The sequence below is a fragment of the Trichosurus vulpecula genome, chromosome 8 (assembly GCF_011100635.1).
Source record: "Trichosurus vulpecula isolate mTriVul1 chromosome 8, mTriVul1.pri, whole genome shotgun sequence".
NCBI lineage: Eukaryota > Metazoa > Chordata > Mammalia > Diprotodontia > Phalangeridae > Trichosurus > Trichosurus vulpecula.
In genome coordinates, this window is record NC_050580.1 from 189,774,199 (window position 1) to 189,846,287 (window position 72,089).

General features: G+C 38.6%; 1 pseudogene; it reads left to right on the forward strand.

The window, feature by feature from the left end:
* The first annotated feature begins 53,157 nt into the window (after window positions 1–53,157).
* Window positions 53,158–54,246, forward strand: LOC118859203 (annotated as a pseudogene).
* Window positions 54,247–72,089: the final 17,843 nt, after the last annotated feature.

Below are 72,089 nucleotides of genomic sequence, written 5' to 3' on the forward strand. Positions count from 1 at the left end.
AACCCTTCAAATATGTGGATTGAAGCATCGCAGCACGCTCTTCTAATTCTTCCCTTCTTCGGGCTTAACATCCTCAGCTACTTTTCCAGTACTCACCAAGGGTGAATCTGAGCTCAGGGGTCTGCTGGTAAATGTTTAACAACTGGCTCTCCAAAACCAAAAATTGCAGCAGTACACACTCTGAGTGGGATCTGCATTATTAACGTGAGACAATCAACAAAACAATAAATGAAATCCTAATCTGTCGTGCTCACTGATTTTCGAGGTAGACATGTACACACTGAAAACTTAACAACTGCCTCTTAGGAGCCGTTACATACTTGAGGAGTCAAATGAGGAGACAGATGATGTTACGGGCCGAGTTAGAGCTGAGCCCTGTCCTTCTCAGACTTCCAGGCTCAGGGGCCTGATGAGATAAACTCAGGGCTTTGGGATGTGGGTGGAGCCAGGAGGAGGGGTCTCGCCTTTGTTGCCTCCCCCTGGCAATTCCAGGTCGGACCTGCCTGACCACGTGGAACTTCCGGCTCTCTGGCAGAGCATGTGGAACTTCCGGCTGCCTGACCACGTGGAGTTTCTGGTCTTTGCCTGGACTGCCTGCCCACAGGGAGCTTTGGGTAGTGCAGGAAGAGAAGGGGAGGAGAGTAGGCGGAGTCAGGGTGATCCTAGTCCCCAGGTGTATAGTTTTACCTGTCCTTCACCCACGTAACCAAAGAGTGTACCTACGTCACTAATGGTATAAATGTGCTGCTTGCTGAAATAATAAACGGAGTCATTCACCATCTTTTCGGCTCCCGCCCCATACATTGTCCGCGAGATCAGGCCCTTTGCTTAGGCAGAGGCCTGGGGCTTGGGGGGAACCCTGAACATAGTTACGAGGCTTCGGAAGCCCGTGACAAGATCTTTGTAACATGCTTTGCACAATGTCTGTAGCATGTTGTTGTTTAGTCATTTCACTAATGTTTTCATGCCTCCATGGATCTCTGTCCATAGGGGTTTTTTGGGCAAAGATACTGGAGTGATTTGCTGTTTCCTTCTCCATGGGCAAACAGAGGTTAAGTGACTTGCCCAAGGTCACACAACCCAGAAGATTGTGAGGCTGGATTTGAACTGAGAGCTTCCTGACTTTAAGCCCAGCACTCTCTCTACTGCACCACCTGCCACTCTGTAACATAGATGCGCCCTTCCCCTTCCTTTCATGCCCAACCTCAGGCTCTTCACTCTCCTGAACTCCTCATGGACTCTTTTGAACAACGCCCAATTTATCAGTGTCCTTCATAAAGCATAGTCCTACTTCAGTCTAGTGCTCTCAATACATGTTTTCACAAGAGCATAGTGCAGGGGGTGAGGATCCTGGTCTCTCTGCATCTTAGTGCCACTTAACAAAGCCTATTAACTTTTTCATCTATTGTCTTACATTGAACTTGACCTATAGTGACCCCCATAGTTTTCATACAAATTGCTGGATAGCCACTCTTTCTCAATCTTGTATAGGCAAAAATGATTTTTTTTTAACTCAAGTGTAAGATATTTGAGTGGCAGGATAGAATAGTGGACAGAGATTTGGCTTTGTAGTCAGGAAGACCTAGCTAGTAGTTGTGCCTCTGACTCATACTGGCTGTATGACCCTGGACAAATCACTTAACTTCTCCATGTTCTCAGTAACAGACTAAATACCTATACAAAGTATGTATCCTCTTTAAATTTCATCTTATTAGATTTAGTCCAATGTTTTAGCCTGTCCAGATCACTTTAAATCCTGTCATCCAGTGCATTAACTTTGTGTCATTTTCACATTTGATATGCATGTCATCTATACCGTTATCCAAGTGATTGATAAATACACAACACATGCGCACGCACACACACACGCACACACACACACACACACACACACACACACACACACACAAACCAGCAAAGGATGAAGCATGGATCCGTGCTTCATTCAACAAGAGACTTTCTTCTAAGTTGACACTGAAAGTCATTAATTGCATTCATGACTATTAATGACACCGATGACTATTATATGGCTATTATTTGGCTATTTGATTAAAGACTATTATTAATGACAATGACATGAATGACCATTGTTTGGGTCTGGACATTCAACAGTTCTAACTCCACCTAATTGTTTTATCTTCAGTCTGACCCAGAGGTTCCCAGTGTCCCCCCACCCCCAGAAATTTATTTTCTTTAACCCTTGTATCAGGAGGGCAGAGTTTATAATCTCAAAGAAGATCATAAACATGTCTGAAAGGTTCGGAATCGCCGGATAGAAGAAACTCTCAAAGTAGAAGGCAGAAGAATCAAAACATTTATTTAGGCTCCACAGTAACCAACCCATGAACCAGAAGCCCCATTTTGATATGTTGGTCATAATCTTCCAGGCCCAATAGGTACGCCTTGAAAGAGTAACCAGGAGGCTACAGAGAAACATGATTGCGTAAAGCAAAATCATGTTTCCCCCTTGATGGTAATAAGATTACCCACTGGACTGAAGTCTTTGTTCAGCTTCCTCCCGTAGATCAGCTCTGCTGCTGGCAGCTCCTGCCTCAGCTGTGTCTGTTTCTGAAACTGAAGCTGCAACTGTAACTGACGATGTAACTGTCGTAACTGCCTCTGGCTCCAACCGGAAAAGGAAAGAGAAGGAGAGAGAACTCTCCGAGCTGTCCTCTCCCCTCTTATAGGGTCTCTGACATCATTAAGCTCCGCCCAAATGACCAGGGCCGATTGGTTCTTGAGTTGGCCCCTCCCCCTAGGGTAGACCAGGTTCTGGAGCTAACACCTCCCCTCAGCCAGCCCCATGACTCCCCACACAGGAAGAGCAAGCCACAGTGTCCAGAGGCTCAATGAGGCAAGCTGAGCCATTCAAAGAAAACAAAAGCCATTATGGCTACACTCCACCCCTTGTTATAGGATACATAATCTAATCAGCCATGTATCCTAGAACATACATTGTGATCCAATTACAAAGGAAACTAAAACATATCATTCATTATAAAGCAAAACATATCATTCAGTGACATTCCCAAACATTGGTTAACGATTCAAATGCGATCCACCCCTAGATCCCAGCAAAATAATCTCTTCAATCAATCATCCCCAAAATAATTATTAATAATTCAAATGTCCACCCCTAAATCCTTGTATCCATTACATAGGATCAATAATATCATAACAATAAAACAACACAGCAAGGATAACACAAAATAAGTAAACAGAACACTATCATCATTTCCACCCCCCTTGAACGATTGGGGCTCAAAATCTTGGGGTGAGGGGTGAAGGTCTCATTTTCCATAGCTTCTTCATGCTGAAATTGGATGTAGAGATGGCCCTGCCCCCAAAAGTCCCATTCCAGAGGTCATTTCTTTAAGGAGCTGGCAGGAATTCCAAGAATGCTACATGCTTAGGCAGTCACCGGAAAGTGCAGGGTGCTTAAGCCTGAAGGAAACAAAACTAGCAACAAGGTTAGCCAAAACAAAGGACAAAAAGAATAGACAAGTATAGACTATAATTCTTCAAATAAAATCATCTCAAGTTTGGTTGAGATTTCAATTATGCAAAGATCCAACATCAGAGCCAAACTCAGGTGGGAAATGCTTCCCTTCAAAAGGAACACAATGAGGAAGCCAAGAGGATCCCACCCCAGATACAGACCAAGACTGTCCTCCCAGCCTTTCCCCAAATGTACAAGTTTTCATCCGTTAATCACACAAGGTCACCTTCAGTCTGAGTGGCTTGTAGGCTTGCAGGAGCAGTTCTTATTTCCCTATTTCTCGTGTTATCAAGTCCTCTATACATTCTGTATAATTCATTGGTTGGAATTCCATCTATCATTTCAAAACCTACCCCTGCTCTCAATAAAGTAGTAAACATTTCTTTCCTTGTTACTCTCCTTTGGCGCCAAGTTTGCTGGTTATACACTCTTCTCTCTCGAGGAGATCTATCCCTTCCCCAGTCACCTAAGTCATATAACTGTAAAATCTTATTTATCACTGTTGTAAGACGGCTCCCTACTTCTCCAAGCAATAAATTCAAAATTAGTTGTTTATAAGCAGGGGGAGCTGTCCTAATTATTAAATTCCTATGAGACAGTCCCATTGGATCATTGTAATATTTGTCTGCAGTTCCTATCATAATGGCAGTCTTCATTACCTCCTCCTTTAGTCTCATGATACAATCTCTAAGTGAATACCAGGGTCTGTGCTCAGTGGGCCACATAGAATCAGTATCATATCTCTTATTGCATCCCACAGCGGCTAATGCCAACAGAGTAGTCTTGCTATCACCATCTCCTTGCTGATGATGTTCCCTAAAAGCTTGTTGAACTAGAGGATCATGGCTGATACCTATGAATCTCATGCAGTCTGTCCCATCTACTGATATTCCACCGGCCCCTTGATCACTGAGTCTTACCATCCAAGATATCAATGGTTCTCCTATTCTTTGGCTGAATCTACTCAAAATATCTGTGACCTCTTGCGGTGAGAAATCTTCCTGAATTTCCCTTGTAACTGAATCTTCACCTCGGGTTTCTGTCTTCCTCCTTTGTATGGGTCGAGCCCTTGTCTGATCATTTAACCATCTCCTATTCTCTATGTGAGGCACATCCTGAACCCCAGTAGTGTTTTGTGCCTCAGCCGGCTCTTTCTGGGCTGGGTTGAAATGCACTCTGGGCTTTTTTGGTCTCCTGTTGCTCTTAGCCACATTAATAGAAAAGTTCTCATTTGAGTCAGTTTGGTCTCCTGCTATCTGAGATTCCTCTTCTTCCTGTGGGGTAGGAGTGCCCCTATGTCTTTCACTTAATCTCAATCTTTCGTATACTAGCCGGTAGGCTGATAACACTATCCAGCTTTGCCTAGATAGTGATGCCCCTGACTGAATCCCAACTTCTCGTAAACACTTTTCCAAATCCCTAGGATCTCCTTTCCGTAGCCTTGGTTCCCAGTTTTCACAGGGTCCAGCTTTTTTAGCCAATTCTTTTGCTAGGGAGGAATAAAATGGATCCTCCCATCCTGGGATATTTATCTCCTCCTCTGGAATTGTTCTGCTTCTAAATAGAGATCTTATACCTAGCGATCCTGTTCGTGACGCCAAATGTATCAGGAGGGCAGAGTTTATAATCTCAAAGAAGATCATAAACATGTCTGAAAGGTTCGGAATCGCCGGATAGAAGAAACTCTCAAAGTAGAAGGCAGAAGAATCAAAACATTTATTTAGGCTCCACAGTAACCAACCCATGAACCAGAAGCCCCATTTTGATATGTTGGTCATAATCTTCCAGGCCCAATAGGTACGCCTTGAAAGAGTAACCAGGAGGCTACAGAGAAACATGATTGCGTAAAGCAAAATCATGTTTCCCCCTTGATGGTAATAAGATTACCCACTGGACTGAAGTCTTTGTTCAGCTTCCTCCCGTAGATCAGCTCTGCTGCTGGCAGCTCCTGCCTCAGCTGTGTCTGTTTCTGAAACTGAAGCTGCAACTGTAACTGACGATGTAACTGTCGTAACTGCCTCTGGCTCCAACCGGAAAAGGAAAGAGAAGGAGAGAGAACTCTCCGAGCTGTCCTCTCCCCTCTTATAGGGTCTCTGACATCATTAAGCTCCGCCCAAATGACCAGGGCCGATTGGTTCTTGAGTTGGCCCCTCCCCCTAGGGTAGACCAGGTTCTGGAGCTAACACCTCCCCTCAGCCAGCCCCATGACTCCCCACACAGGAAGAGCAAGCCACAGTGTCCAGAGGCTCAATGAGGCAAGCTGAGCCATTCAAAGAAAACAAAAGCCATTATGGCTACAACCCTTTAATTATTTTATTTTAAATTTGCATCATTTATTAAGTGCTTACTATGTACACAGCACTATGCTGGGAATACAAGTGGAAAAGTGAGACAATCTCTACTTGTAGGGGCTCACATTTTAATAAAGAAAGCCAGCTCATATAAGAGCCATTAGCTGTCAGTCCAATGAAAAGGGCCAGACATCTTTGGGATGTAAAGGCAAAGCAGATATTAAAGCATATTCTTTAACATTATTTCTATTATGAAACCATATCCCTTTCTGAAGTTGAACTATAAGACACTGCCAAGAATATTGATGACAAGAACTTCCATTTTTGGTTCTTCAGTAGCTGTCGCATTTCCACAAGGGTTGCTCCTCTGGATGACTGTCACAAGGGATGGATTGATAGCAAAGAAGATGAGGGAAGCATACGACTGTTCCTAGGAATCATGAGCTTATCTGCCTACAAGTGGTGAGTTGGTGGGTAGAAGGTGGTAGACCCTTCTCCACAGGGGTTGATCCCATGGATGATGGCTTGGGGTGAGATGGGGAAGGCAGTGCTGAAAGCAGAGTGGATGGCCTGAGGGTGAAGAAAAGGTGCTTCTGTTCCAAGGGCTCTTAAATTAGGTACCTAGAAATGTTTCCACAGGGGTCTGAGTTTTAACTCCAGGGGTTGTTTCTGTTTAGCCTAAGGTAGCTTACCTGCCTTGTGTGGATAATTTGGTCCCAGAGAATGGAGCCATGGGAAATGGCTGTCGTCAAATGTCTTGAGCACTCTGGGTGATATAGCTTTTGACCATTGGATTAGTCATTTTTTCCCCTAAGATTCAGAGTGAACTACTTTAAGGTAGTATTTTCCAAATTATTTTCTCTAGAACCCTGGGTAAACGTCAATGTCAGCAGTATTTTGCTTCCAAAATATTAAAATATGAAACTATGCTAGAAGCTGTCAAGCAAGGAGTAGATGATGACTAGCTGATTATGTTGTGTAAGAGATTTATGTTTGGGTTTAGGTTTGATTAGATGGCCTCTGTTCAGTCATGTGGAGTAATCAATAGAATGCTGTATTTGGAGTAAGGAAAATCCGGATTCAAATTCTGACTCAGACATTTACTAGCTGTGTGATCCTGGGCAAGTCAATTGGGGCCTTGGTTTATTTATAAAGTGAAAAGATTGAACTTGATAACCTTTAAGATTCCTTCCACTTCTAAATCTATGATCCTATGACTCCTTTCCAAAAGACATGTAAGGAAATTAAGTTAATTTCATTATTAACTTAAATATTAAAAATCTATGGTCTCCAAGTGTTTTGAAGACAATTTTAGGACACTTTACAGTTTTGCCTAGGGATTAGATCAGTAGTCTGTAATCAGACACTCATCTGTGCAGGTAGTAATGCTCCAGATACAGGTGTTCTTAACTTGAGGTCCAAGGAGTTGTTTTTTTTAAATATTTTGATAACTGTATGTCAATATAATTTGTTTCCTTTGTAATCCTATATGTTTTATTTTATGCACTTAAAATATTATTCTAAGAAGGGGTCCATAAGCTGCACTAGACTGCCAAAGTGGTCTGTAATATGAAAAAGATTTGAGAACCTCTGGTCTAGAGATTTCCCCTCCAATAAAAGATAGAAAGGAAATGAAAACTTCAGGAAGTATCCATGAAGCATCTTCTAATCCCAAGAACAAACAGTGGTCTCACCCTCCTATGGCATATTCTGCACATTGCCTACATTATTAGTTAACTTTTCATGTGTTTATTTCCTCCAACTAACAGCAAGCATTTATTAAGCACCTACACATCACTCTAGTAAGAACTATTATATTAAAAATGACCCAGGTCCTGCTCTCAAAATAAGCTCACAGCCTAACAAGGGAACTACCACAATTGTGTGTGTGTGTGTGTGTGTGTGTGTGTGTGTGTGTGTGCGCGTGTGTGTGTGCGTGTGTGTGTGTGATATAAGGTAGTAGAATGTGATAGAGGTGAAGAAAAGATCTAGCCAGAGTACTCTAGGAAAACAAGAGGATGAAGCAATCACTTTCAATTGCTGGAGGTGGAATGGACTGGCAAGAAAGGGACAGAAAAAAATTAAGAGATGTCATCCAAGCTGAGCCTTGAAAGAAGAGAATTTCTAAACTGGGCATAGGCCAACATCTTATACCCCATACCAAGATAAAGTCAAAATGGGTACATGATTTACATATAAAGACTGATACAAGAACCAAACTAGGAAAGCAAGGAATAATTTACTGGTCAGATCTGTGGAGGAGGGAAGAATTTATGACCCAACAAGAGACAGAGCATATTATGAAATGCAAAATGGGTGATTTAGATTACATTAAATTGAAAAGGTTTTGCACAAAGTCAATGCAACCAAGATTAGACAGGAAACAGAAAGCTGGGAAACAATTTTTACAGCCAGTGTCTTTGATAAAGGCCTCTTTTCTAAAATACATAAAGAACTGAGTCAAATTTATATGAACACAAGTCATTTCCCAATTGATAAATGGTCAAAGGATACGAACAGGCAGATATCAGAGGAAGAAATTAAAAGCTATCTATAGTCACATAAAAATTCTCTAAATCACTATTGATTAAACAAATGCAAATTAAAACAACTCCGAAGTGCCACATCATACCTATCAGATTGGCTAACATGACAAAACAGGAAAATGATAGATGTTGGAGAAGATATGGGAAAATTAGAAAAATGATGCATTGTTGGTGGAGTTGTGAACTGAACCAACCATTCTAAAGAGCAATTTGAAACTATGCCCAAAGAGCTATGAAACTGTGCATACCCTTTGATCCAGCAATACCACTTCTAGGTCTGTATCCCAAAGAGATCATAAAAATGGGGAAAGGACCCACATGTACAAAAATATTTGTAGCAGCTCTTTTTGTGGTGGCCAAGAATTGAAAATTGAGGAGATGCCCATCAGTTGGGGAATGGCTGAATGAGTTATGCTATATGAATGCAATGGAATACTACTGTGCTATAAGAAATGATGAGCAGGCAGATTTCAGAAAAACCTGGAAAGATTTATATGAACTGATGCTGAGTAAAATGAGTAGAACAAGGAGAATGTTGTACACAGTAACAGCCACATTGTGTGGTAAGTGACTTTGATAGACTTTGATAGCACTTCTCAGACAACTCCAAAAGACTCACAATGGAAAATGCCATCCACATCCAGAGAAAGAACTTTGGAGTCTGAATGAAGATGGAAGCGTACTATTCCCTCTCCTTTTCTTTTGTTGTTTTGTTTTGTTTCTTCTTTCTCGTGGTTCCTTCCACTAGTTCTAATTCTTCTTTACATCATGACTAATGAGGAAATGTGTTTAAATGAATGTATAAGTCAGACTGTATGCTGTCTTGGTGGCGGGGGGGGGGGGTGGGAGAAGAGGAAGGAGGAGAAAATTTAAAACTCAAAATCTTATGGAAATGAATGTTGAAAACTAAAAATGAATTAATTAATTTTAAAAAAAAAGAAGGAAGAGGATTTCTGGTAGAAATAAAGAGAGAGTGAATTCTGTAGGAATGTTTAGAGTAGGGATGAAATTAGAAACCATCTCCAATAGTATCATTTGGTTGGAGTTTAGAGTATGTGAATTAGACTAGAGAAAAAAAATAAGTCTGGAAAGGTGGTTGGGAGCCTGAATTATGGAGGGACCCTGAAAGCCATGCTGAGGAGTTTATATTTCTTTTTCTAAGAACTCTTTTTTTTTTTTTGCTTTTTGGTAGGGCAATTGGGGTTAAGTGACTTGCCCAAGGTCACACAGCTAGTACATGTGTCAAGTGTCTGAGGCCGGATTTGAACCCAGGTCCTCCTGACTCCAGGGCTGGTGCTCTACTCACTGCACCACCTAGCTGCCCCCAGATATTTCTTTTTCTAGATAACAGAAAGATAGTGAAGGGTTTTAATAATGTTTCCCCCACCCCTGTCCCACATCAGGAAGCCTTTTGCTTTTCTTTGTATCTGCCTAACACATAGTAGTAGGTGCTTAATAAAGAGATGAAGAAAAAGCGACATAAAATGATATTTTCATAATTAATATTTCTTTTTCTAGATAACAGAAAGATAGTGAAGGATTTTAATAATGTTTCCCCCACCCCTGCCCCGCATCAGGAAGCCTTTTGCTTTTCTTTGTATCTGCCTAACACATAGTAGTAGGTGCTTAATAAAGAGATGAAGAAAAATCAACATAAAATGATATTTTCATAATTAATATTTCTTTTTCTAGATAACAGAAAGATAGTGAAGGGTTTTAATAATGTTTCCCCCACCCCTGCCCCGCATCAGGAAGCCTTTTGCTTTTCTTTGTATCTGCCTAACACATAGTAGTAGGTGCTTAATAAAGAGATGAAGAAAAATCAACATAAAATGATACATTCATAAATATTTTATATTACCATTGACAAATCTCTAAAAATGTCTTATTCTGAAGCCTCATCAGGTCATACAAGTTCTTAAAGCCCATGCTACTACAGTAGGAAGATTACATTGGAAGCTTCATAAAATTTCAAAAGGGGAGGGACAAGAAGTAGTTAGGAATATCTTACAATAGTCCCAGTAAGAAGTGATGCACCAGCAGTTTGAATTGAGAATTGCTTGGGATGTTGGGATATTACATATAAAGGAAGCATCAACAGGACTTCACATCTGATCAGATACGGGCAGGGGCCTAAGGAAAGAGGAGAGTCAAAGATGATACTGAGTGACTTGGGGAGGGAAGGGGGTATGTTGCGAATATCACCAGAAACAGGAAAGTAGGAAGGAGGGACAAGCTTAAGAAAGGCTCTATGTTCAGCTTTGGATAACATGTTGTATCTTACCTTCCTGGTAAATAAAGGTGTAGGATTGCAACTCAAGGAAAAGACTGGGGCTTGATGTATTTGGCAGTTATGTACATAGAACTAATAACCGAAGATGTGGAAATACATGAGGGGGAAAAGTATAGAGAAGAGAAGGGGAGAGGATAGAACCTTTGAGGATACTCACATTTAGGCCATGGAAGGAAGATAATGAATCAGATAGAATCCTTGGGGGCCTAGGCAAAATATGCTCTCTTGTATCCTATATCCTCCAGTGCCCAAAGAATTCTGCCATCTACATCAGGGTTGTCCAACCTTGGGTTTCTATTGAAACAATAGACAATATATTTTGATTTGCCATTTTAGTAAGAGCTCTGCGGTAGCTCAGCTTCGTTTACTAAAGCATTTATGTAAATTTCTATGCTTGTAGGTAGGCCACATAAATGGCATGAGGCCTGTGGGGCTACATTTTGGACAACCCTGATCTACATAATAGATGCTAAGTAAATATGCATTGATTAGATCAAAAAAAGAGCCAAAATAGGTTTGATCATGTCAGAATGCTGTGTTTCTAAGTCTTTGAAAAAAGTGCTTTTCATTAATGTTCTATGGATTAATAAATTTATTAGTTCATAGAAAAGATATTTGCTTCTTCCTGCTCAGTGTCCTCCCCACTGACAAAAAGATTAAGATTAAGCCTTAGCATAGTGGTCAATAGGCTTATTTTTCACTATTATCCATTACAGTCCCCATTTTAGTCAATCTAGTTGACTCACTGTTCACTGGACATGCTTGTTATGTTCCTGTCTCGGACATTTATTTTTGTTTTTGCTGACATCATTCCTGCTGACTATGATAAATTCCTCTCACTCTCTGACTGTTTGAATTCTACCCCTCAAGTCTTAGCTCCTTCAGAAAACCTTTGTGTTCCAGCCTCCAATAATCTTTCCTTCATTTTCCACTTAGCATCTGGTCAATGTGTTTCCTATGTGCATCAGATACCCTCAGAAATGGTAGGACAGGGTTGTAGAGATTTGTTGTTGTTGTCCAGTTGTTCAGTCGTGTCCCACTCTATGTTTTCTTGGCAAAGATTCTAGAGTGGCTTGCCATCCCCTTCTCATGTCCCCATTTTTTACAGATGGGGAACTGAGGCAAAAAGCATTAAGTGACTTGCCTAGGAGCATACAGCTAGTAAGTGTCTGAGGCCAGATTTGAACTTGGATCTTCTTGGCTCCAAGCCTAGTGCTCTGCTGTACTACCTAGCCACCCCACCAGCCCCATGAGGCCACCTGGGCAGAACTATTAAATTTCACAGGTCTGCTTCCTGTAACATCCAGAATACAGAGATGAGAGGAGACCAAGTACTCATCAGTGTTATAGCATGCCAGGAAGAGAAAAAAAAAGTAGTCCTCATCCTCATCATGTAGGTACCAAATGGCACATTGTGGGTATAAGAAAGCATGTAAGCCTGAGAAATACCATAAACAATGTTCAGGGGTATGTGTGGCCAGAAAAGTACATAAGCTGAACATGTAATGAGAATGAAAGACAACAAAAACCCACGTACTACAATGTCGCATCTTAGATATTACAAAGACCAGAGGAAAGGAGATAAGATGACAAATTTCAGTGAGTACCCACTAAGATAACTGGTTTAAATCACTCTACTTCAAACAAATTCCTTTTCCTTCAATAGGCAACTTGCTCTGATGTAGTGATTTCTTTTCATGTGAATAGAGAGAATCATCTTTTTTTTTTGTTTTATCTTTAGCTTTTGTTCAAGTAAATCGATCACTAACTAAACATATGAACATTTAGTGGTAAAAGTGTAGTTGCATACATACATAACACCCCCCCCCAAATCCCACGTATGAAGTTAAAGATATGTTTGAAATCCTGATACTGTAGAGCTGGGAGGTCATGTGAATATTATACAGTACCAGCCTATGACTTTGGATTTGTGAGTTTTCTTAATGAGAGCTGTCAGATGCTTGTTATTTGAAAATAAATGCTCTTTGGCTGCTTTTTTGCTCCTGATTAAAAAGAAAGCAAAACTGTAACCCAATTCTTAAACAAATTTTAAATGGTATCATCATTGCTAATGCTTCTTTTACAATTCAGTTCATCACTGCAGGCAAATCAGCCTCTCATTCATAAATTCTCTGATTGTCAAAACAACGTACATGATCGTTTATCATAATGTAATAAATCTTGGAAAGCAATCATAACATAAAGAAGACGCTCTCTTAGGTACAGTGCAGCCTATTTTGATATATTTTCAGGGCCAGCTATGATTGGGTATTCACTAATTTGTTGCTAGGAGCAACATAATATTTTGTATTGGAAACATTCAGTGTATTAATGGCCCTATCATGCTATATTTAAATTTTCTGAGTTGGATTTTGTTAGCTTCAGCAATAACAGTTCTCCAGATGGTAAAAAATGAACCTCTTTGGTTAAACATCTTTTTTTTCTTTTTGAAAAAATCTATTTTACATTCATGATTCAGATGAAACCAGCCTTACCATACCTGGATTTATGTCTGTCATTGAAGCAAACATAACCAAAAGAATCAGAGGATCATAGATTTAGAGCTGGAAGAGATCTTTCAGACTATTGATACCATACCCCTCATTTTACAGATGAGGGAACTGAGTCACAGAGAATTAAGTGATTTGTCCAGGTCGTACAGATGGTGTGTTAGACAGAATTTGAACTCGAGTCTTCTTTACTCTAAATCCAGTGCCCAAACCATTATACCACACTATCTCCCATAGTTCCAATTAAGCATTGGCTACATATTTTTTTGCAAATCAAAATAACTCTGAAGTACCACATCACACCTATCAGATTGACTACTGTGACAAAAAAGGAAAATGATAAACGTTGGAGAAGATGTGGGAAAATTGGAACACTAATGCATTGCTGGTGGAGTTGTGAACTGATCCAACCATTCTGGAGAGTGATTTGGAATTATGTCCAAAGGGCTATAAAAATGTGCATACCCTTTGACCCAGAAATACCACTACTAGGTCTGCATCCCAAATAGATCATTAAAAAGGGAAAAGGACCCACATATATAAAAATATTTATAGCAGCTCTTTTTGTGGTGGCCAAGAATTGGAAATTGAGGGGATGCCTATCAATTGGGGAATGGCTAAACAAGTTGTGGTATATGAATGTAATGAAACACTACTGTGCTATAAGAAATGATGAGTGGACTGATTTGAAAAACCTGGTAAGACTTACATGAACTGATGTTGAGTGAAGTGAACAGAATCAGGAAAGCATTGTACATAGTAACAGCAACACTGTGCAATGACCAACTCTGATAGACTTAGCTCTTGTCAGCAATACGATGGTCTAAGACAATTCCAAAAATCTCATGATAGAAAATGCTATCCACATCCAGAGAACGATTTACGGAATCTGAATGCAGATTGAAACACACTATTTTCTCTTTTTTTTTCTTTCGCGTGGTTTTTCCCTTTTGTTCTGATTCCTCTTTCAAAACATAACTAACATAGAAATATGTTTAATATAATTGTACATGTATAGCCTATATCAGATTGTTTGCCATCTTGGAGAGCGGGGAGAGGAGGGAGGGAGAAAAAAAATTGCAACTCAAAATCTCATAAAAGTAAATGTTGAAAATTTCCTTTACATGTAATTGCAAAAAATAAAATGCTATTAATTGGGGAAAAAATAAAGCTCTCTATGAAGTCTAAAGATAAATGATTAAATAGTTTGTGTCTTCTTTGTTCCTATTCTGGTTTTCATTATATTCCAGACATAGGTCTTTTAGATGCAGGAATATATCTATGCCAAAGAATAGAGAGTTAATGTTGCTTGTAAGATGTGAGTTTTAACGCTGAAGTTGTTATGAATGTTAGAACCACTTGTGTTTTCAGTGTCCTGGTATCATATAGGTAGGGTCTTATCTATTGGAAAACCAATCCTAAAGTTACCTTTACATCAACATTCCACTAATTAATTATGATACCTACACTTCTTATCTGAAGCATGTCATTTAGTCATCACAGAACTCTTTACTTAGCTAAACATTATTATAGTTGACTAGAATTCAACATATCAAACCCATCATTACAACTAAGTGGAAGAATTACCTAAAAATGACATTGGCATACAAGCAGCCACCTGAAAGATAGGAACCAATTAGACAACTGAGGAATAAACTCAATCTCCCATATGGCATATCTCCTACTGGAGTTCTAGAAATTGGCAGCCATCATTATTACATCCTTGTCCCTGAAAAGAATCATTTTCACTTGCATACTTGAGTTCTTTTCTCTTTCTACTCTAGATAAGGGAAAATTTGCTATAAACAGTCAGCGTTTAGACTTTGCCTTCCTTACTTCCTAGAATGCTAAAATGTATTTGTCGGAGAGGAGGTGAACCACATTGTAACTCAGCAATCTATTCTGCCAGAAAAATGAAGATCTGTTGAAGTCACTTTGATGAAAATATATCTCTGATCTTCCCAGAAGGATCTAGTGCCATCACTCAAGGCAATCTTTTGACCTAATTTATCACTATTCCACTCTTGCATAATCAGTCTCCTTTCATGCACCTTACTACTGACCAGGTGTATGAATGACATCACTCTCCAAATTTCTGTCATTGTATTTCATTCTTTCAGCAATGAATGGATCGAACACTAGTCTGCCTTCTGTCATGGAAAACATATCTTCCTTCAGGAAAAGAAAGAGCAAGTTTTTTCTTATTTTTTTTTAAATTACTTATCAACCAAAAGCAAAACCCTAAATGATGAGATCTATTAAGAAAATTCATAATAAATTTGTATTTTTCAAAGCAGAACCAACTTCACATAATTCTAAAGCTTAACATTGGCAGAGTGGAATACAGGTGCTCTACAGATTGAATCCTGTTGGCCTTTTTTTCTCATGATCTTGTCTCTTCAAAGTTATTGCTTCCTGCTAAGTAATATCCCTGGCAGCCAAAGAGGCCAAATCCACATTTGAATGTAAAGACATATTCCTATTCATCTCAGGACAGTGTAAGCTCACTGATGTGCAGGACTTTTAGATGAGAAATCTTTTATCACCATTGTCATTAAAACCGTACACATGTGGGAAATGAGGTCAGCCCTGAGCCAATATTTGTAAGAAACGAGAGAATATCCAACATTTAGCAATGTCAAAGGTGGAAACCCTAATGTTCTCCATATGCACTTCTATGCTACACTGAAAAATCAAATGAACTTTCTTTATTTCATGCTGTGTTGAAGAAAAAATATATATATGCAAGTAATTTAAAAATCCTAATTCTACTCTCCTGCTTTGACTTGAAACTCTCAGCTTCATGTTCACAACTGGCATATAGATTCCAATCCATATGCAGCCTGAGAGATATTTAAGTTAATTCATTTCTGGTCTTTAGCTTCTTAAGCATACCCTGATGACATCTGACTAGAATTCCCTAGAAACCTCTGAATTCATATCTTTATCAGGTTGAAATGCAATTTCTTTGGAACAATCTAGTTTCAAACACTTGTTTAGGGGACACATTCAAACAAAATCTTTTTAGTTGCTGTAAGGGCCATTGATTTTCTGAAGTGTTTTTCTCCTTCTGCTTTATATGAAGCCAGGTCCTTCATTTTATTCTATGGTCATTCCCAACTATATCACACAAAGCTTTAAAAATAACTCTGCACCAGTTTGTACTGTGACTTATCAGTACAGGCTAAAATTAAATATATGTGTGTATGTGTGTGTACATATATGTGTGTGTTTGTGTATCTATAATATATATTTCCATTATAATCTAAGAGAGCCTTTATGTTGTAATACAAACAAATCTTAATTTGTCAATCATGAACAGGGTAAGAACTCAATGCCCCCTTACCATACAGTAATGAGTTTCAACATCAACATAATCTCAAAGAAAATATTGGTGGCATTCATTGATATCTAGGCCTTTAGTATCCTTTCTTTCAAAAGTAAAAATATGATATTAATAAACACTTAAAAAGGCACAGTATGAAAGTATGAATTCAAAGACCAGCAGAATGAATGCTATATTTTGCCTTCTAGTACAGGGGGTTTTTATCTTGAGTAATGACTTAAAAGATTAACCAGTTATTCCTTTCACAGTCTCATATATATACCTCACAGTAGAAAACAAATTGGCATTTTGAAGTCCTCGATACAATGCTATTCAGATTGCCTCCATACTCATTTAAGCACAGACTTAGCTTTCTGCATAACCTCCATGGAAATCTTTTCCATGCAAAGAAAGCAGTAGGAATAAACTTTACGTCAAAAGCGAGTTCTTCTGGTACCACATCCACAATGTTTATCCCAGTGGGATATGATACAGTATGTGAAATTGCTATGTTTCACAATAATTATAAAGAGAAATAACATGTGGTATGAATAGAAAGTGTAACAAAGAACAGCAGCATATGGTAAAATAAACCACTGGTTATGTCAAAACTAATAACTTATTTACTCACGTAGAGTCAATGAGTTAAGAGGTCAGATGAGCCCAGTTGTTTTGCCTTGCTATAACATGTGGGAAGGTTTCTTTCGGGGGAGGGGGGGCTTGTTGTTCATCATTTGTGACAGTGTCTTCAGAATCATTATGGAGGTTACTAGAAATCTACAGGTATTTATTTGTGGTGTCTGCATGAGCATTTGTTAATATTTTTCTCAAAAAGGCTGGAGTTCCAATGGGGACCTTTTTTTGTAGCTTTCTTTTTAAAGAGATGGGGGCATTATAAGACTTCGCACCATAAATACAGCATTCATTCTCATAGAAAACAACATCTGTCTTTTTTAGGGATAGAGGTAATTGTGCTGTGTGACACCCAGAGCATCTTTAAGATGTTATGTATCATTGTGTACTTTTAAAAGCAGGGTACTTTTCATTGATCTTTCCAGTTCATTTTGATTTAAAATGCAGATCTTTTCTCCTCATTGAAATCTTCACATTTTTATTTATAAATGTATAGGAAAAAATCCATTTCAGACATATGCAGCCCCATAAATTAGGTTTTGTGGTTGAAACAGTATGCGCTTATGTCATGGATTGAACATCCTCCTTTATTAGAATGCTATTTATTGCCACCAGCTGCAGTGCTTAGCTAAGAAAGTTCTTGACACCAGCGATTGCTTTTCAGCACCAATGCTTCCGGATGCTAACAGGGGCTTCTATTTCCAAACGTAGCCACCCCTCTTAAGCTCTTCCTTCTGCTATGCAGATACCTCCTGTCATTGTTACTCGCAGGAGTAGATGGGGGAAGGGACCAAACCCACTAATGCTCTATGATCTCCCAAGCTGTAAATCGTCCATAGCTTTGAGATTTCTCGCCAAATATCACTGGCATGAAAGCTGTCAACTGTGTTCAGGAAATCTACCCATCAGTAATGGATTTTAAAAAATTAAGATGTGACTTTAGCTTGTGAGCAGAGAGGGCCTTTCACAGAGCCATTGGCATGTACTTTGGGACGAGAAGCAAAGTGCCTATCAGCTGTAGACACTGGTCTCTATTTTATTGCATTTTTACAGCAGGGAAAACTAGACAAAGGTAATTACTCTTCTTCTGTTAAAGGCTATTATTACACTTGCATGAACAGTTAACACTGCTGTTATTTTCTCTCCTGCCTCTGTCCGTGGCATTCAGACTACCCAAGCAGCAAGACATAGAAGCGGTGGTCTCAGCTCATTTTGTACCATGCAGCCAGTCAGTCCTCTTTGAGAGGTAAATCTTCCGAACCACAAATGTGTGTGCCAACACACTGGCAAATCCCATTATTTGTTGACAGGACCTGTGTCCATGTCTTCTGCTCACCAGTTTGAACACTGGCTCCTTTCTCATGCCTCTACACATAATTGGGCTCCTCAAGCCCCCAGAGTGAACCGTGGCAGCCAGTGACAAGAGGAGACCTCTACTCCGTTAACATGGAAACGGAATTTCCCTTCTCTCTTCTAGAACAGAAATTCCCTCTAGGTCAAGGTTGAGGTTTTCTGCAACGTGGGGAGGGTGAGCTTACACACAAGATGCCTTAACCTGTGATCCCAGGGAGTTGGCTTGAAGTGGTGTCAGGCCCTCAAGCCTTCATAAGCACAAAATTTCTCTCCTTGACTAAACAAGAGTGCAAGCAGAAAATTGATTTCCAGACATTACCTTTGCGACACAGCCTGAAAATTAGAGCTTCGGGGAACTATTCGCCCCACCCGCGAGCTCAAGCAAAGACAGGCCCTGAGTATTCATCATCTTTGTCTTAGCAATGCAGCTGTTAAACCTTGAGGTCCCCTATCTAAATGGAGTCATTGCCCGATGTGTTTCTCCTCTCTTGGATTTTCCTTGGATTTTGTCAAGGGACTAGGTTAAAACAATAAGGATATGTTGCCATTATTTACAGTAACTTTCACCTGAAGTTCACCTACCACTTCACAGACAACTACTATTATCCGCATTATGACAGGAGAGAAACAAGGAGCACAGAAATGTCATCTCTGATTTCCCAAGTGTCAGCCATGGAGTCAGAAGAGCTGACAAGTACTCCTCCTGACACCCAACTTGCTTTCCCCGCTCCCCTTCCAGCATCAAAGTAAATGGAAAGGGTAGCAAGTTCCATAGCATCCTGTGCCCTCTAAAATGGAAATATTGTATTGAAAAAGGGATATGTCATTTCCTGAGAAAGTGTTATCTTGCTTCCAAAGGAGAGGTAACTGCCAAAGGTCAGTCAGCCATGATCTTAGAGGTTTGAAGACTGGATAAAACTTTCCTAGTACACCATAGCCATTCATAGGATTGAGTTTTAATGTTTGTTCTTTAAGGGAAGGAGTCTAGAAAGAGGCACAGATTCATGCACTCAAGACATTAGGGTCAATGGAAGAGGAAGGGAAGGTCACAAAAGTGAGCAAATGAGCATTGCCACTGAAAGGATAGGGCTTGTAGAAAACAGGCAGAAGTAGCCCAATCACGGAGTTCCCTTATTTTAAAAGCTATAATAAAAAGCATAAAACATCTTTCTTACAATCTTTTTTACATTTGAAAATGAACTATAAACATCATTTGATGTCTTTCAAAAATAATTGAGATTCTGCACACATCTAAAATGAGCAGCTAATTAACTTTAAAGCATTTGAGTCACTTCATCAATGAAGCTTAGCATAGTGCCTGGCATACAGTAGGTGCTTAATAAATGTTTATTATTGATGCTGATGTTGATCAAATACACACTGAGACTTAAAAGTAAGCAATGCACTGAAGAAAAGAGAGTTGTACCTGTTTGTTTGTTTTTCTCTTAACGAATTAGGGATCTGAATTAACCTTTGTATCTTGAATTTTTTGTGCCTACGTCCAAAGCCCAAGGGAGGAAAGAATGACTTGGAAACACTGATGAAACCTGGAGTCAGTGAACTACTTTCAAACCCTAACTCTGCCACATACTACCTGTGTGATGTTGGGAAAGCCATTTCATCTCTCTGGTCGTCAATTTCCTCATCTGAAAAAGAGAAGGCTGGATGGACTACATGTTGTGGTCTTTCTACCCTTATGCCCAAGGTATTACAGAAAACTTCATTGTGGAATATCCTTTCCTACCTCCCCACCTTGCCCTTTCTCTGAAATCCTCCTCCATAATACACCTCCTCCACAAAACTTCTCTTGATAATTGATACCTTGTACCCATAAACGAGATGATACATCTGCTGCCTATTTTTAACAAACTACTTACACAATACAGATCCAAAAGCTTGTAACTAATGTTAATATTACATGTAAGGTAAAACTTTTTCTATGGCATATAATTAAAAAATATAGACTTCTTGCCGATGGGAATCTATAGGTAGGTTGACAGACAAACAAAAACTAACCCTCATCCAAGGACTAACAGTAAAAGTGAGAGGAAAAATAAATGGAATTAACCTCTGAATTCCTAGACTATACTAAGCACGCAAAGATCTTCCCTGGGCTACCCTGGGGGGATAAAAGGTCCAAGATAAATAACTCCTTGTGCTTCATTGCCCTCACACCACTCTCTACATTTTTATATTCGTGAGTGGGGAGAAGGGACAGATCTGTAATTAGATCATTGCAGAGGACTGCTAGTGAGGAAATTCTTTCCACAATGCTGATCAACACTGTTCTCCTACTTAGAGATGAAGAGTTTCCTGGGACACAGAGGTTAAATGACTTCCCTTTCTCTCTGTCCCCCTTATATAGTGTACATCAGCAGCAGTATATCAATCCAAGTTCCTGACTCTAAGGGCAACTTTCTATCCACCATACTAAACTGCCTCCCCATAGTTATGTTACCAGGTTAAAATGGAAAACCTTTTTTTAAAAAAGTCCCCTAAAAAGGAACTGTATGTAGAAAAGAAACATATCCACTTTCTACTGGTGATAGGGAATTTTGAGGGACTGATTGTATGAGTAGGATCCTCAGGTTTGTCAGGCAACTTCCTTTTACCCTCTCAGATGCCATTCTATCTTCCTGGATGCCTTGTTGAATCATTTTTTCCAAATTTCAGAAACATGATGTCTCCCAAAATGCAAGGTCTAGGGAGGTCACCCAGATTTACCTCACCCTAGGGAAAGCCTTGGGCCTCCCTCACCTGCCTGCACCTTATGCACTGTAGGAACTACAAGTGAACACTTGCAAACCCTAGAACGTGGATCCACAACACTAGGGAAAGTGAAAGCCTCCAAAAGTAAGTCACCAGTCTGAGCAATTTTGGACAGTAGGAACTGCCGTTAGAGGGACATAGCACCCAGACTCAGAGGCTTGGCTCTGCAGGGCCATTCTCAAAGCAGAAAATGCCTAGCACCAGTTGAGCTGTCAATCATTCATCGTGGATTGCCTTCTCCATGAAGTTCCTTACCAATTCTTAGCAGCTGGGTGACAATGGGCTACAGCTTGCTTACATAGCTTGACTACTCTATTCTCTACAAGTACCTTCCTTGTTGACCCTAAGTGGGACTCTTATTCTCTCTGTACTTTCCTAATCAACTACTCTTTTCAAACCAGAGCTCTTTTCAGGAGAGGGCTTATAGAAAGGCACAGAAGAAGCCAGGTGACTGATTGAGTTCCTTTCTTCTTCTAAAAGTCAAGATATTTTAAACCCAATTAGGGCTATGCAGAGAAAATAAAAAAAAAATAACCTTGGGTGCTATGCCTTCAATGTTTTAAAAATACCCTATGTTTTATTACATTCTCAAAGTCGTTCCATCCTAAAGTTCATTCATTGAATTAGGGAAATGCAAACATATGAATGAATATATGAATGAGAGGAAGGTTATACCTGCAATTAATATTACATTAAACAGCTATCAAAATTTCCCACATGTTGAAAAAAAAAGTAAACTAGAATCCATCACGATCAGCTTAGATATGTAATCACCCAAAGTAATGAAGGGAAAACAAACAATAACAAGAAATACAACCACAGAAAAAAGGAATAAGTCAAGATTAGCCCTTAAAACAGACCAAACAAAAATGAAAACAAAATTCTATGAATGTGAGATGTAGGAGAAAATTTAGAATTCAGAGAACAAAAATGAAAGTATTTATCTGAAATCAACAGGAAGAAACTAATCCTGCTGTACTAAAAAGACAATTAAAAAAAGGTAAGCATGGTTTCTGATAACTTCAACAATCAAGTAAAGAAAATCATTGCAGACCAAGATTGCAACATTTTTTGTGTATCTTGGAATACAGAACTAGGTTTCTAGCCGCAAGAAACTGAAACAAGTGCCTATATGGTCAATCTGGGTAATCAACCGATGCAGAGACCAGTCAACTTTAAAGGAAAATCATCCTGGGAAGCTTATTATGCCCAATTTGAAATAATAAGCCAAATGAACCATTGGGCTGAGGAATAGAAAGCACTATTTCTTGCTGCCAGTCTAAAGGGACCTGCACTCATTGTGCTAAGCTATTTGCCAGGAAAAAAAGACAGAAAGAGCTATTAAGTATTAGTAGCTACATTAACCGGAATTTTAAGAGTTGGACTTAAGGCAGAATTGGCCAAAATGAAGTTCAAGAATTCTATCTGAAAATGTAAGCATCTTTACCAGGGACAGCTCAGGACATTGCACAAATATTGTGTTGAATTTACTCAGATTCACTAAGAAGGTACACAATTTGTAAGTGAATTAGAAACTGAGGGTCAGGAGCAGATTTCATTTGGCAAATCTATTAGAATAAAACATCGCCTGATGTAAAATGAGGAGGACATCAAGACCTATGCTAATGTGAAAGGTGGCCAAGATGGTATTTCCACTCAATGCATTCAAGTTGTGTTTTTTTTTAACTAAATACATTGGTAAGGAATATTAACTAAAAGAGGAGCCCTACAATGTGCAGGCAAGTGAAATGAAAACTAAAACTTCCAAAATAATCATTATTTAGTGAAAGGAGAAATCCTCCAATTGCTAAGCTTCTGTAGCAGGATATATTTCTCTAACTGCATCTCTGAGAAAAATTCTGGTAGAGTGACTAAATGAGAGGTTGCAGCTAAAACCCAGTTCCCCTTATCACCTCAAAATAGCACCAGATGAAGCAAATAAAGCAAAAAATAAAGATAACTTTCCAAAAATAAACAGGGCAGGGAAGGAAGGCAAAGCAAAGAAGACCTCAAAGGGAAAATTACTTAGAAGGAAAATGAAAAGAATTACTGGGTGAAAATGAGCAAACAAAACAAAAAGACACACACACACACACACACACACACACACACACACACACACATACAAACAAACTCCTATATGAGGAATAAACATTATGGGGTAAATGAAAGAAAGAATTCTCTTCAGAAAGAACAATACAAAAACAAGACACCAAAAAGAAATCTGTACCATCCTTGAGTAACTTCAAAGTAGTTAATAAACTGAATGAGAGAAAGGAAGGAAATTTGACATCTCTAAGAATGCTTATAAAACTAAAATAAAGGATAGAAAAAAAGAAGAGCTCAATATCTTAGAACAGTGGGTGAAAAATCCTAATAAATTAGTGAATTCTTGGAGGGCAAAAAAAATTGTCTGATGGAAGGAAAAAAAAACCAGAAGTGTTAAAAGACACAACAAGTGTTTTTAAAATAGCACAACTGAAAGAAGTTTGAGATTGCTATGACTGAAGGTGATCCCCAAGTGAAGAGTGTAGCATAGTAACTATCATCCTGGCTTTAAATGAAGGAGAGTAGTCTTCATCCTGCCTCAAACATTTACTAACTATGTGATACTGAACAAATAACTTAATCTCTCAGAGCCTCAGTTTCCTCATCTGCAAAAGGAATAATTGTACTTGAATTACACTGTTAACAAGTAGTTGTGAGGAAAGTATCCTACCAACTTTAAGGAGCTACTTGTAGAGGACAGAATTTGTCAATACAACATAAATATTATTGGTCTCCTAGGAAAATATGAAGAAACAAAGAGCGTGAATACTATACTTCAGGCAAATATTTAAGAAAATTTAGAAAAAATATTATATTTCAGGCAAAAATTTGAAAAAATAAAAAAAATTTAGGAATATATGCAAAGTGCCAAAAAAGAATCCTAGATTTAATTCATCCAGAAATGTAGTTGGGAAACTCAGAGCTTCAGGAAAATAGCCTCTTATAAGAAGCTAAGAAGAACATCATGTATTAAATGTATATTCTTCAGAGTCAAGAGTACAGACCACAACCTAGCTGAACTCTCCCAATATTCCTTTCCAAACAACTTTAAAACAATGCCACAAATCAATTTTTTTTTAAATTTTGAAGCAGCAACAAGAGGTCAGAGGGAGACATTTTTTTTCTAGTCAGAGACAGCTTTGGAGATCCACATCAGAATTCTGTAACACCAGAGTGGGCACAGACCTGGAGCTCACGCAGGGGCACTAGTGGTGAACTTTGGAGGTGGCTGTGACAGCAGCAGCAGCCTAGGAGCTTTTAGGCAAGAGATGGTAAGGGGGTCAGACAACTGGTCAGAAAGAAATTATAGGAGACTCTTTGCTGACAGTGGGTGCGGCTGGTGCTGATCAGCAACCATGTTGCCCATAAGTTGTTCTAGGTTGCAGTTTCAGAATGAGGAAGAGTGCTTATGAGCAGTGATAAAGAAGTCATACAGCCCTGGTCATAGTTCCAGGGCCAAAAGGAGCACTAGAATTTGTAGGTACAGGAGAGCAGGAGAGCTTTCCGGGTAAAGGCCAGAGCACAGACCAGTAGATCAGTGACCACACCTATTCCTCAATTACACCCCCTTGGAAGCACTGAAAACTTGCAGACTGCCAGAACTAGTTCTGAAAAAAAAAAAGCAGCACAAAAAAGCCAGAAACTTGGGATAGTACCTCTCTAATTCCAGGCAAGCAGAGCCCAACTTCAACAAAATTCAAATTAAAGAAATAGAGGAAATGAGCAAACAACAACAACAACAACAAAAAGAACTTGACTATAAAAAGTTACTATGGTGGCAGGGAAGACTGACATATAAACTTAGAAGACAACAATGTGAAAACAGCTACAAGCAAAGCCTAAAAGAAAAATGCTAACTGGACCCAAAGGCCAGCAAGAATTCCTGGAAGGGTTAAAGAAAGAGAAGACTGGTAGAGGAAAAATTGGGGAAAGAAATGAGAGTGATGAAAGAAATTTGTGAAAAAGGAATTTATAGTTTGGTAAAAGGGACACCAAAAAAAAAATACTGCAGAAAATAACATCTTAAACAAACAGAATTGGCCAAATGGTAAAAGAGGCACAAACGTTCACTGAAGAAAAGAACTCTTTATAAAGCAGAATTGACCAAATGGAAAAAAGAGGTACATAAGCTGACTGAAGAATATAATACCTTACAAATGAAAATTGGGCAAGTGAAAACTAGTTATTCCATGAGACACCAAGAAACGATAAAATAAAATCAAAAGAATAAAAAAAATAGAAGAAAATGTGGATCATCTCATTTGAAAAACAACTGACCTGGAAAATAGGCCAAGAAGAAATAATTTAAGAATGATTGGACTAATGTTTGCGGGGTGGGGCGTGGAGCCAACATGACTGCTTGAAAACAGGGAGTCACTTCAGCTCTCCCCTAAGCCCCTCCAAAAACCTGTAAAAAATGACTCTAAACAAATTCTAGAGCTACAGAACCCACAAAATAACAGAGGGAAACAAGTCTCCAGCCCAAGACGGCCTGGATGGTCTCTAGGAATGGTCTATCGCACCATGCTGGGAGCAGAGCACAGCCTAGGGTGGGCAACACCAGGACAGACCAGGAGCTGAGGAGACCAGGCGGAGCATGCCTCAGGGCCCTGAATCACTGAACTGTATCAGTTACCAGACTTCTTAACCCACAAACACCAAAAACAATGGAGCAGGTTAGTGGAAAAACTGCTGGATCTGGGTGAGAGAAGTGTGTGGCTTAGCCCCAGCCCCGGGGGCGGTGGAGGTGGTGCAGCAGCAGCAGCAGCAGGAAGTTCCAGCGGCTGTTTCCAGAGCGCCAGGAGCAGTTGCTTCCAGAACCCCTGGCCCACACAGTGGGAGTAATAAAGTGGTGGGTCAGAGTGGGAGTGCAGGGAGTGCTTTGCTGGCACAAAGGCAGGGTTCTCTTGCTTTGCCCTGCTTGGATATGGGTCACAGTCCTGGTTGGCAGTTCTTGGGACAGGAGGAGTGCTGGTGTGGCAGAGCTTGCAGTGGAGAGGGAGTCCTCCTGGTAGTTACATGGCAGAAAGAATTTCTTGTACTCACTGACCAGAGCACAGGCCATGCAAGGAGTATCATACCACCTCAGAATAGAAGTAGCTCTGAAAACAGTAGCACAAAACCCCTGAAGCTTGGGAGAAAGCACTCTTCACTCTGAAAGCAGTCATCCCCTGACCAAAGGCTCAAAAGTCAACTAATTGGCCGGGAAAATGAGCAAGCAGGATACAAGGACTCAGACTCCAACTATAGAATCTTTTTTGGTGACAAAGAAGATGAAAACATACAGCCAGAAGAAGTCAACAAAGTCAAAGAGCCTACATGAAAAGCCTCCAAGAAAAACATGAACTGGTCTCCGGCCATGGAAGAACTCAAAAAGGATTTTGAAAATCAAGTAAGAAAAGTAGAGGAAAAATTGGGAAGAGACATGAGAAGGATGCGTGAAAACCATGAAAAACAAATCAATGACTTGCTAAAGGAGACCCCCCAAAATACTGAAGAAAATAACACCTTATAAATAGACTAACTCAAATGGCAAAAGAGCTCCAAAAAGCCAATGAGGAGAAGGATGCCTTAAAAGGCAGAATTAGCCAAATGGAAAAGGAGATCCAAAAGACCACTGAAGAAAATACCACCTTAAAAATTAAAATGGAGCAAGTGGAAGCTAATGACTTTATGAGAAATCAAGATAGTATAAAACAGAACCAAAAGAATGAAAAAAAGGAAGACAATGTGAAATATTCCATTGGAAAAATGACTGACCCAGAGAATAGATCCAGGAGAGATAATTTAAAAATTATTGGACTACTTGAAAGCCATGATCAAAAAAAGAGCCTAGACATCATTTTTCAAGAAATTATCAAGGAAAACTGCCCTGATATTCTAGAGCCAGAGGGTAAAATAGAAATTGAAAGAATCCACTGATCACCTCCTGAAAAAGATCGCAAAAAGAAAACTCCTAAGAATATTGTAGCCAAATTGCAGAGTTCCCAGATCAAGGAGAAAATATTGCAAGCAGCCAGAAAGAAACACTTTGAGTATTGTGGAAACACACTCAGGGTAACACAAGATCTAGCAGCTTCTACATTAAGGTATTAAAGGGCTTGGAATATGATATTCTGGAGGCCAAAGGAGGTAGGATTAAAACCAAGAATCACCTGCCCAGGAAAACTGAGTATAATAGTCCAGGGCAAAATATGGATTTTCAATAAAACAGAGAACTTTCAAGCATTCTCAATGAAAAGACCAGAGCTGAATAGAAAATTTGACTTTCAAATACAAGAATCAAGAGAAGCATGAAAAGGTAAACAGGAAAGAGAAATCATAAGGGACTTACTAAAGTTGAACCATTTTGTTCACATTCCTACATGGAAAGATGATATTTGTAACTTATGAGACCTTTCTTAGTATTAGGGTAATTGAAGGGAATATACATATTTATAAACAGAGGGCACAGGGTGAGTTGAATATGAAAGGATGATATCTAAAAAAATAAAATTAAGAGGTGAGAGAGGAATATGTTGGGAGAAGGAGAAAGGGAGAGATAGAATGGGGCAAATTATCTCACAAAAAAAGTGGCAAGAAAAAGCAGTTATAATGGAAGGGAAGAGGGGGCAGATGAAAGGGAATGAGTGAATCTTGCTCTCATTGGATTTGACTTAAGGAGGGAATAACACACTCAATTGGGTATCTTACCCTACAGGAAAGTTGGGGGGAAGGGGATAAGAGGGGGGATGATAGAAGGGAGGGCAGATTGGGGGAGGAGGTAATCAAAAGCAAACACTTTTGAAAAGGGACAGGGTCAAGGGAGAAAACTGAATAAAGGGGGACAGGATAGGATGGAGGCAAATAGTCTTTCACAGTATGACTATTATGGGAGTGTTTTGCATAACAATACATGTGTAACTATGTTGAATTACTTGCCTTCTCAAGGACAGTGGGTGGGAGGGAAGAAGGGAGAGAATTTGGAACTCAAAGTTCTAAAAACAAATGTTAAAAAAAAGTTGTTTTTACATGCAACTGGGAAATAAGACGTACAGGCAATGGTGTATCAAAATTTATCTTGCACTACAAGAAGGTAAGGGGAAGGAGCTAAGGGTAGGGGGAGTAGGGTGACAGAAGGGAGGGCAGACTGGGGAGACGGGCAATCAGAATATATGCCATCTTGGGGTTGGGGGAAGGGTAGAAAAGGGGAGAAAAATTGTAACTCAAAATCTTGTGGAAATCAATGTTGAAAACAAAAATTATTAAATAATAAAAAATAAATTAAAAAAAAGAATTATTGTACTACCTGAAATTCATGATCAAAAAAAAAGTATCAGAGAAAACTGCCCTGATATTTTAGATTCAGAGAGTAATATAGAAATTGAAAGAATCCCACCAATTACCTACTGAAAGAGATCTCAAAATGGAAACTGCCAGGAATATTATATTCCAGAGTTCCCAGATCAAGGAGAAAATATTGCAAGCAGCCAGAAAGAAACATCTTGAATAATTACAGTCAGGAATATACAAGACCTAGCAGCTTCCATGTTAAAGGAGCAAAAGGCTTAGAATATGATATTCCAGATGGCAAAGGAGCTAGGATTACAACCAAGAATAACCTATCCAGCAAAACTGAGTATAATCCTTCATGGGGAAAAATGGATATTTAATGACCTAGAAGACTTCCAAGTATTCCTGATGAGTAGACCATAGCTGAATAGAAAATTTGATATTCAAACAGAAGACTGAAGAAAGCATAGAAAGGTAAACATGAAAGAATAATCATAAGGGACTCAATAAAGTTAAACTGTTTACATTCCTATATGGGAAGACAATACATGTAACTCCTAAGAACTTTATCATTATTAGGGCAGTTTGAAGGCATCTACATCAACAAAGGGCACAAGTGTGAATCAATTACATTGGGATGATCTCCACAAAAAAAATGAAGGGGTGAAAAGGAGGGATGAACTGGAAGAAGGCAGAAAGGAGATGTAGAATGGAGAAATTTTCTCAAATAAAGGAGACATACATGGAAGAGATTTTATAGTGGAGAGGAAAATGGAGGGGTGGTGGGCAATGCTTGAACCTCACTTTTGTTAGAATTGGTTCAAAGAGGGAAGAATATATATAAGTGCTCAGTGGAAGAAAGTAGAGGTAGGCTTCTATGTGTTTCTGAAGATTGCAGGATAGAATGGATACCAACAAAACAACTATCTGTACTTTGTGCTAGTAAAAACAAACTCAATCAATGGAGCATGATGTAAAGGAAAACAAACATAACAATGATAATCTAAAATGTAAATAGAATCAATTCATCAATATAAAGGGAAAGAGGTAGAGATTAGACTAGAAAACGCAACCCAACAACTTTCTTACCTCTAGGAAACATACCTAAAATATTGAGACACATATAGATTTTAAATGAAAGGCTGGAATAAAAAACATTACAGTTCAACTGGATCCCTGAAAGCATGAGTTACAACTATGATCTTGAAGAGGCAGAAGTCAAAATAGGAAGCACCAAAGGAGAAAAATAAGGAAATCATATTGTGTTAAAGGCATCAAGAAAACAATAACAATAAATACATATGCATCAAATAACATAGAAACCAAGTTCCTAAAGGAAATGTTAATTGAAATTTTAAAAAGACCTAAATAATAAAGCATTAATAGTAGAGGGCTTTCCTTTTACTCTCTTGCAAGTTGACAAATGTAAAATAAAGATGGGAAAATTTGCAGACATAAATGGAGCATCAGAAAAACTGAATTTGATAGACATAGACAGCTAAATTGGAATCTTAGTAAATATATATATATATATATTTTAAATCATGCATGGAACTTTTACAAAAATTGATCATCCTCCATAGTAAAGAATTCATAAGTAAATGCAGAAATGTAGAAATTGCAAACATGTCTACAAATCATAATGCAATAAAAACTAAACAATAAATGAAAGTTGAAGACCTAAATAAACATGAAAATTATTTGCTTATATAATGTATTAAAAACCAAGTCACAAAAATATTTTTTAAGTTAGAAGCAAATTTATATCCCTGAGTATATATTACAAAAATGACTGATGAATTTGAGCATATTACTTTTTATGCCAACTAATTATCAATCTGAACACAAGCACAAATGAATATTGAACTTTAAAAGGTGAAAAAATGAAATTTTATATTTAAAAAATGAATTAATAAGCAAATCAAGGAGCTAATTTGTGAAATAACAAACAAAACTAATAAACTATTGGCTTATTTGAGTTTTAAAAGAGAGATAGGGGAAAGAAAAGAAAATTACAAAAATAAAAAGTGAGAGGGAATAAAACAGTGAATGGAAAAAAAAAATTGGAAACTACCACTTATGTGCCATTAAAACTGAAAATCTAAATAAAGACAACAAAAATCTACAAAAGCATAAAATACTTAAAGAACAAATTAACTCCATGTTATATAAATCTTTTTTTAAAAAGAGAGAAAAAATCATATCAACTTTCTACTACTAAAAAATATGGTTCTTGTGTCAAAACTAGAGAAAGATCATACAAGAAAAGAGAACTATAGAGCAGTATCACTAACCAGTACTTCTACCTCCACACTTCTGTGGTGTCTGGACTCAGTAGCTGTTCCCTTCTTTAGTGCATATTGAAACTAATCTGTGACTTTTTACTCTGCTTGTCCACATTCTTCTAGAGATTTTCCAAGGAGGATCCCTCAAATTATTTGAGGACTTCTTTTAGGTATTTTTATGTTGCTCGTATGGCAGAATGAGGGACAGTTGAAGAAGTACTCCGTTTGTATCCTCACAATGTTAAGAGAAAGAAATGAATGCTCCTAGCATATTGGTATGGACCCTTTAGGGAGGATTTATGGACCAGCACTGGAAAAGGAATAACAACAAAATTATAGGGAATAAATGAGGATCAGTCTCATTAAAAAAAAAATCTTCAAACTGGTGAGATCCCAAATGGTAAATGGGCTATTACCTCTCACTCATACCACATCACTAAACTACCTCTTTATCCAATCATAAATTCCAACACACTTCTTCATTGTCCTATATAGGTCATCTACAACTTGATTCTGTGGAGACAAGAGTGCTCCAATATTCATATTCAAATAATATCTCTGGGAGAAAAATTGTGTTTAATAGATGGATCTAGGGAGCAGCTTGGGACTATTAAAAACATTCTGCAATTTCCTACAACTGATGAATATTGATGTGAATGTATTAAATAAAATATTGAAAAGAGGCTATAGCAATGTATTAAAAATTACTCATTATGACTATGTTGGGCTTCTGCAAGGATAATTAATACTAGGGAAACAATTAATGCAATAACATAATTAACAAATAACAATAATAAATCATAGAAGTGATTGATAAAAATAATTAAACTCATATGATTATGCCAATGTATGCCACAAAAAATCTTTGATAAAATTGTACACTCATATTAGGAACTGGAAAAAGAATAAAAATGATATTTTTCTAAATGTAACTTTGAAAATATTTCTAAAACCAAGATTATCATTGTTTATATTGGATAGACACTGAAAGCTTTCCCAACAAGATGATGGGTGATACAAGGATGCTCAGAATCACCATTATTATTTGACATGGTACTAGCTATGCTTTCTGTAATAATAGGACAAGAAAAATAAATTAAGGCAATGACCATAGGTCAAGAAAAAAATTAAATTCCTACTCATAGATTGTGATGGTTTACTTTGAAAACACTAGAGAATCAACAAAAAAGAGCTGAAATAATACACAGCTTCACTAAGATCACAAGATGAAAAATAAATCCACAGAAATCATTAGAATTCTATATGCACATTAAAGAAGAGAAATTGGTAGAAATATTGTATGAGATAACAAAATACATAAAATATTTGAGAGTCCACCAAAATAAACACAGTATTTGCCTAAATTGAGTTGCAAGTTTTTTTTTAATGAAAACAACAGAATAATAACTAAGCAAATGACATATATACTAATCAAAATACAAATGGAATATGTAATAGAATTCTAGAACATTACATCAAAGCCATATGGAAGGAGAAAAAGGTCCAAATCAAATCAGACAAGGAAAATGTATAAGCAATCATGGACAGAAAAATAATATTCAATAGGCCTCAAAATATAACTTGCTAGGAAAGGAATTCATTATTCAAGAAAAACCACTGAGAAAACTAACTAGATGTCATTTTGATGGAAATTGTATTTAAACCACCCTCTCGCACCATATACCATAATAAATTTCCAAATTGTGAAAATGATCTAACTATAAAGTTATTACATTTAAAAGTTAGAGAAAAATCAAAGTTTATATCTTGCAAAACAGTAGATGGAGGAAAATTCCTGATTAGCCACAATACAGAAATTTGAAAAAAAAAAAGCAAATAAGAAAATTTTGATTACATAAGTTTTTTTTTAAAAAAAAAGCTTTCAAGCAAAATTAAATAATGCAGCTAGAGTAAGAAAGAAGTTAAGATATGAATTAAAAATATTTTTTCATTAAAGATCACAAAAAAGGGTGACATACGAAATCTATAGGAAAGTCATGGAAGTCTAAAAAAATAATAGCCATTCACCAATGGCTAAGTAGTACAAAGATACAAAGAGCAGTTTCTAAAGAAAAAAAATAATTATTATGTAAAAGAATAAACACAAACTAGGTAAAAGATGGTGGATGGCAGAATTATATCTTAAGAAAGTATACTCACTTGTGGAAATCTAGAAATGAGGAAGTTGATGTATGACAAAGTATTTGGGCAAAAGTCAAAGCAGGGAGAAACAGAAGTGATTTTGTTATGGTAGTATACTAGAGACCACCTGAACAGAAAGAAGAAATAGATGAAATGTTGGGGTAAAAGATCACAAGTCTGGCACAAGGGCATGATGTAACAGAGATAAAGATTTTCAGTTATCTAGACATCTACTGTAACTCTGTCCTTCTCTCTGTCAAAAGCAGAACAGCTAAAAATTTGACTTTTTTTAGTGATGATATTCAAATAAGGGCAGCAAGGTGGTACAGTATGTAGAGTGCTGGGCCTGGACTCCTGAAGATCTAAGTTCAAATCTGGCCTTCAAACATTATCCCAGATAAGTCACTTAAAAGCTGTTTGCCTCAGTTTCCTCATCTGAAAAATGGAAATACTAATAACATCTACTTCCTGATTATTATATCAAGTGAAATAATAATTGTAAAACACTTAGCATAGTGCCTGGCATTTAATAAGTGTTATATAAATGTTAGCTATTAGCAATTAGATAGTGATAGAATCAATAAGGGGAAGTTCTTTTCTTGATCTCCTCACTAATTGTAAAAAAAATAGTTATTGAGAGTAGAAATTAGGAGAACCCTAGGAAGAAGTGACTGCTCCATTCTAGACCCATGAAGTAAAATGTTTTAGGCAAAGTCAGGTCAAGATGGATGGGAGATTCTCAAGAATAAAATTCTGTAGACACAAAGGGAAACAACTTCAATGAAGAAGAAAAATGGGATTGGTCCAAAAATAGAAATGCAAATGCTGCATCTAGTCAGTTAACAAGTATTCATTAAGCACTTAATATGTACCAGTCACTGTGCTAAATGCTAGAAACATAAATAGAAGCAAAAGGAAAGAATGTCGCTGCCTTCAAGTAGAAGGAAGGGAAGGGAAGAGAATAAGCATATTATTATAGTGCCTACTATGTGCTAAGGCAGCCAGGTGGTACAGTGGATAGAGCACTGAGCTTGGAATCAGGAAGACTAGTCCTCATGAGTTCAAATCTGGCCTCAGACACTCACCAGCTGTGTGACCCTGGGCAAGTCACTTAACCTTGTTTCCCTCAATGTCCTCATCTGTAAAATGAACTGGAGAAGGAAATGGCAAACCATTTACAGTATCTTTGCCCAGAAAACCCCAAATGGAGTCACAAAAAGTCTGAAATGACTCAACAACATAAACTACATGCTAGGTACTTCTTAACAATATTATCTCATTTAGTCCTCACGACGACCCTGAGGTAGGTGCTCTTATTATCCTTATTTTACAAGTGAGGAAATTAAGGCAAACAGAGGTTGACTTGTCCAGGATCACACACCTGTCACATGTATGAAGATGAATTTAAACTCAGGTTCTCCTAATTCAAAGGCCCAGGACTCTATCCATTGTGTAACCAGCTGCTTTTTGGGTAGCTTACATTCTAAAAGAAGATCACATGGAGAAGCAAACCGAAAAGCAGGGGCTTGGGGGAGATACAACATAGGACAAAAGTCCAGAAAGTCAGAAACAAAGATATAGGATGGTTGGCCTGGGCCCTTCCTCAAAACAGAAGTTCAGGGAGGAACTCACCAATACAGGGTTATAGTAATGAGGTTCCAAAATGAATAGGTCACAGGGGATGATGAGGAAACTTCCAGGTTGATCCACAGGAAATTCATAAAGCAACTTAGATCAAAAAAAGGAATGTGCAGAAGATGGAAGCAAGATAAATATGGCCCAGTACTTTTTAAGTTCTGCCTCTAAAGTTAAAACAAAGAATGAATGAGCTAAGGCAGTCAAGAAAAGCTTAGGACAACAAAAAAAGGCTTTAAAACTATGTGGAAAGGGGAAAAAAAGGATTAAAGAAGCTATAGGACATTTGATTGTTTTCAGCTCACCACATTGTTATGCATACCAGATATTATCAAGTCAGAAGCCTTAAGTAGCCTTTAGAAAGGACTATTTACAAAGGTGATACAGTAATAACAGTTGATATAAAACATCCCCTCTTCCAAGTCTATGACACACTTTCCAACAAGTCCATACAGAGTCTTGTGGAACGTAATCTGAACTTTAGAGAGCCTACATAGCAAAGTGGTAATTGACAGCTCCTGGTTGTCGGAAATATTGTTTTCTTCCATTCACGGGAGATTCCAATAGTGCAGAAGAAATCTCCAATCTTATCCCCCCATTACCTGCCCCCCCAAAAAAAGGCAAATGAAAGAATGTAAAAAACTACTTAATTATATATCTATTTTACCATCTACATAAATGTTTTAAGAGAATAATCTATACAAGCACTGAGGACATGCATACTAAAGACCAGATGAGCTTTCTACAAATGCAACTCCTCAGTTAAGTACCTCTCTACCATCACAAAATTGATTCAAAGCTGTAAAGCATACAAGATCCTACTGTGTTTCTTTTGTATTGACTCTAAAACAGTATTTGATTCAGTAAAGCAAATTATCCCCATAGAGGCTCTCTCCCAAAAAAGTTTTTCCCTTATGCATGTCCAAGTTAGTAATAGTTAACATTTGTGTAGGGTTTACCATGTGCCAGACATGGTGCTAAGTGCTTTATAATTATGATTTCACTTGATCCTCCCAAGGACCTTGGGAGATAGGTGCTATTACTATCTCCACTTTTCAAGGAATTGAGGCAAATAGGGATTAAGCGACCTGCCCAGTGTTACACAGCTAGTAAGTATCTGAAGCTAGATTTGAATGTAGGTTTTCCTGATTCCAAGGCTGGTGCCAAGTGCTTTCTATTTTAAAAAAAACACCTTGTTTGATGACCCTCTGGATGCTAATGTCAAGCAAGGCATAAAACAAACATAAAAATGTATGTCTGCCAAATTTTAACAGATGTGGTGAATGAATATCTAAGAAGGAGTCTAAGTCTGGGGTAGGGGAGAGAAGTCCCTAAGGATGGTGAGATCCTCCAAATGATCTTGTTTGTAGAAAATATTATAATGACTGCATCAAGATACAGAATCTCCTGAATGAGAATCATAATCATTCTAAAGAGGTGGGCCTCTCTACCCCCCCCCCAAAAAAAAAAACCCAACTGGATAAAAAAATACTATGGCATATAGTTGAACAGACCTTATATAGAATTTGTCTATCTTGGAGAGCCATTACAAATGGACAATGAGTTAAGACTAGAACTGAACATGAGTAGCTGAGCAGGTTGGTTTGCCTTTGGGAAACTGCCAAGTTATTTTAATGATATCAAGCTTCTCTCTGAAATTAAGGTTCATTTAAAAAATAATAACACTCCTCTGGTGTTATTTTATGGCTGTAAATACTGGAACACATTTCCAAGGAATTGAAATTAAGATTTATCTAAAAGGGAATAGAGGGGTACATGGTTGCTATTACCCAGCTACAGCACATTACAAATTCAGAATTATGAAAAATAAGTGGTGTAAAGAATGTTATTAAAGAAATGCATGGTGGGGGAGGGAGGTGGCAGAGCCAAGACAGCAGAGTAAAAGCAGGGACTTGCTTGAGCTCTCCTCCAAACCCCTCCAAATACCTGCAAAAATGACTCTAAACAAATTCTAGAGCAACAGAACCCACAAAATGACAAAGTGAAACAAATTTCTAGCCCAAGACAACCTGGAAGGTCGATAAGAAAGGTCTGTTGCACCAGTCTGAGAGAAGAGTGCAGTCCAGCAAGAGCCATGCTGGCATAGATGAGGCCTAGAGCAGGCCTCACGGGACTAAATCACTGGCAGCTGTGGCATTTTCCAGACTTCTCAGCCCACAAATGCCAAAGACAACTTAGAAGGCCAATAGGAAAGGTCTGTCAGACCTGGGTGAGAGAGGAGCATGGTCTGGCCCCAGCCCCAGGGAGGTGGAAGCAGCAGTAGTGGCAGCTGCAATGGCTGCTTCTGGAGATCTTGGCCCACAGACCGTGGGGGAATCAAACAGCTGATCAGAGGAGGATTGCAGGGATCTCCTTGCTGGCACTGAGGCAGGATTCTCTTGCTTTGCTTGTGCTTAGATCTGGGTCACAGTCCTGGGTGGTGGTCCTGGGGTGAGAAGGAGCATGGATGTGGTGGAGCTTGTGAGGGTGGTGGAGAGGGAATCCTCCTCACAGTTCCAAGGCAAAAAAGAGTGCTTGTGGTCACTCATAGACCAGAGCACAGGCCTGGAGAAGAGTAAACACCTCCCCTTTGATCATACCACCTTGGAAGAACTGAAAATGTATAGGTCCCTAGAAATATCTCTGAAATCAGGTGCACAAAACCCCTGAAGCTTGGGACAGTACATAACTCCATACTGGAAGCAGAGTGCTACCTTAACGAAGAGCTAAAAAGTCAAGTAATGGGCTGGGAAAATGAGCAAACAGCATAAAAAAACTCAGACTATAGAATCTTACTTTGATGACAAGGAATATCAAAACATACACCCAGAAGAAGGCAACAAAGTCAAAGCTCCTGCATTCAAAGCCTCCAGGAAAAATATGAATTGATTTCAGGCCATGGAAGAGCTCAAAAGGGATTTTGAAAATAAAGTAAGAAAAGTAGAGGAAAAATTGGGAAGAGAAATGAGAATGATGCGAGAAAATCATGAAAAATGAGTCAACAGCTTGCTAAGGGAGATCCAAAAAAAAAATGCTGAAGAAAATAACACCTTAAAAAATAGACTTTCCCAAATGGTGAGAGGTCCAAAAAGTCAATAAGGAGAAAAGTGCCTTCAAAAGCAGGATTGGCCAAATGGAAAAGGAGGTCCAAAGGACCACTGAAGAAAATAATTCTTTAAGAATTAGAATGTAACAAATGGAAGATAATGACTTTATAAGAAATCAAGAAGTTATAAAACAGAACCAAAAGAATAAAAAAAAGATAAGACAATGTGAAATAGCTCATTGGAAAAACCACTGACTTGGAAAATAGATCCAGGAGAGATCATTTAAAAATTATTGGACTACCTGAAAGCCACGATCAAAAAAAGAACCTAGACATCACCTTTCAAGAAATTATCAAGGAAAACTGTCCTGATATTCTAGAACCAGAGGCTAAAAATAGACATTTGAATCCACCAATTGCCCTCAAAAGAGATCCCAAAGAGCTCTAGTAATACTTTAACCACAGAGTTCCCAGGTCAAGGAGAAAATATTACAAGTAGTCAGAAAAAAGAATTCAAGTATTTTGGAAACACAATTAGGATAACACAAGATTTAGCAGTTTCTACATTAAGGGACTGAAGGGCTTGGAATATGATATTCCAGAGGTCAAAGGAGCTAGGATTAAGATCAAGAATCACCTACCCAGCAAAACTGAGTATGATCCTTCAGGGGAAAAAATGGATATTCAATGAAATAGAGGACTTTCAAGCATTCTTGATGAAAGCACCAGAGCTACATAGAAAATCTGACTTTCAAATAGAAGAATCAAGAGAAGCATGAAAAGGTAAAAAGGAAGGAGAAATCATAAGGGACTTATTAAAGTTGAGCTGTTTACATTTGTACATGGAGAGGTGATATTTGTAACTCATGAGACCTTTCTCAGTATTAGGGTAGTTGGAGGGAATGTGTGTGTGTATGTGTGTGTGTGTGTGTGTGTGTGTGTGTATGTATATACAGAGAGAGATAGAGAGGGGGGCACAGGGTGAGTTGAATATGAAGGGATTATATCAAAAAATAAAATTAAGGAGTGAGAGAGGATTGTATTGGGAGAAGAAGAAAGGGGAGAGGTAGAACGGGGTAAATTATCTCACATAAAAGAGGCAAGAAAAAGCTTTTATAATGGAGGAAAGAGAGGGGAGGTGAGAGGGAATTAGTGAACCTTACTCTCATCACATTTGGCTTAAGGAGGGAATAACACACACACTAAATTGGATATGAAAATGTATCTTACCCTACAGGAAGTAGGGGGGAAGGGGATGATAGAATAGAGGGGAAGATGACAGAAGGGAGGGCAAAATGGAGGAGGGGGTAATCAGAAGCCAACACTTTTGAGGAGGGACAGTCAAAGGACAGAATAAAATAAATGGGGGGCAGGATAAGATGGAGGAAAATATAGTTAAGCTTTCACAACATGATTGTTATAGAAGTGTTTTGCAAGACTACATATGTATAACCTATATCCAATTGCTTGCTTTCTCAATGAGGGTGGATGGGAAGGGAGGAAGGGAGAGAATGTAGAACTCAAAGTTTTAAAAACAAATGTTAAAAAGTGTTTTTACATACAACTCAGAAAGATATACAGGCAATGGGGTATAGAAATCTATCTTGTCCTACAGGAAAATAGAAGGGAATGGGATAAAAGAATGGGGGGAGTGATAGAAGAGAGGGCAGATTGAGGGAAGGGGTATGAGAATGCACTCTGTCTTGGGGCAGGGGGGAGGGGAGAGGTGGGGAGAAAATTTGGAACTCAAAATCTTGTGGAAGTAAATGTTGAAAATTAAAAATAAATTAACTAAGATCCATCACCAAGGGAAGAAAGAAAGAAAGAAAGAAAGAAAGAAAGAAAGAAAGAAAGAAAGAAAGAAAGAAAGAAAGAAAGAAAGAAAGAAAGAAAGAAAGAAATGCATAATAAAAAAAGAAAGTGGGGAGGGGGGAGTGTGTGATTTGGTGGAATGAATAATAACCAACGGACAGGCCACTCCTCGATGATGTTCAACTTATACGAGGGCATGTAGAGGAGTCACAGAAGAGGCAGGCATAATCACATTGTTGTAGGGAATACCCATGTGATTAAGAACACAGACTGATCTGAGTAACAGAGGAAGTAGAAGGTACTGTCCTTTCCCTCAGACACTTGAAAATCCATATTCTAGAAATAACTACAAAACCAATACAAAATAACAAAACATCATCATCAACAAATATTTCTAGAGTGCCTACTATTGTAGGCACCATTGTACCCTACTACTAGAGGGTACTATTCTAGGTAATGGGCATAAAATGAAATATAAACTGCAATGATTCCTTTCCCTCAAAAGCTTACAACCAAGTGGATAAGAGTATGTTGTCTGTGTGTGTACATACATACACAACACATATGCTTTCTTATACATATATACTCTCTAATACATATAGATTATGTATATATATGAATATGTACATAAAAGATAAATAAATAACAAAAAATAGGATATACATAACATACTAGACTATGGTACAGGTAGTAAGTACTGAAGAAATCAAAGGAAAATGCAAATTAATAATCATCATAATAATACCTACATTTCAAGGTTTACAAAGCACTTTACATATGTTATCTCATTTGATCACTGAGGCTTGGGACAGTTACAAAAAGTTTCATGGAAGAAATGGAATCTGAAGTGAGTCGTGAATGTAGAGTAGCAACTTGCTAAGCAGAGGGGTATGAATAGAGTGATCTCCAAAGGCAGAATACTGTGAGTGAGAGGACAAAGGTAGGGATATGAATTGCTTGCTCTGGGTTAGGGCATTGGATGGAGTGAAGGAAAGTAAGTGGATAACAAAATTGGAAATGTAGATGGGGTCAGTTTCTAAAGGGTCATGAATGCCATTATTTGGACTTTATCTTATAAGAGGTTGATGTGTACAAAAGCAGTATTTGAACAAGTCGTTGTCAATCTGTCAAGGCTATATAAGAAGATCTCATTCATAGGATCAGAGGTTTAGAGCTCAAAAGAAACTTAGAGGTCATCCAGTTGAACACCTTCATTTTACAGATGAGGAAAATAAGGCCCAGAGGTTTATTGAGGTGTCCAAAGTAATGCAGTAAAACCAGTATTAAACTCAGTATTAAAACTCAGGTCCTCTAACTTTAGATCCATTGCTCCACAATCAAACAGGAAATGTGACTTGTGAATTTTGATGTGTATAAGTAAAACAAAGAAGGAAACCAAAGATGATGGTCCATAAGCTATCATTTATAACACAACTCTGGAAAGGGACCCAAGATTTAAAGTAAACTGTTCCCTGAAAAATATCAGTACCATGTGTTTCTGTGGCCAAAAAGGTCAACAGAATCTTAGGCATCATCAAGAAATATACTGAGAAGAATAAAAAAACCAAAAGCAGCATTCTATCTCTTTACAGATCCATGATTCATATGAACCTGGAATATATTTTTTCAATTCCTGCCACTGCACTTTGAGAAAGATATAATAGAGTTGGAGAAGGTCCAGAGAAGGGCAAACAAATGATCAAGGGTCTGCCTTATGAGGTCAGATTAAAATGATTAGGATGCAATCTGGAGAGGGTATATCATTCAAGATTACAAAACCATGAAGGGTATGGATGGCCTGAGCAAATATTCTTTCAGTAAATTTTGGAATTCTAGAATGAGGAGGCATCCCCTCCCCTTCGAAACAAAAAAAGTCTGTTTTCAGGAAAATGGAAAGAAATACTGCATAACAGAGTAGTTCAAGACAATAATTACCCAGAAATTTAGTAAAAGGAGAAAGTATAATTATGCTCAAAGTTTTAAGTAGATTCATGGATTATCTATCCACACTGCAGTATTAAGGGGATCTAAGCTTGACAGAAAGAGAGGAAAGGCTGTCTGAAAGAAGTTAATTTTGTCTAGGGTGTTTATTTTATGGCAAAATATCTTTTAATATGATTTTATTTTTGCTTTTCACCACGCTTAAAGGATTTATTAGGGTTTCTACCAACAAATGAAATTGATTTTTACTGTAATTATTATTCTCATTTTGCTTTTTCATTATCATGCTGATTTCATTTATATTATTTTCCTTACTAGTATTTTATTTTTTGCAAGTACATGTAAAGATAGTTTTCAACAGTCACTTTTATAAGATTGAGTTCCAAATTTTTTTCTCCCTCTCCGCTCTCTCTGCTTCCCAAGACAGCATATAATTTGATATAAGCTATACATGTACACATTTCCACATGAACATATTCCAACACATTGCAATGTGAACATATTTCCACATTAGTCATGTTGTGAAAGAAGAATTTAAACAAAAGGGAGAAACCACGAGAAAGAAAAAAAAGAGAAAATAGTGTGCTTCAATCTGCATTCAGACTACATAGATCTTTCTGTGGATGAGGATAGCATATTCCATCTTGAGTTTTTTGGAATTGTCTTAGATTATTGTATTGCTGAGGAAAGCTAAATCTATCAGAGTTGGTCATTGCACAGTGTGGCTGTGTACAATGTTCTCCTGGTTCTACTCACTCCACTTAGCATCAGTTCATGTAAGTCTTTCTAGGTTTTTCTGAAATCTGCCTGCTCATCATTTCTTTTTGCCCAGTAGTATTCCATTACATTCATATGCCACAACTTGTTGAGCCATTCCCCAATTGATGGGCATTCCCTCAGTTTCCAATTCTTCGCCACCACAAAAGAGCTGCTATAAATATTTTTGTACATGGGGGTCCTTTCCTCCTTTTTACAATCTCTTCGGGATACAGACCTAGTAGTGGTATTGCTGGATCAAAGAGTATGAATGGTTTTATAATCCTTTGTGTATTTGTCTAGGGTTTTGGAAAAAAAGTGATTAAAATAAATTAGCATAGTAAAGTATGATGAACTCCGAGATATTAATTAACAAGGTCTGTAAAAAGGATAGGTTTCCTGGAAAGGAGAGTTCTTTTGGAAGCCATAAAGATATAACATTGGAAAAATAGGAAGGTCCTTTCTAAAGATCCTTAAATTCTATACAGAGTAAATTTAACATAATAGGTGATAGGGAGTCACAGATCCTGAGCAGAACCTCTCTACTTGTCTAATAGCTCCTTTTCCCATCCACTATGTATATGAACTTTCTCCTGTGGGATGCTGAGACATCCACTTCAATAATTTGTTATGTCCTTAAGAATAGTTGAGAAAAGAAGACACAGAGTCTGAACACCAGCTTAGACAACATGGATAAAAATAGCATTTAAATTCATGTGCAATCTACTAAATTGTGAAGGATGAAGAACAAACATTTATATAGCATCTCTTATGTGTCAGATACTGTGTTAAGTGTTTTACAAACTGTAACAACAGTGTTACTTGCAGCTACTGTGGAGGTGTAAGTCCAATAGCACCAGCACACAGGAGGGCTGCTAGCACAGGTTCTTTGAGCTACTTTTCTAAGGAAAGCAACTTAGAGGGGTTTACAATCTCACTTTAATCAAACATATATATGTCATTCACTTAGTTCAGGGTAAAAAGTCAGCACCCTGAACTTCAGAGCAAATACAAACAGAAATTGCAACCAGAAATTACAAACAGAGAAAAATAACACAAATCAACAGATTGGCTTCTATCTGTCTGACCATAGTTATACATACACGGTTACCAGAGAGAAAAGCACCAACATCTTGGTTTTCAAAGCCAAGGGGCACCTTAACAGCTACCCAGAGTCTCCTCACCAACGCTCTTCTGACCAGTGAGCCCCAAGCAAAATGCTAACCACAGAGTACATATACCTATTTTCAGGGCCCAAGGACTTCACACCTTTCATGACCTAATTAGCAAAAGGGTGTGGGTCTTCCTACAAACAAAGGCAAGACTCAGTCAAGGGCACTTGATTTTCCTTGGTGCTGAGAAGCACTCCAAAAGAAAAACACAGTAAAAGTCCCCCTTTGCTTGCCCTTACATAAATATTATCTCACTTGACCCTCACAACAAATTTGTAAGGTAAATGCTGTTATTGTCCCCATTTTGTAGTTGAGGAAACTGAAGCAAATAGAGATTAAATGACTTGCCCAGGGTTATACAGCCAGTATGTCTCTAAAGCCAGATTAGAACTCAGTCTTCCTGACTCCATGGTCCTCTCTCTACCCATTGCACCACCTAGCTACCTAGGTAGTTTGGCTGATATATCAATGTAGGTAAGCTGTTTCAAAATATTTTCATCAGCTAGATTATTGGTGTGTGCTACACTCACACACACAGACACACACACACACACGCATGCACACGCACATACGAATATTTTTTCCAATTACATATAGAGAATTTTCAACATTCATTTTTTTATAAAATTTTGAGTTCCAAATTTTTTTCTCCCATCCCCCCGCAAGACATTAGTCATGATGTGAAAGAAGAAATAGAACAAAAGGTAAAAGTCACAAAAAGACAAAAACAAAAACAAAAAAGTGAAACTAGTATACTTTGACCTGCATTCAGACTCTATAGATCTTTCTCTGGATGTGGATAGCATTTTTCATCATGAGTCTTTTGGAATTGTCTTGGATCATTGTATTTTTGAGAAAAGCTAAGTCAATCATAAGTGATCATCACACAATGTTGCTATTATTGTATAGAATGTTCTCTTGGTCCTGCTCACTTCACTCAACTCAATTCATGTAAGTCTTTCTAGGTTTTTCTGAAATCAGCCTGCTCATCATTTCTTCTGGAACAATGGTATTCCATGACATTCATATACCACAACTTCTTTAGCCATTCCCCAGTTGATGGGTATCCCCTCAATTTTCAATTCTTTGCCACTGCAAAAAAGAGCTGCTATAAATAATTTTGTACATGTACTTCCTTTTCCCTTTTTTATGATTTCTTTGAAATAAACACTTAGTAGTGGTATTGCTGGATCAAAGGGTATGCACAATTTGATTGTCCTTTTGGCATAGTTCCAAATTCCTCTCCAGAATGGTTGAATTAGATCAGAACTCCACCAGCAATGCATTAGTGTCCCAATTTCCCCCACATCTTCTCCAACATTTATCATTTTTTTTTCTGTCCTATTAGCTTATCTGATAGATGTGAAGTGGTACCTTAGAGTTGTTTTAATTTGCATCTCTCTGATCAATAGTGGTTTAGAGCATTTTTTCATATGTCTATAGACAGCTTTGATTTCTCCATCTGAAAACTACCTGTTCATATCCTTTGACCATTTATCAATTGAGGAATGATTTGTATTCTTATAAATTTGACTCAGTTCTCTATATATTTTAGAAATGAGACCTTTATCAGAGACACTTGCAGGAAAAATTGTTTCCTAGCTTTCTGCTTTCCTTCTAATCTTGGTTGCATTGGCTTTGTTTGTGCAAAACCTTTTTAATTTAATGTGATCAAAATTATCCATTTTGTAATGTACCCTATCTCTTGTTTGTTCATAAATTCTTCTCTTATCCATAGATCTGACAGGTAAAACTATTCCTTGCTCTCCTAATTTGTTTATGGTATCACCTTTTATGTCTAAATCATGTCCCCATTTTGACCTTATTTTGGTATATGGTGTGAGATGTTGGTCTATGCCTAGTTTCTGCCATGCTATTTTCTGGTTTTCCCAGGACTTTTTGTCAAATGGTGAGTTCTTATCCCAGAAGCTGGAGCCTTTGAGTTTATCCAACAGTAGATTAACATAATCATTTACCACCATGGCTTGTATACCTAATCTATTCCACTGATCCACCACTCCATTTCTTACCCAGTACCAAATAGTTTTGATGATTGCTGTTTTATAACATAGTTCTAGATCTGGTGCAGCCAGGCCATTTTTCTTTGCATTTTTTTTGTCATTAATTCCCTTCATATTCTTGAACTTTTGCTATTCCGGATGATTTTTTTTTTATTATTCTTTCTAGCTCTCTAAATTTCTTTTTGGTAGTTTGATTGGTATGGCACTGAATAAATAAATTAATTTAGGTAGAATTGTCATTTTTTTATTATGGTAACTGGGCCTACCCATGAGCAATTGATATTTTTCCAGTTGTTTAGATATGACTTTATTTGTGTGAAAAGTGTTTTGTAATTGTGCTCATATATTCCTGAGCTTGTCTTAGCAAATAGACTCCCAAATATTTTATGTGGTCTACAGTTATTTTAAATGAAATTTCTCTTATTTATCTTTCTATTTCTTGCTTCTGGGTTTTGTTAGTAATATAAAGAAATGCTGATGATTTATGTGAATTTATTTAATATCTTGTGACTTTGCTAAAGTTGTTAATTATTTCAAGTAGTATTTTAATTGATTCTCTAGGATTCCGTAAGTATACCATCATATCATCTGCAAAGAGTAATGGTTTTGTTTCCTCATTACCTATTTTAATTTCTTCAATTTTGTTTTCTTCTCTTATTGCTAAAGCTAATAGTTCTAGTGCAATATTGAATTATAGTGGTGATAAGGGGGCATCTTTGTTTCACCTCTGATCTTATTGGGAATGCTTCTAGCTTATCCCCATTACAGATAATGCTTGCTGATGGTTTTAGATAGATACTACTTATCATTTTAAGGAAAGCTCCATTTATTCCTATGCCCTCTAGTGTTTTTAATAGGATTGGGTGCTGTATTTTGTCAAAAGCTTTTTCTGCATCTTTTGAGATAATCAATAATGCTAGTTTTATAATTGATACGGTCAATTATGCTAGTTTTCCTAACATTGAACCAGCCCTGCATTTCTGGTATAAATCCCACCTGGTCATAGTATATTATTATTCTGGTGATAAATTCCTGCATTCTCTTTGCTAATGTTTTATTTAAAATTTTTGCATCAACATACATTAAAGAAATGGGTCTATAATTTTCTTTTCATGTTTGGTTCTTCCTGGTTTAGGTATCAGTACCATATTTGTGTCATAAAAGGAATTTGGTGTGACTCCTTCATCTATTTTTCCAAATAGTTTATGTAGTATTAGGATTAATTTTTTTAATGTTTGATAGAATTCACTTGTAAATCCATCTGGTTCTAGAGATTTTTTTCCTTAGGGAGTTCATTGATGGCTTGTTCAATTTCTTTTTCTAAAATAAGGTTATTTAAGTAATTTATATTTTCATAAATATTCATCCATTTCACTTAGATCGTCAGATTTATTAGCATACATTTGGTCAAAAAAGCTCCTAATAATTGTCTTAATTTCCTTTTCATTGGTGGTGAATTTACACTTTTCATTTTTTTTGATACTGGTACTTTAGTTTTCTTATTTCTTTTTTTTAATCAAATTAACCAAAGGATTATCTATTTTATTGGTTTTTTCATAAAACCAACTCTTAGTTATATTTATTAGTTCAATAGTTTTCCTACTTTCAATTTTATTAATCTCTCATTTGATTTTCAGGATGTCTAATTTGGTGTTTAATTGGGGATTTTTAATTTGTTCTTTTTCTAGTTTTTAAATTACATACCCAATTCATTAATCTGGGTTTTTTTCTATTTTATTCATGCAAGAATTTAGAGATATAAAATTTCCCCTAACTACTGCTTTGGCTGCATCTCATAAATTTTGAAATGTTGTGTCATCATTGTCATTCTCTTTGATGAAATTATTGATTGTTCCTATGATTTTCAAGGAACACTTATTGGAAAAGATATTCTTTGTCATTCAGGTATTGATATGTTATGCAAGTGGGAATTTAAGATACTTAATTTGAAAGTTGATTAAAATCTGCATTCAGGTTAAATGTGACAATTGTTCAAGCCCATCTTTGGCTTAATAGATGGAAAAAATCACTAGAGATAATGAGGAAGACTACTTTTGTCATTGGCACAACCTTATTTTCAACATTTATTCTTCCACTGGACCTTGAAATTTTTGCTAGCAAGAGCATTCAAGAATTAGGTTGTCGATTTATTTTTGTGACAAAATGTTCTCCATTTAGTAAAGGCATATGTTTCAAACTCAAATGACTTAAAATTCAAGCAAAAAAAATGTTTGAAGTATAGTCATTTGATAATAATTTACTTTAAAATAAGCAACATACTTCTATTTAATGTGATCCACATATTTGGCTAGCGACCCAAGAGTGTAGCAAACCAAAAGCAACCTGCTTTCACAATACCATTCCCAAATGAATTAAATCTCATTCTTTTTGTTATTGTATTTTGTCTGTTCTGTTTGATCCACCCCCCCCCCCTTTTTTTCAGTGAGTTGCACAACTCACACAATTTTTTTCATTACGATGATGGCAAACACTTTGAGAAAGAAGAGTTGGGTCACTGCCAAGAGCCAGCTCTAGGTTTCAGTATATATTTCTGCTTTCTTAAGCCAATTGTTTTTCCCTCCTCTCCCAGGGACCACTAGCTACCTTATTATCAGAAAGAATTACCCCTTGACAGCACAATTGAGATCCAGAAATTCCACCAGATTGTAACTTCACTGATACCAGGGGCATCAAAATTCCAATCAAGATTCAGAAGGTCAGAAAGACATAAATGCATTTGTATATATAAGGTCTCCATGTTACTTGATATTTTCCTTGTTCTATAGAGAAACACATCTTTTGACTTATTTATTGCTTTTATTGTTTGGAACCTTTTCACTACCAATGTTATTAATACATTGTGGTCTCCACGGCATGAAAATCATCCCTTATCTGTTTATACAATTTTCTACCTTTATTTAATGCATCATCCATAAAATTAGAACCCTACTTTTTCCTCTACTTATGCCTTATTTATGCCTCTCTTATTTGGCTTTAACCATTGGGAAAGTAATGGTTGCAACTGTTATTTCCTAAGTAATATATCCAAAAGATCAAACTAATGGGGCTTGGGTGATAAAAGAGAAGACAGATCAAAACTAAAATAAATGGCCCACTTGTCCAAGCTGCCTGACAATATTCATTTAGCTAACTCTAAAATGTCTATAGTGTTTATAGTTTAGTACTTTTATCAAATACCATCTAGATACAATTTTAAAGGCCCATGTGGAATAAACATTTCTTCCAACCTAATTTTAGTTTTTTGTGGATAATATATCGCACCCAATTCTCTCTAATTTTCTGCAGTATCTCTGTCTACACAGGATTTCCAGCTTAATCAGTGAAGCTAAATAACCAGTCAATTTAGCTAACCAGTATGACAGATTTATTCAGTGAGTGGATTATTTTGTTTAGCCGAATTGACCAAATTCACCAGTTGTTTTGGGTTTTGTAGACAATTTGACAGCTGGAATGAACATGTTGAGTGTCTTTGAAATTATGGACTGTTGTAGCATGTTTTGGGGCTACTTTTTCTAACCCCTCTCACACTGACAGGCTAGATCCCCAAACATCCCATGATATATCAAGCCTCAATGTTCTAAGGGTAACTATGAGGGGTTGGGGTGTGTTTTTTCAATACCATAGTTCATGAGTCCCCACCGGTGTGCTTCCCCCAGTGATTATTCTCCCATGATACGTCTGATTTCTTTTCCTGTTTAGAGATGAGACCAGTGGAGAATAGTATACTACCGTTTTAATATTCAATCACTAATGGTTTTTTGTGGTAGATCTAAAGAGAAAGCTTTGCAAAAATCTAGTTCACATCACAGACAAAATGGATATCTTCAAAGTTAAGGAAGTAAAATCTTTTAGCATCAAATGGGGAGGGGGGTAGTTTTAGATACTGATCTGAAAGTATGGGACCAGCATTAAACCCAAATGTATGTGTGCGTGTGTGTAAACACACACACGCACACATACATACATTCCTGTCAATTCTCTCACTTGAGGGAATTTAGGGCCAAGAATGGGAGGGCTACTTTGGGTTATAAAGAGAAAGCTCTATCCCATTTCTAGAAATCCATTTGAGTTATCTAAAGCACTTGTTTAGTCAAGTTTTCCCCTAGTCATGGAACAAAAAGTCTAGAAGTTATGATTCAGGAATATCTCTTTAACCTCTGACCAATGACATTTATAACAAAGAAGAAGCCCAATAGCATATTTTTCTTACTGTTTTTAGCCTGTGTCTGGCAGGGTGCCCAGAGACTGTGATGGTAGGTCTCCAGATAGATCTTTAAGTTCTTTCTCCTTGCCAATTACTATCACTCAAATACCCTCATTACCAGTGGGTATCTTAAACTCTGGGTAACACCTCCCTTTTATTCCACTTCCAGAAGTATAGCTTCTAAAATTGATGCTTCTATTAATGATGCTGCCGATCCAGCCACTTGTCAGCCTTAAAGGATGAAACTAGTTTTAAAGGATGACAACATAAGAAAAAGTAAATAATTCAATTGTAAAGAGGCTTGATGGACAAAACATCATTTCTGCCTAAGATTTTATTCATGTGCTTAGTCAGTCATCAAACCTTTTTAAGCACCTACTATGTGCAATGCTCTACTGATGGATGAGGAATAGAAGCAAATATAAACAAGCCCTTGCTATTTTGGGAGGATGCAAAAGAAACCACGTTATTAGACATGAACACACATCAAGTATAAATTAGAATACGGCAAGTGCATGAGAAAAGTGCTTCCTAGCACAAAGTGCTGGGAAGTCAAATGAAGATGAGAGAGAGAATCAATTCCAGCTGAAGGCAAAGAGATAATAGGGAACTTAAGAGGGTTTCTGCTTGTTGGCTTGACTAAGGTCTGAGGAAAAATTTCTTTCAGGAGATAGCAATGGAGCTAAGCCTTAATGAAAGATAGAGATGGGGCATAAGAGTTCATTTGTAAATTCAAGGAAAAACCACAAAATTGAGGCCCAGAGAACTGATTTATGACTTACTGACATAAAAACATCCTTTTTTCATTCATTCCTTCATAAGAACAGAGGGACCATTAATCCACTTCAGTGACACAGTCACCCTGAGTCATGGGGTTGCCTAGAACTTGGGATACCCAAAGCATGCATGAGGTCCAGCTAGGAAGTGACCTGTTCTGCTAGGACTGGGGTGAGGGGTGTTGTGAGTAGTCAATTGCTATCATCCTTCTCTCCCACTCCAAGCCCCCTGCTTCCTATCCAAAGTACACATGACTTTATACCCAGGGATGAACAAGGTATTCTGATGCATTCAATAAATGTACTAATTTGGGGTAGGAATAACTGGTTTGGTATAATCTCTTTGATTCTTTGTAATTACATCTTAGGTTTCTGTCAGTGCATTTCCCTTACTCCTCACCCTAACTCCAAAATTCTGAATTTGAAGGGAATCCATTTCATGCCTAGGAAACAGTAAGAGTATGGAAGTAGAAGAACATAAAACACATTGAAGGGATGACACACAACTGAGTTTGGTTAGAGACTGTGAGAGGGAATGGTATGACAGAAGGCTGGAGAACTAGATGGTGCTATATCGCAAAGGACCTTGAATGTGAAGCTAAAGAGTTAGGACTTTGTTTGGCAGGCAATGGGAAGTCACTGAAGATTTTTGAATAGTTCAATGACATAATCCAGTTCATGCATTAGGGAGATAAATCAAGTAAACAGTATAGAGGATAGAGAAGGAAGAGCCTGAAGGACAGGAGGATACAGAGGATTATAGGAAGATAGAGACTGAAGGATAAGACAGCTATAAAAAGCTATTGCAATAGCCCAAGGGAAAAGTAATGAGAATGGTGATAGTCCATCAGTAAGTCAATAATAGTTTTTTAAGCATTTACTATGTGCCAGGCACTGTGCTAAGTGCTGGGGCTACAAAGAAAGGCAAAAGACAATTCCTGCTTTCAATGGGGGAGACAACATGGAAACAACTATGTACAAATAGGATAAATTAGAGATAATCAATAGAGGGAAGGTGTTAGCATTAAGGAGAATCAGTAAAGGCTTCTCATAGAAGCTGAAGCTTGAAGGAAGCCAGGAAAGCCAGGAGGTAGAGAGATAGAGAAGGAAAACATTCCAGATAAGAGGAATAGTCAGTGAAAAATACCTGGATTCTGGAGGTCAATCTTATGCAAGAAACAGCAAGGAGGCCAAGTGTCACTGAATCACAAAGTATATGGAAGGGAGGTGGGAAAGTGGATGGTGGGATGGTGGAAAAGTAAGGTGTTAGAAGAATGGAAAAGTAGGAAGGGGCCAGATGGTTGTGAAAGGGTCTGAATGCCAAAGAGGAGATTTTATGTTTGATCCTAGAAATGATAGGGAGCCATTAGGATTCATTGAATAGGTGGTGAGAACAATAAGAGAAAAATACAAGCTATATTGTGGGAATAGAATCTACATGAGTTGTCTGCTGAATGTTTTGTACCTGGGAAGGGGAAGGAGTCTAAGATGACTTAGATGTTGTGTGCATACATGAAAGACAATGTGTAAATTGAAAAGTTTCTTCATAAAGTATTTCTAGCTTCTGGCAGCTCTAATCTCGTACTGTGTTTTTGGCCCTTTTCCCTATGCCACCTTCTTATTTCTGCAATTTCTCTCAGTATTGGACTAAAACTTAGAAAAGAAGGGTAATAGGGAACTTAATTTTGAAAATTCCTAGTATCAGTATCCAGGGCTTAATTTTCCCTAAGAATGATGTAGATTAAATGTTAGGAAGAATTTTCTGAGAGCAAGCCCATTTCTACAAGACAAGATTATTTGCAGGTCAAATGTTTTTTAAGAATATATCTGAAAAACAAACCTTCTTCTATGCAATTTTGATGTTTGATAAAACAATTGATAAGAAGCACCTACAATTTGTAATTTCTGGCTTCTTTTCTCAAATAACTCAAGCATTTATTAAGCCCCTACAGTGTGCAAGACACTGTGCTAATACCTGAAATACAAAACCAAAACTTAAAAACTGTCCCTGCTCACAATTAATTTAAATTCTATTGGGCAAAAAGTCAGCTATTATCTCATGTAAGTCTCACAACAGACATGTAAAAAAAAGTGCAAATGTTATTACCCCACATTCTGTAGATGAAGAAACTCAGACTGGGAGAGATGAAGTGGCTTTATCAAAATCACTCAGATGGTAATTAACAGTGCATGTATTCAAATTCAGGTCCCTTCAGTTCCCCCTGTGCCCAGATGCAGTAAATTCGGCATTGCTGTTAACCCCTAAGGGAAAGTGAAGATTAGGAAAGAGGAAGGTCTTCAGAATATTCTTTCCAGGAGTTCTAATAATAGTCTTCAACTCTCCTTCCCCTTTTTGCTACCCAAAGAAAAGGGATGGGGTCTATCTCTCCTCCCAAAGTGACCTCTCTTCTGCCTGATTACTCCTGTGGTAATGTCACAAACATAAAAAGTCGACCCTACTGCACTCCCTAGTCATGTTGAGCAGGTCCATAGGGGACATACAAGGTATGGCTACTGTGGACACATGAGGTACATCAATATGATAAGCAGGAAAATCGCAAAGTCAGCCAGGAAGTCAATAAACATTTATTATGCACCTACTATGTGCAAAGCACTGTGCTAAGTACTTGGGATAAAAAGAAAGGTAAACACCAGTCCCTTCTCTCAAGGAGCTCACAGTCTAGTGAAATAAACCATGAGTAGAAAGCATGACTTGAATCACTGCATTTTTCAGGATATGTGGTAGAGCAGTTGTCCTGTCATTAAAATTGAGGTTCTGCCGGTGGCGGCTGTAACATCTGAGCAAGATGGGGGCCTCGGTGGCTGCAGTGGCACTGCCCTCAGGCCTGCAGAGCGGGCATTGGCTGAGGCTATGGCTGCGGCCCCAGCTCAAGCTCCTGCCTTTGCCCAGGTCCTTGTGCGCGCAGATGGTGACCCCACTGGGCGGCCCAGGACAGAGAGGACAACACTTACCTTTGCCCACACATCGAAAGCCGCAGCCGCCACAGAAGCAACAACAGCAGGGCCCCAGCTATGCCAAGAAGCTGGGGATCTGGGTGGCAGGGTTCCTTGGAGCTGAGGAGTGGGGCATGAGCACAATTTACATCTTTGGAAACAACTCTGTGGATGAGAAGGATGTGAAGATTCCAGATGAGTTTGACAATGATCCTGTGTTGGTTCAGCAGCTCCTGTGAACATAACAAGTATTTTAAGGATCATCGATGGATGATCATTGAGCCCATCAGCCCCTACCTCCTCCCTGACCCTCTGCCAGAGTCATATTACCAGCTCCCGTATACACTTGTCCTGGAGCTGACGGGAGTCCTGCTGTACCCCGAGTGGTCCCTGGCCACATGTTGGCGGTTCAAGAAGCATCCAGGGATCAAGGCCCTTTTTCAGCAGCTGGCCCAACTCCATGAGATTGTGATCTTCACCTCAGAGCCTGGCATAACAGCATTTCCCCTCATTGACAGTGTGGACCACCATGACTTTATCTCCTATCTCCTGTTCCAGGATGCTACATACTACATGGGTGGGCACCATATCAAGGACATCTGCCTGAACAGAGACCCAGCACATGTGGTCGTGGTAGACTGTAAGAAGGCTTCAGTCTTACAACGGTGTGGCTCTGCCATTCTGGGATGGAACTCTGATGACCGTACCCTACTTGACCTGTTTGTCTTCCTCAAGACCATCACCCTGAATAGGGTGGAGGACATCCAGACAGTCCTAGAGAACTATGCACAAGAGGAAGACCCTCTGGAGGTCTTCAATGGCAGTTTCGATTGGAGCAGGAGGTGTAGCAGCACATGGCTGACCTGGCCAAGACCACCAAACAGAACCTTTTCTTTAGTTCTCTTACCACCTGCCTCTGGCCCCAATCCAAACAGCCCTGATCATTTCTGTCCTTGCCTCCCTGGCCCTGGGGGCCCCCCTGCCCCAGCCCCTGGGGCAATAGTCAACCTGACAATAAAGTCCTAGAGCCAAAAACCAAACCAAACCAACAAACCAAAAAAAACCCTGGGATTCTTTGAGTGACACGCTGATGGACAGGATTTTCCTCCTTAAAACACCTCCATTATTCATGATACTTTTAGGCTGGATAAATTGCTCCCGAGCAGACAGCAATTCATAGAACTAAGTGAAAAGAAAGACAGAGTTGGGTGTGACAGCACGTCTGTGGAACCTGCTGTTCCAGAGGATTTGGCTGGTGGATCTCCTGAGTCTGAGAATTCTGAGATGCAATATAAAGACCATGGGGTGTCCATACTAAGCCCACTACCAGTATGATCAACTATTGGAGTGGAGGACCAGCAAGCTGACTGAGGAGTTGGGAACTGGGTCTAAGTCCAAAAGACAGAGCAAGTTAAGGTTTCTCTGCCAATCTGCTGTGGGATCGGGCCATACGTGGCCACTGCACTTCCAGCTTGAATGAGACTGCTGTTGCTGTTGTTGTTTGTTTGTCCTTCATCCTTGAAAAGGACCACGGTATCAGGAAGGTGATGCCATGATTTGCAAGGGAGTTGAATTTACGTGAGGGAGGGCTGTGCAATGTCACCAGCTTCACTTTCTCCTCCAGAGCCATCTGGGTCCAGTGGCAAGGTATAGATCAGGATGACTGAAGATGGCCCCGGATGCAGAGGGAGAGGAAGGAGGGGAGGGGAGGGCAGGGGAGGGAAGGAGGGAAGGGAAGAAAAGAAGGAAGGAAGGAAAGAAGGAAGGAAGGGAGGAAGGGAAGAAGGGAGGAAGAGAGGGAGGGGGGAAGAAAGGAGCTGCATCGGAACTGGCTGCATTAGAACTGGAACTGGCCAATGGAGTCCTCAGTGGGCCAGCTTGGACTACTCATAGGTTGTTGTTTGTCCTTCATTCTTGAAAAGGACCATGACATCAGGAAGGTGATACTGTGACTTGCAAGTGAATTGGATTTAAGTGAGGGAGGGCTGTGCAAACTCACTAGCCTCGCTTTATCTTCTGGAGCTATCTGGGTCCAGTGGCAAGATATAAATCAGGATGACTGGAGATAGCCCTGCTGAGTGAAGCAGAGAGAGGAGGAAGAAAAGGAGGGAAAGGAAGAGAAGGGGCAAAAGGAAAAGGAGGTCAGTTTGACAAATAGAGATGCTGTTCACCAAGCTGACATCTTGATGTTGAGCACTCCTCAGGTTGGCTTTGGGGTAAGCCTAGCTCTGGGTGCCTCCAGAAAAAAAAATCTCATATTAATCATAAAATCATAGACTTGCAAGAAACCTTAGAATCACGGAACCTTAAAATTGGAAAGGACCTCAGGGGTTATCTAGTTCAACCTTTACTTGAACAGAAACTGAAATAGAAATGGGGGCCACAAAAACCCCTGCTGGCCACATATTGACTTAGAAAACCACATAATAAAATTATCTATGTTCCACATTGCTTTATTTATTTTGCTAAATATTTCCCAATCACATTTTAATCCGGTTGGGCCTACTCAGGAGTGTTGTGGGACACATGTGGCCTGCTAGGCAACAAACTGTTTTCTATCTCTGCTTTACACCATCCTGGCAAGAGGTCTTACAACTTCCACCTGGAGATGGGCAGTGATGGGAAACTCACTTCTTTAAACAGCTGAATCTGCCTTTCTCCTCACTAGCTGTGTGACCCTAGGCAAGTCATTTAACCTCTGTTTGTCTCAGTTGCCTCATCTATAAAGTAGAGATAATAAAAGTACCCACCTCCCAGGGTTGTTGTGAGGATCAAATGAGATAATTATTATAAAGTGTTTAGCATAGTGCATGATACATAGTAAATATCATCTAACTGTTAGTAACTATAGTTATTATAGTACTTTCGAGTTTGCAAAGTATGTATGTTATAGATACATATACATATTATATATACATAGATATAGTCATTTGATTTGATCCTTATGACAATCCTGTGAATTACGTACTATTATCATTATAGCATTTTACAGATAAAGAAACTGAGACTGAGAGAGATTAAATGACTTCCCCAGGTCAATAACATCTAAGGTAGGATTCAATCTTAGCATGGAGTTCCTGGTCTGTGTCCCCCAAGTTTCCAAGTTCTCTCCTCTAAGTTAAACAACCCCAATTGTTTCAACTAGTTCTTGTACAGCATGGTCTCCAGTTCTCTAATCTCTCATGGTTACTCTTTCCTGATACATTATAGCTGGTCAATATTCTTCCTCAAACATGATACTTGGAACTGCAGACAATACTCCAGAAATGGTTCTACCAGGGCTGAGCATAGAACGACTATTTTTCCCTTCATTCTGGACATTACATGCTCTGTCACACTGTTGACTCATACTGATCTTGAAATAATTCTAAACCCTTACCCCTTTTCCATACAAACTGTTATCTACCTCGACCTGTACTTGCATAGTCAATTTTTTGAATCCAAGTATAAGACTTCATATTAATACCTGCTAAATTTCTTCTTATTAGATCTTACTTATTGTTCTAGCCAGGGGAGATTTTGAAACCTAATCCTGTCCTCTAATTTCCTAACTATCCCTCCTAACTTTTTATCATCTGAAAATTTGACTAATAAGCCTTTAATTCATTAATCAAAAAAATATTCAGAGGGGGCAGAGCCAAGATGGCGGCTGGTAAGCAGGGACTAGAGTGAGCTCTGTACCCGAGTCCCTCCAAAAACCTATAAAAAATGGCTCTGAACCAATTCTAGAACGGCAGAACCCACAGAACAGCAGAGGGAAGCAGGGCTCCAGCCCAGGACAGCCTGGATGGTCTCTGGGTGAGGTCTATTCCACACGGAGCTGGGAGCTGGGAGCTGGGAGCTGGGAGCTGGGAACAGAGTGGAGCAGAGCCCAGCCTGAGCGGCGTGGACCATCCAGACCAGAAGCTGGGCGGAGGGGGCCCTAGCGCCCTGAATATGTGAGCTGTGGCAGTTACCAGACCCCTCGACCCACAAACACCAAAGACTGCGGAGAAGGTTAGTGGGAAAAGCTGCGAGAGTGGAAGGAGTTCGCGGTTCGGCTTCCAGCCCCGGGGGCAGCGGAGGTGGGGCAGCTACAGCTGTTGTTACTTCCTGCTCCAGGCCCACCTGGTGGGAGGAATTAAGTGGCTGATCAGAGCAGGAGTGCAACAGCCTGCTGAAGATCTAAGCCCAGTCTGGACTGGGGGTTCTTGGGGAAGGAGGAGTGTGGCTCTGACAGAGCTGGCACCGCCCCCCCAAACGTGGAGCATAGAACTCGTTAGTCTATAAGCAGTCATACCCCACTGAAAAACTCAAGGGTCAAGTTAGTTGGTTGGGAATATGGCCAGGCAGCGAAAACGCGCCCAGATTCAGTCTCAGACTTTGCATTCTTTCTTTGCTGACAAAGAAGACCAAAACATACAGCCTAAAGAAGACAACAAAGTCATAGAGCCTATAACAAAAGCCTCCAGGCCATAGAAGAGCTCAAAAAGGATTTGGAAAAGCAAGTTAGAGAAGTAGAGGAAAAATTGGGAAGAGAAATGAGAAGGATGCAAGAAAACCATGAAAAACAAGTCAATGACTTGCTAAAGGAGACCCAAAAAAATACTGAAAAATACACTGAAGAAAACAACACCTTAAAAAACAGACTAACTCAAATGGCAAAAGAGCTCCAAAAAGCCAATGAGGAGAAGAATGCCTTGAAAGGCAGAATTAGCCAAATGGAAAAGGAGGTCCAAAAGACCACTGAAGAAAATATTACTTTAAAAATTAGATTGGAGCAAGTGGAAGCTAGTGAATTTATGAGAAATCAGGATATTATAAAACAGAACCAAAGGAATGAAAAAATGGAAGACAATGTGAAATATCTCCTTGGAAAAACCACTGACCTGGAAAATAGATCCAGGAGAGATAATTTAAAAATTATTGGACTACCTGAAAGCCATGATCAAAAAAAGAGCCTAGATACCATCTTTCAAGAAATTATCAAGGAGAACTGCCCTGATATTCTAAAGCCAGAGGGCAAAATAGGAATTGAAAGAATCCATTGATCGCCTCCTCAAATAGATCTCAAAAAGAAATCTCCTAGGAATATTGTCGCCAAATTCCAGAGCTCCCAGATCAAGGAGAAAATACTGAAAGCAGCCAGAAAGAAACAATTTGAGTATTCTGGAAACCTAATCAGAATAACCCAAGATCTGGCAGCTTCTACATTAAGAGATCGAAGGGCTTGGAATGCGATATTCCGGAGGTCAATGGAGCTAGGATTAAAACCTAGAATCACCTACCCAGCAAAACTGAGTATCATGTTCCAAGGCAAAATATGGATTTTCAATAAAATAGAGGACTTTCAAGCTTTCTCAGTGAAAAGACCAGAACTGAATAGAAAATTTGACTTTCAAACACAAGAATCTAGAGAAGCATGAAAAGTCAATCAAGAAATGGAAATTGCAAGGGACTTACTAAAGTTGAACTGTTTTGTTTACATTCCTACATGGAAAGATGATGTGTATGATTCATGAGACCTCAGTATTAGGGTAGTTGAAGGGAATATGCATATATATATATATATATATATATATATATATATATATATATATATGTTTATGTATATATATAAGTGAATGTGTATGTATGTATATATCTATGTGTATATGTATGTATGTGTATGTATGTGTATATATATATGTGTTTTTATATCTATATATATATATATATGTAAAAGAGAGAGAGCAGACACAGGGTGAGTTGAAGATGAAGGGAAGATATCTAAAAGAAATAAAATGAAATTAAGAGATGAGAGAGCAACATACTGAGAGAGGGAGATAGGGAGAGATAGAATGGGGTGGATTATCTCGCATAAAGGTGGCAAGAGGAAGCAGTTCTATGGGTGGAGGGGAGAGGGCAGGTGAGGGGGGAATGAGTGAACCTTGCTCTCATCAGATTTGGCCTGAGGGGGAATACCATACATACTCAGTTGGGTATCTTACCCCACAGGAAAGAAGAGGGAGGAAGATAAAAAAAAATAAAAGGGGGGGGAATGATGGAGGGGAGGGCAGATGGGGGTGGAGGTAATCAAAACAAACCCTTTGGAAAGGGGAAAGGGTCAAGGGAGAAAATTCAATAAAGCGGGATGGGTTGGGAAGGAGCAAAATGTAGTTAGTCTTTCACAACATGAGTATTGTGGAAGGGTTATACATAATGATACAAGTGTGGCCTAGGTGGAATTGCTTGACTTCTTAGGGAGGGTGGGTGGGAAGGGAAGAGGGGAGAGAATTTGGAACTCAAAGTTTTAAAATCAGATGTTCAAAAACAAAAAAAGTTTTTGTATGCAACTAAAAAATAAGATACGCAGGCAATGGGGCGTAGAAATTTATCTTGCCCTACAAGAAAGGAAGGGAAAAGGGGATGAGAGGGGAGGGGGGTGATAGAAGGGAGGGCTGACTGGGGAACAGGGCAACCAGAATATAAGCCATCTTGGAGTGGGGGGGAGGGTAGAAATGGGGAGAAAATTTGTAATTCAAACTGTTGTGAAAATCAATGCTGAAAACCAAATATGTTAAATAAATAAATTTAAATTAAAAAAATATTCCACTGCTTAGAGTTAAGACTAGATCTTTGGGACACTCCATTCTCAGATTTCCTTTCATAATGATATTGATCCATTAACCAATATTCTTTTAGACTAATCCTTCCATGAGTTCTAAAGCCTCCTCTACTATCATCTAACCCAAACCTTTCCATTTTGTTCATATGGAAACTGTCAAACACCTTAACAAAATCAGCATATTTCATGCCTAAAGAATGGCTCTTACTTACCAATCTAGTGTCTTCCCCCACCCCCCAAAAAGGAAATGAGGTTAGTAAGGCAAGACCTGTCCTGATTAACCCATGCTAACTTTTAGTGCTCACTGTCTTCCTTTCTAGATGATCAGCTATTGAAAGCCCAGAAAATAATCACAGAATATTATAGCTGAAAGAAATCTTCAAGATCATCCAATCTGATGTCCTCACCTTACTGGAAAAGGATCTAAAACCTAAACAGATTAAGTGACTTGCCCAAGGGCACACAGACAATTAATGACAGAACCTAGGACTAAAATCCAAGACTTCTAACTCCTTGTCCAATGGTCTTTCTGCTAAAAATAAACAAAAAACAAACAAAACCTGAAACACACACACACACACACACTCACACAGGAGGGTCAGAGAAAGACATGGATGTGAGATGTATGTGTGTATGTATATGTGTGTGTAGAGGGGGAGGAGGGAGAGAGAGAGAGAGAGAGAGAGAGAGAGAGAGAGAGAGAGAGAGAGAGAGAGACAGAGAGACAGAGAGACAGAGAGAGACAGAGACAGAGACAGAGAGACAGAAAGAGAGAGGGGGGGGGAGTTCTTTCAGTTGTATGTTGTAGACTAAATAGATTCCACTTCGATTGGACCCTCTAAGTTACTGTGACAGAGGGTAAAGAGAGGTGGAAAGGAAAACTTTGAGTGACGTTTTTGACAGCAACCTACAGAAATAACAATTTGACAGAATAGGCCATCATAAATATAAGATCATCTCAGGCATGAATAGGATTCTCTTTAATGCAAAAAATAAGGAGCATATGTATGATTCAATTTGGGGTGAAGAGAGGAGACTGGTGGGGGAGGTTAGCAAGGAGCTCATTGCTCAAAGTAAAGAAGTAATATTAATTTAAATGTCCTGGTTGGACATTTTTGGATGTTCTGGGGCATTTCCTTCTGACTCTTTTTATATCTCTCTCTAGGCTTATTGGACATGCTGGCATGTAACTAATAACCTCCCAAAAAGGCTAGTATAACTATTAATACTGTTTGTTTCTATGTCAATATCAAGATTTATTTACCCTCCAGATTGTCTGTTGACCTCACTCTTGCCTCATCAATACAAACTTCACAGATCAACAAATCTTCATATTGACAGAAAAGACTAGTCAATATCTTATTATTATTTAATAAGAATTTCATTGTCAGAGCCCCGGGGAGAATAAACATCAGTAGGAAAGCTTCCATGTAATATTGTAAGTATTGCTTTAATTTGAGGCTGAAAAGGGAACTATTCTGCTTTGAGTTTTCAGTACATTGGGGGCCACAGGAACAGTTGAAACAAGATAACTAACCTATAATGTTCTCAGAACAGTTTCATCATATGAAGCTACAACATGTTGAAGGACATTTAAACTGAACAAAATAGATTTTTTTTAGAGTCACTATTGATAAACAATAGATGTATTTTACTGTATCTCCTGACTGATTGATAAGGACATGCATCAACTTCAGGGTTTGTGATTTAAGCAAATTGTAGTGGTATCATTTCTTCTGTTTGGTGTGTATGTGGTTTCCTCCCCTCCCCAAATTATCTCCTTACAGAGAATAGAGTATTATAAATTGAGACTGCATCTCTATCTATCTATCTATCTATCTATCTATCTATCTATCTATCTGTCTATCTATCTGTAATATTTAGCTTGAATATTCACTTACAATTAAAAAAGTTGTGATAAGAATGTCAGTACCTGGGAATCCTTCATAAAATTCCAAAGATAACTTTTTAAAAATCTGCTTATGCCTTTTGGGCATCATTATTTGCGTTTTCATTTTCATTGCAACTTATCATCCTTTTCAAAATATCTAAGCAATGTTAAGTTTTATGACAGGCTAGATCATTCTGAAAGGAAGCATCGATCAATGAAAAATCTTTTCTTTTCTTTCCTTCCTTCCTTCCTTCCTTCCTTCCTGCCTTCCTGCCTTCCTTCCCTCCTTCCCTCCTTCCTCTCTCTCTCACTCTTGCACTCTCTCTCTCTCTTTCTCTCTCTCTCTCTCTCTTTCTCTCTCTCTCTCTTTCTCTCTCTCTCTCTCTCTCTCTAAACTAACTTGGGAGTTGAAATAGTGTATTCCTTACAGAACCTCAGATCCAAAAGCCCCTTTTTCATAAAGAGAAAGCTGATCAACATGCCTTCAGCTGACATCAAGAGAAGATATTGAATCCTTTAAAAAAAATCTTAGATTCCTATTTTCCTTACCATTCAAATTCCATCATTTCCTCTTATCACCCTCCTTAAATAATACTAAACTAAGTCTTCATTACTGTTTGTCTGAAGGAGTGGACTTTTCCCCTCATCCTTCTCTGCTGTATTGTATTTTCTATTTTTCCCTCAACTTTTTGTGTACTACTATTTATATCTAATTTACTTTCTCAAGGTAAGGAATTATGTATTTCTGTGTGTTCTCTTTAAACACAGCAAAGCGTATTCTTTATATTTTAAATATGCTAAATAGAAATATTCTTGAGACTAGCAAACACACTAGAGATGGCTAAAAGTGACCCAAAGAAACCAAAAGGCAAAATGTCTGCTTATGCATTCTTTGTACAAACATGCCGTGAGGAACATAAGAAAAAAAAATCCTGTCAATTTTGCAGAATTTTCAAACAAGTGTTCCGAAAGATGGAAGACTGTGTCTGGGAAGGAAAAATCCAAGTTGGAAGAAATGGCAAAGGCTGATAAGTTGCAGTAGGACAGGGAGATGAAGGATTATGGACCAGCTAAGGGGGATAGGGCGCGGCGGGTAAGGATCCTAAAGCTCCCAAATGACCCCTGCCTGGCTTCTTCTTATTCTGTTCAGAATTTCACTCCAAGATAAAATCTGCGAACCCTGAGATATCCATTGGGGATGTAGAAAAAAAATTGGTGAGATGTAGAATAATCCTAGTGACAGTGAAAAGCAGCCATACAACAATAAGGAGCAACACTGAAGGAAAAATCTGAAAAGGATGTTGCTGATTATAAGTCCAAAGGAAAGTTTGTAGTGCAAAGGAAACAGCTAAAGCTTCCTGGGAAAAGGTAGAGGAGAAGGAAAAAGACAATGGGGAACATGATGATGAATAAATTGTATTATTTGTCTTAAATACCATAGAGTTGGGGAAACACTAAAGTATCTTTATTTTGATACAGTCTCTATTGCATTTTTAGCATTGAATCTTTAAAATTGGAAACAGGTGTTCTAGACATTTTACCTGGTTCATGTGTCATGGATACAGGTGTTATGAGCAACTTGAAACTGTATCAAAGTTGTACATATTTACAAGCATTTTTTAAAATGAAAAGGAAATTTAGTGTTTTCCTCTCTCTGTAGCTATAAAATTTTTTTTTAAAAAGTTACAGGCTTTTGTGTGTGGGACAATTATGGTTATAGGTTAGAAATCACAGGTTGTAAACTTACACTCTCTTTATATATCTGGAGGGGAAGGGGCATATATATATCTCCATACACCCATACAAACATATACCCATGCATATACACGCACACATGTACACACATACTATCTATTTACATATGTTTATATCTCTATCTAGCATGTATTTATATCTGTATGTGTGCGTATTTATATATCTGTGTGTTTAAATGTACTAGAAAAATTCTTCTTGTAAATATTTGGGATTATGACACCTTAGGGAAAATTAATTTGGATCTTTCATTAGGTGCCATGGCCCAAAGCATGCACTGTTAGAGTGGCTTTATATGATGATTATCTACCTAGCTTAAAGTTGTCATTTTGTATATAATGAAATAGCAGTCTGCTGCCATTCTTAGATGTGGCAAGGGGATAGGGTTTCAGCTGGCATGAAAAGTGGTTTTTTGGTTGTGGTTGTTAAATACTGTCATTTTAAAATGGAAACTTTTTTTCAAAAACTAAAGAGACAATGCAGCAAAGCACATTCTTTACCTAATACTTGCAACATTTTGTTGATCTTTTTTTGTATGTTTAAAATGCTAAAATGTTTTCCAAACTAAATAAACAGTAGTAACATTTAAAAAGAAAGAAAGAATCTTAACAACTGAAAACCACTTGTCATAGTTTTGTATATATGGTTTAAAATAAATATGAAGGTTGAAGAACCCCCAAAGCAGAATATTCTCAAAGACATGGTATCTTTCATCATAAAAGTCTTTTAAAACTTGTAATACAGGCTGTCAGAAATCAAAACCCCATACAACAAAATTGGTTAGATATTCTCATTTTAAATTTGATGGGAGTCCACCCTGGCTCTGATTCAAACATTTCTACTTTTATCGTGTTAGGTTTGTGGTGGCTGAACTCTCATCTAGTCCACTGGAGAAACAGTCAGACCAAGGCCTCATAGTCAGAGTTCATGACTATGGTTCCTAGTATAGTCATACATATTCATATCTCTCAAAATAATTTGCAATCCAAATTCTTTTGGCTTTCTTCACCCCATCAATCTTATAATTAATAAGGTTGGCTCTCCTGCTTCACTTTCCCCCCTGAAAGAAAAGATGAATGAAATAAAGATCCATCCTGTAAATTTAAATAGGAGTGCCCATTGCTGATTAAAAGCTGATGGTATCATCTAATGGTAGTATGGGATATTTCAGTTTTTTCTCTTTCAAAAAATAAAAAAGAGAGAGATAGGAGGAAAGGAAGCATTTCCAGATGTGGAGGTTTGCGCCTTGAGCTGAATAGATTTGTTTTATACTTTAATATATCTAAATAGATTTATTATCTATAAATAATATATAGGAAAATGCTGGAATAAGATGTTCAGTTTAAACTTTGTCTTAGCATATTTATACTTGCAAATTGATTTCTTAATTTGTTGTTGAGAGCTAGACACTGAATACAACATTTTGCTTTCTAAACTCTGAGTTAGAATGACTATTTCTTGAACTCTGCTAGTGGATTTCAGTTGGGAAGGAGGAAGGAATAGAGGAGGAGAATTTTTGAGACAGTATATAGAAAGTTTCAAAAGCTTCCAAAAGTTAATAATTATGATGCTGCCGCCTTTTGAAGTAAAGTGATGGCTATGTTTCTAAATTTAGTTGGAAGGATATGGTAACCATATAACATTAACGGGAGCACACAGCACAAAAAATATTTTATAAATAAATAATGGAGTGTAGGATTTGGTGTGAATTGTCTGCTTTCATTGGATTTTCTAAGATGTCTTAGGGTAAGGCAGGAAAATCAGATTGAACATGATTTGGAAATACAACTTTGATAATTGAGCTAAGGAGCTTGAACTTGTCAATCACCTGTGACCTTATTCTATTTACACATCACTTAAACACTGAAAAGTCATAGGGCCCAAGGATGAGTTTCAGAGCATACACAGAGCAACCCTGCCTCAGTTATATGACATGACCCTTTTTGAGCAGTTTGTTTAACTTGTATTAAAATGGAGAAAACTGGGTAAACAACTGTTTTGAGCAGATGTTTTAACTTTTACACGTGGTACTTGCCTCTAACTCCTTTTAGAAAAACTCGTCAAAGCATATTATTTGTGCATGCCTATGCACTGTGATAAACTGAGATCATTCTATTAGAGACTCTGCTTAAGAAACGGTTCTTGAAACGAGCCTTAGACGATTTTAAAGTTTTCTTCTGCCTCAAAACTTGCACCTAATGTGTCCAAACCCAAAGATCACTGAAATCCTTTACCTGGACCTAATCACAATTCGAAATTTTTTTTTCTTTACACTTGTATTTTTGTGTGACTATAAAGTTTTGCTTGACTATAAATTATTTTGTGTGACTTTATGCACTGGGAAAATGCTTAATGCTTCTTTTTCAAAGATCAAAATAAGGGAAGAGTAAGTCTAGCTCTTTGGCTAAAGTCCCTGACTTCTCCCAAAATTTCCTCCAGCCACCTTCTTCAGGTGTTGCAAAGAATGTGAGAAAAAAGATGGAGTAGGAGGAAATGGAGGGGACTTTTGGGAGCTGTAAGAATGCCTATTTTCTGGACGCAAAGAAACCTTTGCAGAAACACTTTGGTTTCGTTGCTCCTCCGTTTCTGGTTTCTGCCCTGATGGTTAATGAAGCAAGGGACTTTTCTCCCCTGCTCGCGCCGAGGTTTCGAAAGCTTCCCCATGCTGGGGAGAGACTCTGAGCACCGGAGAATGGGTAATAGGGTTTCTTTCTTTCCATCACCTTAACTTATCCTCACTCTCTACATTCTTCAGACGTAGAACCCGACCCTCTCTCTCCCCCTGGGTCTTCAGTCCTCCACCTTCCTTTTTCTGTGTCTCAAAGATCGCTCACGGACTTGCAGCCCCTGGAGGCCGACTGAATAAGAGAGGGCAGAAAAGGTCGAACTGCCTAAGGACCTAAGTGAAAATTCAAGAGGACAGGAAAAGCAACCCCCTCCAAGTTGTCCTCTTCCCCCCACCCCTCTCCACTCAGAGGACACACGCACTGGGCTGAGCTGTGAGGAACTCCGGGCCTGGGCAAAAGCAGAGTGCCGGGCCAGAGGCGCTACCGATTTCCCTAGATTTCAGCAGAAGCTGTCTGAAGACCTGGGCAGCAGGGCGAGCGGCCACTGGCCTATCCAGCTTGGGGAAGTGGGAGTGGGAGTGCAGTTGGGTAGGAGGGCACGCTGGAAGCGGTGCTTTCTGAGAGGAGATAGACCAGCCTGCCTCATCGTGTTCACAGATTCCCACTGGATGGGAAGCGCCTTTCTAGCTGCTGTTAGCTGCTGCTCCCCTGATTCCAGACATCTGAGCGCCCCCCACCCCTTCCCGGGGTCCCTAGTACTGACTGTGTGCCTAGCTGGAATGAGGGACCGCCGGGCTTCGGAATACACCCCGGGATGTGCGGTCAAGGGCAGAGAAGATGGGGAGAGCGGGGTGGGTAGATGCTATGCGCAGAAACACACGCGCGCGCGCGCATGCACACACGCACACACAGACACACGCGCGCACACATACGCACACGCGCGCGCGCGCACACACACACACACACACACACACACACACACACACACACCCCAAGTCACGCGGCTACCGGAGTAGGGAATATATCTGCAAAGCACCTGATACTTTGTGATGTGAGCAGACCTCGGGATGTCAAAACAGAAGCATGTAGCTGCACTTTTCCCACTTCGAGTGTATTTTGCAATTGGGGTTTGTTCGGTTGCTTTTTGTGGAAAGGAGGGAGACACACTAGGGTGCATGCTGCTCCGGGAGGAGCAGTGGGAAAAGCTGCCTCTGTGTACAGACGCTCTGGTGCAGATGTATAATTAATTGCACGACTCCAGAGGTGCGCCTCTGGATGGCTATCAGTGCAGATGTTTTCTACTAGAAATTCGTGGCGGGGCCTGGGGGGCACCATAACCGCTTGTCCAGCTCTATGCAGATGAACCAGGAGAGAGAGAGAGAGATTTATCTAATAAAGAATGTTATCAGCTACATCAAAAGTGAAGCAATGCTCCCTGGACTGCCAGATCTCTTGCCTTAGCACTCTAGGGTCACAAACACATTTTATAGTCTGATACCTAAATCCGAGGATTCCTTTTAAGACACCCGCCCCTCCCCCCTCTCACTTCCAAATAGCCTCTTTATTTGTCTGCTTCACAGCACTAGCTTTCCCTCTTGAAGATGCTGGGAAAGCAGGTTAGGGGTATAAGAACATTAATGGTCTCCCGTGGCCCTCCTTTGGGTTTCCTCTTGGCGCCCCAGCAATTTTGTCCTTTACCCAGCATTCCAAGGTGGACTAACAGAGCTAACTTTCTTATCTCTTACCAACAAGTCTGTGGACCAGTAGGCTTTCATCTTGTTGAAAATGCACGACTCTCATTTCAGCAGTGGACACTGGTCTTGTCTTTAAAAAAAAATGATTAAAATAATTTGTTATTGTTTTCCTTTAATAATCATGTTTGCCTAACCTTGTGCTTGTGGGCAACATTAGGTTAGAGCTGAAAATTAGCCCGGATAATTTTGGAGAAAACAAATAACGTGGGTTGTTGATAGTAGAATAGGATTTCCTTTGGCCTGATCTTCCTAGAAGAGTTCTCTGAAGCGATCAAAAGAGTAGTCTTTACTTCATTGTGGTTGGGCAGATACAGATGTAGATTTTGAACTTTAATAAAATGTATTCTGAAGCAATCTTCTGAACTAAATCTCCCCTCCTCAACTGAATGCTGCAGAAATACACATACACAAGAACAGGAAGATGCAAAGAAAAGTGGGGATAGAGGATGAGAGAAAAAAAGGAAAAAAGTTTTCCTGAGTGCAGAGGTCTTTTTACAGTGTGCACCACCACTCACAACCTTCTACCTACCCCTCCCCCGCCCCGCCCCCCCTGTGCATCTCGCAGAACAGATTTGGCTCATATTTCAGCTTGTCTCTGCCAGTCTTCTCCCGTCCCTGGAGCTCAAATTCATTCCAACGGTCAGTTCTGTCCTTTCCTCGTAATTGCATTCGAACCTCGGGAAATAATTGCATTAGAGTAGATTACTTATAACAGGCAGTTATCCATCTTTTCCGATTTGACAGAAGTTTATTAAACACACAAACATAAAAGCACAATCCTGAGTAGCTAGGATCTACAGGATGTCTTAAATGAGAAAACTAAAATAATGCTTTTGAAATTGAACAGTGAATATGTAATCTTATGTCAATAAACTTCAAAACCTACATCTAGACTCATGAGAATATAGTCACATTCAGCTTCTCTGCATCCCCCAAACATCTATAATGACAATTGAATAACTAGGAATTTATAAAACTCTCCCAAGTCCTCCTCCCAACCCCCCACCCACTCACACCTCTTTTCTCAGTTCAGTGTGGAGTTTTACTAAGTGCTCACGTGTTAAAACTACCGTGGCTCAGATTTATTTGGGCATTCTGTACATTGTAGAGAAAGGAGGAGAGGAAATAGTGGTGGAAAGTGTGAAAGGTGGAAGAAGGTGGAGCTGTGGAATGAATACTTGTCAGTTTCCAAAGTTCGGGCAGGTATCCGGATACAGCTCCAAAAGCACGTGCTAAAAAAAATCTGCACACACAAACACACCTTGATTGAGTTTGCTGTCTGTATGTCGTTTTACATTAGATCCTGCATGAAACTCCGTGAGACCTGTGGGATCTGTCCACTAGGAAGGGGGAATCTGTTATTGGGACTATCCCCGATAGTTTCGCTATATCCTTCATCTTGCCCATGCAATAGTGTATTATTACTTTTAACCTCAGCTACTTCCCTGAATTTCTTGAAGGGAAAAGTGTACACCTATCTAAAACTGGTTTCAGGCCGAATCCCCTACACACACTGGCAGTGCTGGGGATGCGAGTTTGAACAGCTGTCGTTGGGGAATCTACCTGGGCAGAAGATTAAACCAGATTGAACTTCATTTCACACTCAAGCTAAAGCGCTCTCCCTTCAAGTTGCCCTAAGGGGTGAAGGTGAATAGTCAGTTCTGTGTGTGAGCTGGGTAGTGGCAGAAAGGTTATGTCCAATTCATTTTAAAATTAGAAAACTAACCCATTAGAAATGTCTGAACATTCAAATTGTCTGAAGTCAATCTTTGATATTCATTTTCCTTGTCTAGAATTTTCACGGTTAGCTTTGGAAGGTAACTTCCAGAATCTCTTAAATTTTTTTTGTATGAAACTCTTTATTAGCTTTGTTCCTCTTTTAATACAGAATGTTTATAACTGCAAGTTTCTCCAAAATGTCCACTTAGCTTTTAGAAAGAAAAAGAAAGAAAAAAGAATGAGAGACAAAGGGGGAGGATGGAGAGAAGGAAGCCTTTGCATAGTTTTTCAATGGCGTAGAGAAGTCTTTTAGGTGCAAAGATGCACTATTTACATTTTTTGACGGGATGCCGGGGGAAATGGAGATGATCCCCCTCCCTCCTCCTCCTCCCTCCTTTCCCTCCTAAGCCTGGTAAAAGCATTTTGTTTTTATTTGCAACAAAAGAAACCCCGCCCTCACCCCACCTTCTTCCTTTCTGCGCTCCCCCCCCCCCCCGCCCCCAGCAGTCAAATACTCTGTGCGGTGGAGTTACCTTGAAGCTGAGAATGCTACAGCATCTTAGAGCCCTTTGAAAGGGACCTAAGAGTGGGTCCATTGTCAAATATCCGTTTCTCCTCCAGACAATTTATATTTGAAAGTGTAAAAAAAGGATAGAGGGGGGAGCATATAACAAAACATATCAATAAACGATTGCGATAAAGTGAACGAATGTATGGTTTGAGGCACTGAAACACGTGTCCTTGCAGATTTTTTTTTAAATCCCTTTAACCTTTATAAATTGGTTAATGCAAATTCATAAAAGAAATGCTTTTCAGGGAAAGGGGGAAAATTAAGAGATTACCTTGCATTGGGTATCCTGGTTTTTTGTTGTTGTAATTTTCTGATCTTCATTTCTCTTGATGCAAAGTAGAAAGATACCAGCGGAAGTGTCAGGAACTAAGCAGCTTGTTTTCCACCCGGTATACCAGGGCGCCTCTGGTTCGTATTTTTTTTTTTCTCTGTTGTCCTTTCTTTTACTCATAGAGTAAAATCAAACAAAATAGATAAAAAACAAAGGTGGAAAAATCCCAGTTGTGAGCTGATTCTGTTGCCACAATAAAGAGCAGACGGTCTTAAAAGCCATTTGAGATGACAATGGTTAGTGAGCCCATTCTTCCCACCATAATCTTCAAGTGGTTTAAGATTAATGATAGGAAGTGTTTTAGTAAACGCTTCCAAAGGACGTCGCCAAGATAATTTACTTAAAATGTTGACCAGGCAGTTAAGCGTCTATTTAAAAAATAAATAAAAAACCAAACGGAATTGTGTCAAATATAGTGAGCCCCGAACATTTTCCCAATCTAAGGGACATTCACTTCAAGGGCTCCCGGTCGGAAATATTATTTGTGCTTTGATCATTTATTTGCAATTGAAATCAGTACTCTTGCCCCCTCTCTGTCGCCACCACCACTCCTAGAAGACTAGTGTATTTTTGAGTACACTCTTCCTCACCTCATCCTCAAATTAAGAAGTTAGATTGGAAGGCTAGAAAGATTCTTCTCAGTTCAGTGGTGATATTTTTGTAGGTGTATAATCTGTAGGTGATGAAGCTGAGAGTGCTTCTTGAAATCATGGGGGGAAAATCACTCTTGAAACAACAAATATTGAACTTTTCTTCAGTTAACAAGATAACCCTCGAAGCTTTTATGATTTTATTTTTGAATGTAATACAAGTTTGCCTTTTGTTACGTGCCACTGTTTAGCAAGCTAGGCTACATGCTTTCATCGGGTCTCAACCCCTTTCCTGTGTCTGGCAGTTCTCTTCTATGAGAAAAGTAGGTAGATGATAAAAAGAAGAAGCAAAAGAAGGAGAAAGGAGAGGAGGAGAGATTTTAAACAAGTACGGTCTTGTTATATTGGAAGGAATGAAAGTAAAGAGATACACTTTTCTATTACCCTGTGCGCTCTCCACCCCTTCTTTCTCTTCTTCCAAAATTTTTCACCAACTTTTGGGATGCTTTGTGAATAAAATGCTGCTCAGCATTACAGATTTACAAAGTGCATTTGAGCGTCTAGCTTCTATCTGAAGATTTTTATTTTTAAAATCAAGTTAGAGCTGTGTCTTCAGAGCCTTTCCTGGTAAGAGTGTGGCGATTTAGCAGGTGATAGTACTTGGGGTTCTTTGCAATCATTCAATCTGATCACTGAAGTTTTCCAGGTATTTTTCTGAGGACATTTGTGCTATTTAATTGTTATAAAGTGGAGTAAATACAAATTGGAAAGCTAAGGAATCATTTCAATCCACTGGAAGGAATGGGGAGGAAATAAGCATCCTGAACTTTAAAATGACCTGCATTTCCCTTCAGTGAACTTTAGCAACAATGATGAGGAAAAGTGCTGGAGACATTTTCGGCTAATTTTGTTGCTTTGCAATAAAATTTTCGGTTCCTGTATTGAGCTGATCAGCATTAATGTTATCCCAGAAAAACACATGTATTCACATGAAGAAGATAAAGGGGGGAAATGAACTAAGTT